We start from the raw sequence: 61,017 nt of genomic DNA, 5'->3' as shown, positions 1-61,017 counted from the left end.
AAAACTATAATCAAATTAACACTAATTTAAATTCTTAATTAATTTAACTAAATTTAAATAAATTTTAAAAACATACAATTAATATATGGTAGATATGGAGAATGTTTTTAAATTGTTTTCAAATGAAAAAGACGTCAATTTAATATTTCAGGGTATAATTGAAACGCAAAAATGCAAAATAGAGTAAAATTTACAAGTTTTCAACGTAAGAGTTGGATTGAAAAAGGGTTAAAAGGCCGCGGTTTTTTTTAAGGCATTAGGCCGTTAAAAAAAATACAAAAACCATAACAATAAATAATTTCTACAATTTTTTAAAAAATTAATAATAATTTCTATAATCCTTTTAAAACCATAAACCCTCGTCACTGTCAGCTACCGGACGACGATCTCAGCTCAAACACAATTCTACTGAAATAAAATCTCAGCTACAAAATTCTCATATGAAGAGATTGCACTGAACAGATCCATCCGTCACTCTACAGTCTCTCCGGCTACCAATTAACAACATGAAGAAGACGAGAGACTCTTTGTTATACTTGTCGATCCTACTCTATTTATTTTCATTTGCTCACGCTGATTCAATCCATGGATGCGGCGGATTCGTCGAGGTAATTTCATAAGTTTCCGATTAAATCAACTAATCATGATCTTATACCAAATATCTGGTTATAATTGAGTAAATTAATGCAGATCTCAATTGGTATTTATTTTGTTTTGCAATAGTTTTTAGTGTTTGTAATGCTGTGATGAGGTTAAATTGTATGTTTTGCAGGCGAGTTCGTCGCTGATTAAGTCGAGAAAGTCAACTGATACGAAATTGGATTACTCTGACATCACAGTATGTGTTCATTTATTGATTTGTAGTTAGTTTGTAAGTTATTGATCCAACTATTTGATTTTGTGTTGTTTTTCCGTTTCATTAATTGCTCATTTAATGTTAGGTTGAGCTTCGAACAGTAGATGGATTGGTGAAGGAAAGAACACAATGTGCTCCAAATGGATATTATTTCATTCCAGTTTATGACAAGGTAAGTGGTTGGGGTTGTGAAACCTTAGCATTGAGCATTGTTGAAAATGCTGCCGTGCATGTCAAACTTTTAAAAGCATTGGGTTGGTGCTTATATCCTGGGGTGGCGATTGAGTGAATTTTCAATTTTTTTGCATGTTATTAGTTATATTGGAGAATGTACTTTTTTTTAATCAAAGAAAAGATTTTTTGCATGTTGTTTGATTACATGATGTTTTTTACCTGATAAATCTTTAGAGAGCATACAGTGGTCACCAATTAACTTGGGAAGGCCAGGATTGGTGTTTCATTTGGCAGTTTGTTGAACTATTTTGCATTAATTTAATGGTTGGCCAGATACTCTCTTGGAGTTTATTTAACCTTAATTAATTTGTAAGCATGAGGTTGACCATGGAAATTCTTCCCCCAAGTAACATATATAGTTTGTTTTCTCAGTGTAAGTATGTATGATGCATGCTTATAGATTAGAAATTGTATCTCTAGAAGGCTTTTTTACATAACTTACTAGTATCTCTTGTTAGTGTTTTTCACAAATTTTCCTGTGCAGCTTTTGCTGATTGTTGGATCATATTGCAGCTTAAGTTATTAACTTTGCCATGTTCACCATATATGCTTATCCAGCTAGTGTTTTGTGCCAAATGTTGTGGGGTGCTTCTCTCTACAATTCTGTGATGATCTGTTTACAGTTGTTCGCTGCTCATTTTTGTTCAGTGTTTTCAGTAATCGACATCTTAATAAAAATATACAATGACATATTTTGATCCACAGGGTTCATTTGCAATTAAAATCAATGGACCAGAAGGGTGGTCATGGGACCCAGAAATTGTTCCTGTTATTATTGATAATACTGGCTGCAATCAAAATGAAGATATTAACTTCAGATTCACTGGGTTTGTTATGATAATCCTTGTCGTCTCTTATGTTTTGGTAATACAAGCATATTTGTGTTAGCAAACCAAGCTATCTGGTGATAAGACTCTTCCATTTTCATATACTTGTATATTAGGTTCACCTTATCTGGTAGAGTTGTGGGAGCTGTAGGTGGAGACAGCTGTTCAGCTAAAAATCAGGGTCCTTCAAATGTAAATGTGGAACTCTTATCTCTCAGTGATGATCTCATATCATCTGTTCTGACATCATCAGCTGGTAGTTACTTATTCAATAATATCATTCCAGGTAAAGCCGTTGAACTTATTAACTTCCTAATTCCTATAGATAACATACCAAACACATATAGTTTAGACAAGATGCATCAGCAATGCATGAGTGCATTTTGAACATTGCACTTAAACACATAATAAGATTGCAGCTTTTGTCTTACTTTTTACTGCGATTTGCTTTCAAGATCTTCAATAGAGATTTTATACACTTTGACGTCTTTCCATTTCTTTCTCTGTTTTTCTTCTTTTTGACATAAATAAACACCAAGTTACAAATATCTCTATACATGTGCAGGAAAATACAAAATTCGTGCTTCACATCCTGACTTAAAAGTTGAAGTTAAAGGTTCCACAGAGGTTGTAATTCTTTTTCTTTCTATTGAAGTCTCTTCATTTTATTTTTGCTTCTGTATCTCAATGCTTAGAGAGCACAATGGACGATTATCATTTTTTGCTAGTGGCATTGAATAATGTATTTGATGCAGGTACAATTAGGTTTTGAAAATGGTGTAGTTGATGATATTTTCTTCGTCCCTGGATATGATCTCCGTGGATATGTTGTGGCTCAGGTAAAGCTCATTGCTTCATATTTCCCCTGCCTCGCAAGAACAATAAATGAATCTCCCCCTTGTTTCAGACCATGGCATTACACTCCAGCAACAGAATTATAAAGTTAAATACAATTAATGTCTTATAGAGTACATAGACTTAATCTTTAGGAGTGGACATGTATACTTCCAATTTATACTCATCATTGGACAATACATTATTGTGTAAATTATGTTAATTTTTGTGCGTCTTTTTTGATATGATGATGTGTGCTTTATCGTCTGGTAGGGAAATCCAATACTTGGAGTGCACATTTATCTACATTCGGAGGATGTTGTAGAGCTTGATTGTCCCCAAGGATCTGGTGATGCCACAGGACCGAAAAAGCCTCTTTGTCATGCTGTATCTGATGCAGATGGGATGTTCTCATTTAAATCAGTACCTTGCGGTAATTCCATATCTGAATGAGTGTTCACCATATACTCGCTTTATGTAGAATATGAAAATGTAACACATCTGTCAAGCTGTCAAGAGACATCATTGACCTACTTTCCTTCTTTTTTTCCCAGGGCATTATGAGCTTGTTCCATTTTACAGGGGTGAAAATACAGTATTTGATGTTTCACCACCTGTTATATCAGTTTCTGTTGATCATCAGCATGTTACAATTCCGCAAAAATTTCAGGTAACATATTTGGACTTAGTCAAAAACATACTCTTTCTCATGTTAAATTCTGCTTTCAAGATAAATATTCTTCCTTGTGTTTTCCTTGAAACTGAACATATGCATGGAGAAATTTGATTATTTGTTTGTCTTATCTCTCATTTCCTCGCACCTTCTCTCAGTCATCTTTTTCTACATCCTACCAATCATAGTGTAAAAGCTGGAATCTCAATCATTCTCATGGAAGTGTATTCTTCCTGTTATGTGCATCTTGGTACATGGCTCATTTGTTCAGCTTAATTTTACCCATGACCAGGAAGATATTGTCCACCTTTTATCACTGTCGTTTTCCATCATCTCTAGTGACTGAGTAATAAGATTGTTTGGCAATGACGTATTTTGCTCTTGGTGATTTGTATAGGTCACTGGATTTTCTGTTGGAGGGCGTGTGGTGGATGGGAATGACATGGGGGTAGAGGGTGTGAAAATTATTGTTGATGGTCATGAAAGAGCAACAACAGATAAAAAAGGTTACTACAAGCTTGACCAGGTATTACTATATATTAAGTTGGAATTTATTGTTGAATGTTTGTAATACTTGATCGTTTCAATTTTCTTAAATCTCTATTTGTTTATTTAATGCATTTCCTTGTCTCTTTTCTTTTCCTGTATGCTCTTCAGAGCATGTCCTGGTACATCATGATTGACTTTTGTCCAGATCAGCCTTTCATGAGATCTGGGTAATTGCTAGAGCAATTGGCTGGCACTGGCTCTTCAGTAGTTGGTTGATGGACGGGGATCATTTTTATGGATAATGTCTAATTCATGCTTAGTAGTTAGTACTTTATTAGATTGCTGTTAGTTTTTTTTTGTCAAGAAAATTAGGTTTCTGTCAATGAAATGGACAGAAGTGTGTAAATTCTAAAAACTTCCTTGCTTCACTTCTAACCCCTCCTCAATCCAGACTCTGAAATGCAGTGTTCCAGCATGAGTTGAAGTTGCATTTCGGGGTTAGCTAACAAGATCAGATAAAACTTATGTGGTTGTTTGACTTGACCATGCTTTCAGTGTCGTACATATGTAATATTCAGCTGTTTGATTATACATTTCATGAGACTCTATTAGAAATTCAACATGCTTTGGTACTTGTTAGTTTTCCTCCCCCAATCCCTGTCAGGAACTTGATTCTTAATTTGGATGCTGTTACCTCTTAAAAAGTGACATAATATTATATCCATGTAATTATTGTCCTTTTTTTTTGTATAAAGAGGAAGCTTAATAACGCCGCACAAACAAAATTTAGTACAAGCTTAAAATCTAACAAAGCTTGTGGCTGTGACCAAAACGATAGACTAGCATAAAAATAAGATGCTCTTGCTGAAATGTGGGCAACCTCATTTGCTTGTCTTCTAACATAAGCAAGGCTATAACTGCTAGTCAAAGAAAGGGAAAAAACTCAGTTATGAATAATAGATTCAAACTCTGAATAATCAGTAACCTTAGCTTGGAATACATTAACTATTAATTGTGCGTCAGTTTCAAATATCACATGGTGAAGGTTTTAAGACAAATAACCAGGATAGAGCTTCGCGAAAGGCAATTGCTTCGGCTTCTTTTGCTTCACTACAGGCCATTAAACTTCCCAGACCAGAATTGTGCTTCTTGAGACAACCTATTGTGGGCAATTTATTTTCTTTCATAAAAGCGGCTAACCAAGTTCCTTTTTTCCTTTACAGGTCACATCAAATCATTATACAATAGATGCCAATAAGAAGCATTATAAATTCAACAGCTTGAAGGAGTACATGGTATATAGTACAATGCAAATATTACATTTTTGTATCTGGAGTCTAGCAGTTTTTTCTGTGGTCACTCTTCTTTTTAGAAATTTGGTCAGGGAAAATGTTTGGTAGTTTCTTTGTTTTATAAGTACTTTGTTACATTTATTACCTTTTAACTTTGTTTGCAGGTTTTACCAAATATGGCTTCAGTGGCTGATATCAAGGCAATAGCCTATGATGTTTGTGGCATAGTTAGGATGGTTAATTCTGGTCAGAAAGCAAAGGTAATTTTTTTATTTGAAATTTGTAGGCAATGGTTATTGTATTCTTTAGTTGTCATTAACTTTCATATGGGCTAGTTGTAATATTTGTTCCACATGAATTCTAGGTTACTTTGACTCATGGACCAGAGAATGTCAAACCTCAAGCTAGACAGACGGATGGAAATGGAAACTTTTGCTTCGAGGTATGCAGTTTAAAGTGTGATAAGATGACACTTTTGGTTGCTGATAGACCCACTCTCTCGCTTGCTCGTAATAGTATCTATTTCTCTATTTTTGCCTTTAAACACATGATGAGCGAGACAGAGGCACTCAAATTTTGGCGTAAACTTTATGTTATTTTTTGAAATCTCAACACTGTTTTCTATCATCATTTTCAGGTTCCTCCTGGTGAATATCGTTTGTCTGCTTTTGCTGCTACTCCTGAGCAAGCTCCTGGACTTTTGTTTCTACCACCTTATGTTGATGTTGTGGTCAAAAGTCCATTTATGAATGTAGAATTTTCTCAGGTAACTTGACATGTTGATGAACTTATGAATCTTACATGTGATATTATCGAATTCTTCTTGCTACCCTGCGTACTGCTTAGAGTCTCAATTTCTATGGGGCGCTTAGTCTCTTGGCTGACACCATAGTTTGCTGTGAGCATGAAGTTTCCAGTTGGTTTGAAATGTTCAACTGTTATGTAAAGCTGCTATGTGTTTTGAGATGAAAACTGTGTTCCTGTTTCCTGCAGAAAAATATCATACTCTTACGTTTTGCTTCAGTAATTAATCAATTGTGTTCATGTTCTTGGGTATAGTACTCCTTACTGATTTTCTTTCTTGTATTAAAGGCTCTTGTCAATGTACTTGGCTCTGTAACTTGCAAGGAGACATGTGGTTCATCTGTTTCTGTTACTCTATTGAAATTAGCTGCAAAACATACTGAAGAAAGAAAGTCCATAATGTTGACAGATGAGAGCAATGAATTTCTTTTTCCGGACGTCTTACCTGGAAAATACAGGCTTGAGGTGCTGTGCCTGAATGCTGTTTGGTTTTCCAATTGTAATAATGTTGTTGAACGTTTTTGACAATTTTTAATTCTATGATTTGTCTAGGTCAAACATAGTTCACCTGAACTCACATCCAATGAAGATAATTGGTGCTGGGAGCAGAGCACCATTGATGTGGATACTGGTGCTGAAGATGTTAAAGGAATTGTATTTGTTCAAAAAGGTTACTGGGTTAATGTTGTTTCAACCCATGATGTAGATGCTCACATGACTCAGCCAGATAATTCAGTTATTAACTTAAAAATTAAGGTAGTTTTGTACTGAAAGCTCTTACATTAAAGTTCATATGATTTTCATGCCTTAATGTACAATACAATTATATGAATTGCAGAAAGGATCTCAGCATATATGTGTAGAATCTCCTGGAGTGCATGAGCTTCACATTATCAAATCATGTATTTTATTTGGGAGCTCGCCAGTGAAGATCGATACTTCAAATCCATCAGTAAGGCACACAATATTTATTTGTTTTATTATTTAATTAATCAATAATTGCTACAGTGCTTGGCATAGGTGATACATCAATTATATTAATAAGACCTACGAGTTTAATTAATCTCATTTTCATTTTATGATGTAGCCTATCTATCTTAGAGGAGAGAAATACCTTCTCGAAGGAAAAATCAAGGTTGAGTTAAAATCAGCTGATAGTTTACACGAGCCACCAAATAGTCTCGCTGTGGATATTCTAAACAGTGATGGCAATGTAGTTGATGGTACAACTGCAGACCTTGCATCTAGTGCAATTGATCAAACAAGCACTGCTTTATATGAGTACTCTGTCTGGGTGAACCTTGGAGAGAAACTTACCTTTGTTCCTCGGGACTCAAGGTATGCATACTTTAGATGGTTATTTACTGTTTTGTCAGCGTGCCCCTGAATATTTTCTGTTTTAATGCAGTTTTTTAGCAGAAAAATGCTTTAGTATGCTAACTGAAACTACATGGAAATTTTACTTATGAATAGTGAAGCTGATGTTTTGTTGTAGCCATGCTTCAGCAATCAAATTGTGTTCTTGTTTTCACAATTTTTTTTAATTCAGATAATTAGATTTTATTTTTGTTGTTATTAGAAGATCATGATGTTTAATTATTGTTCTACAAATTATGTTCTGCTTTAGCTGGCATGCCGATGTTAACATTAAAGTTTGGTGGAGAAAAATGTTATAATTTGCAAGAGGCAGAATTTCAACTATGTAATTGTTCTTAGAGCAAATTACAGCCCCCCCACATATGTTATAAGTCACAAACTCTTTGAAAATCAAACGATTTGATACCTCACTTTTAAATACGCAAACAATTGCAACCCTCTGTTAAATTTGGGGTACAATTCGTTAATGAAATTAAAAATGAGGTACTAAATCGTTAACATAATTGAAAGTGAGGTACCAAATCATTTGAAAGTGAGTACTAAATTGTTAAAGCCCCTAATTATCTACGGAATTGAAAGTGAGGTACCAAATCGTTTGATTTCAAACAAGAGGTATCAAAATGTGAATTATGAAATATGTGGGGCGCGGGCTCACAGTAATTTGCACTTCTTGTTATATTCTTACTGTGATTTTTGTGTTAATTTTTTTGAGTTGCGAAATTTCCATAATTTTATTTCTTTTATTTAAACATCTGGGAATCTCATTGTGCTTCAATGATGCTCCTTATTCATTATGTTGACTTCAGCTCTAAATACTTTCAGGGTTAATGGAGAGAAGAAAATCTTGTTTTACCCCAAAGAGCATAGTGTAAGAATCAATGGATTTTTCCAACTTTTGAAATCTTTGGATTGCTTGCCGAGCTTAATTCTTTGAAAAACCTGCAGGTCTTGGTAACAAATGATGGTTGTCAAGCTCAAATTCCTACATTTTCTGGTCGTCATGGCTTGTATGTAGAAGGATCAGTTTCTCCCCCACTTTCTGGAGTTTATGTTAAGATTTTTGCTGGGGAAGATAGCCACACTACACCACTCAAGAAAAATGACATGGCACTCGAAATAACCACAGGGACGGATGGTTCTTTTATCGGGGGACCTTTATATGATGATATATCTTATGCTGTTGAGGCTTCAAAGGTTTAGATGTGTATTATTGAACTGTTTCAATTCTTTTCTTTAGATTTACATAATGCAACAATTTTCTTATGTTCATTATGCAGCCTGGTTACCATCTTAAACGCACGGGACCACATTCCTTTTCATGCCAGAAGCTTGGCAAAATCTCTGTACATATATATTCAAAAGGCAATGTCAATGAACCTATTCCATCTGTGCTATTATCATTGAGTGGTGATGACGGATATAGGAACAACTCTATATCTGGAACTGGTGGAATATTCTTCTTTGATGACTTATTTCCTGGCACTTTCTATCTACGTCCACTGCTAAAGGTACACTAGGATAAGTGGGCATTCTTTAAAATTCTCTCATTTGGTTGTGACTGTTCTGGCCTATATTTCATCTTTTAACTTCTGTGAAATTCAGACCTTTTGTATTGATTCTAAACAAAACAATTTTTATGCTCAGTCAGTTGAACAGCTTTGGTTGCTGTGCGGTATATACACGCAATCACATAGTTTTGAAGTCTCAATGTTTGGAGAACTTCATAATAATTAATTTATTTGTAAATTAATTATCTAAAAATGACCATATGTAGTTGGTCACTCTTGCCAGGAAGTCACTAAAAGTATAGCACTATGCATGTTACATGCTGATACCATAGTTATTTTGTTTTCTCTCATCAACTAATTTTTTTCTCTGTAGGAGTTTGCTTTCTCACCTTCAGCACAGACTATAGAACTTGGTTCAGGGGATTCTAAAGAAGTCACTTTCCAGGCTACCCGTGTTGCTTACAGGTCTTTTATAATTTCTTGATTTCCATTTTACTAGAAAGGAAAGCACGCAAAAAGTTAGATGTCCTTACTGCCTCAACCGATATATTCTAAAATTGCTAAAAGATTAAACTTTATCTTGATCATGTTCTGGGTTGTAGATGTCTTCTGTGACATTTTTTCCTTAACGGGAAAGGTAAACTCATATTTGTGTGAAACCTTAACCTCTTATGCTCTGCAATTTCTTTTGATTTGATCATGCTTCCATGGATTCTTCATTTGATTGATATACTATATATAGATATCTTATTTTGCTAGGAGAGTAATACAGTCTATCCTCTTTTCAGTGCTACAGGTATGGTCACTCTTTTGTCTAACCAGCCAAAAGAAGGTGTCTCTGTTGAAGCTCGGTCAGAGTCAAAAGGCTACTATGAGGAGACAGTAACTGATTCATCGGGAAATTATAGGCTCAGAGGACTTCTTCCGAACACAACCTACGTGATTAAAGTAGTTGAAAAGTATGGCTTGAGTACTACTAGAATTGAACGTGCATCTCCAGAATCTGTTACTGTTCAGGTTATTTAAGCATTGAACGTATTCCAAGTTTTTTACAATTACTTCTTTTATATTGATCTGATGAAATGGAATTGCCTACCTGTTTTTTTTTTTTTTTTATATCTATATCTATACCCCCCCTTTTTTTTCTTGAGCCAGATTTGGGGGACTTTTGTGGCATCTAGTTCAGTATCAGATAGAGTAAATGTTAATTTAGCTTTTTTTTTAATGTGTGAACCCTGTTGTTAATGTTGGATGATCGTGTAGGTTGGATCTGAGGACATCAGAGCATTGGATTTTGTGGTGTTTGAAGAGCCAGAAATGACCATTTTAAGTTGCAATGTTGAAGGGAAAAGGACAAATGAATTTCATTCACATCTGCTGGTAGAGATCAAATCGGCTAGTGACACATCAAAGATTGAATCTGTCTTTCCGTTGCCACTCTCCAACTTTTTCCAGGTGAAGGACTTGCCTAAGGGTAAACACCTGCTGCAGCTCAGATCAAGTCTCCAATCGAGTACCCTCAAGTTCGAGTCAGATGTTATTGAGGTTGATTTGGAGAAGGCCGCTCAAATACACGTGGGACCACTGAAATACAGTTTTGTGGAGGATCACCAAAAACTGGTTGGTTATATCTACATTAATTTTGTATTTTGTTTTGTTCACAAATATCTTGGCAGATTATTTGGCACATAAATTAATCAAAACGTGCCCCAATAAAAGATGAAACGGATCTGTGTATGAGCAGCCTATTGTTTTTCCCTCTTATATCTTACAGGAGTTGACTGTTGCACCTGTCCTCCCGCTCGTTGTTGGACTATCAGTAATTGTTTGTTTCATCAGCATGCCCAGGTAAATTGCATATGCATTCTTTGGAGGCCTGGTTCGGAAAGTCATGATTGGGGAGGCATGTTAAGTTTAATTGTATTAATTTTGGTCGAACTTTTAACAAAGAACACTATTGTTTGTCTAACTTGCAGATTAAAAGATCTATATCAAGCCACAGTAGGGATACCGACCCCAGGATTTATGACAACAGTGAAAAAGGAAATTCGAAAGCCGGCTTTGAGAAAAAAGACATATTGAAGATCAATTTCATTTCTATGATACACGCAAGTAAGATTTCAGGTGCTAAAAATTTTCGCCTTCTACATTCAAGCTTTAGCCTGTCGTGTAGCTAACTGACATGAGAGTATTAGCAACTTTGCATACCAACTTGAGCCTTTTTTTTTCTTCTTCTTTAGATTTTGAATTATCATAGTTAGATTAGGAGTTGAACTCATAACTTCCTCTTGAAAAGAGATGTCATGGCCAATTTTTTCTAATTTATGGAAGCAAATCTAGATAGTAGAAGTGACATTGCATAATTGTTCTTATCAATTCTGTATTTCTTGCCGCCGTGTTGCTTTATGTTTTCTTGACTAGCTCTGATATTCAAAGCTATTTATATTAATGTGCCTTGATGAAGATCAAGAATGTTGTTATTTTTTCATTTATTTTCTGCTATTTGGCTATTTTTCACATTGAATCTCTTTTATGAGGAATTATTTTAGAAGGGTTGGCCGTCGATGCTTATTAGACGCTTATCATTTATTTCTTTTTCAAAGAACAAATGCGTCACTCGATATTCTTATGTATAAGGTTTAAAATTGATTTCGATTTGAAAGCAATTATTTCTTTGTTCCATTAAAAAAAGAGTAATTATCCTCTATATTTCATTTTTTGAAATTCTTGTAAACACTCTTTTTATCTCTAATCTATCAATAAATTACCAATAACCTACTAATAAACTATCAAAAAAGGATATTTTTATAAAAATTTCAAAAAAGAGGTATTTAAAAAAAATCTTTAAAATATTATTTTTATAAAAATTAAAAAAATCTTTAATTATAATTAATTTATTAAAATATTTTTATAATACCTTTAAGAGTGAATCATCATGCCATCATATTTAATAAACATACAATAAAATTATCAGGATAATTTAATAATTTTACTTTAACTTTTAAGTATATTAATTTTTTTTATCAAATATAAACATTAAATTTGATAATTCTGTCTATCTTTATGAGATATGGGACAAATTCGGAGAATTAAATATTGAGTTTCAAGTTTGATTTGAACCTTTTAAGCTACCAAGCAAGGTTGGCTCACTAAAATTCAACTCTCTGTTGTATACACTGCAAATATACATAAAAAATTAAAATGTCAATTCCATTCTATTTTGTTTGTTCACTTTTTTAATACTATTATAATAAAAATATCAATTTTATATTATTATATTTTTTTAAATTTTTAATATTAATGAATTTGATATATAAATCAATATATAAGATTAATAAATATATATGACACCAATAAATTATAATTTAAATGTTAAGTGTCAAGTAACAATTTGCTAGGTTAGGTTGTGAGTTTAATTTCTCTCACAAACATTTCCCTTTTTCAATTAGCAATAAAATAAATATATTTGATTATATTATATTTTTAGATTAAAAAAGAATTCCTTAATTTTTTTTAAGAAAAAAGGACATAAATTATTTATATTTATAACATTTAATATATTATTCATGTATGTGAAAAATAAAAACATGACAAATAAAACGAAGAGGAAATATTCGTCTCCATCAAGGCTCCGCCAGTTCTGGGAACAGTTTATAAAACACCTGAAAACTTTTTGCTTGGATTCTAAATTATTCTACTACTTTCTCAAACTATTCTAGGCTATTTATGCCCCTCAAGTTTAATTTTGGATAAAAATCCATCAATAATTAATTTACCAAAAAGCTGTGATCAAAAAAAGAAAAGAAAAGCTGTGGCGTACAGATGATTTACTTGAGCACCAATTTAGTGATAGAAATGCAGTCACCTACAATCTTGACCGTTCGTCAAAAAGGGTCCACAAATTTCCACGGCGGAGATTGACTAAAATTCTCCCGTAATTTAGTTAGGAAAGTACCCTAAAAATTTGCCCTAAAGAGCAACAAAAAATAATTACTTAAAACAAAAAAAGACGAAGATACCGATGTCTGAATAAATGCCAACTCAGCTAAACTTAGCTAAGTCAATCAGTCATTCAACTACCAAACTATCTCTCTCTATTATCTCTTCAAAAAAGAATTGATTTTTATTTTTCATAATCTCAAACAAAACAATGGCCATTTCCTCTTCTTCCCCACCTCCCAAACCCTACCAAAACCCTTTTCCTTTACAAATTCTGACCTAATTTTCAGTTTATTTCTTACTTGTTAGTGAATTAAAGATTTGATCTTTATCAGTCTTATCTACCAAGAACAAAGTTTTTTGGATGGCGTCAACGCCGCCACCTCACTGTTCAATCACTACTGCTAAACCTTATCAGAACCACCAGTATCCTCACAGCCACCGTCAACAAGGCCACCCTAACAACCCCCACCACCAGCGCTGGACCAATCAGAAAGTCTCTCTTAGCAAACCCCCTTTACCTCCTTCTCGTAATGCGCCAAAACCCAGCGCCGCTTCCGCCGCCGCCGCCGCCACTCGTACCACTAACCCATCTTTTCCTTCTCTCACCCCTCTCCACTCTCCAAAGTCCGATCTTGCTACTGATTTCTCCGGTCGCCGGTCGACCCGGTTCGTCTCCAAGCTCCATTTTGGGAGATCAAAAACCAATTTGAGTAATCGCCACAGTTTAGCAGCTGAGGAAGCTTTGCAAGAAGTGATCCAATATGGAAAAGACGATAAAGCCCTTGAAAATGTTTTGCTGAATTTTGAGTCTAGGCTTTCTGGGTCTGATGATTATACATTCTTGCTGAGGGAGCTTGGAAATAGGGGAGATTATAGTAAAGCTATTGGATGTTTCGAGTTCGCGGTGCGGCGAGAGAGGAGGAAGAATGAGCAAGGTAAGCTGGCTAGTGCTATGATTAGTATTCTTGGTAGGTTAGGTAAAGTTGAGCTTGCTAAGTCGGTTTTCGAGACGGCTCTTAATCAAGGTTATGGTAATACTGTTTATGCATTTTCTGCTTTGATTAGTGCTTATGGTAGAAGTGGGTACTGTTATGAGGCTATTAAGGTTTTTGATTCTATGAAAAGTTATTGCTTGAAGCCGAATTTGGTTACTTATAATGCTGTTATCGATGCTTGTGGAAAAGGCGGTGTGGAGTTTAAGAAAGCGCTGGAGATTTTCGATGAGATGTCTCAGAATAATGTGCAACCTGATCGGATTACGTTTAACTCGTTGCTTGCTGTTTGTAGTAGAGGAGGGTTATGGCAGGCGGCGAAGGATTTGTTTAGTGAAATGATGAATAGGGGGATTGAGCAAGATATTTTTACTTATAATACTCTTTTGGATGCGGTTTGTAAAGGTGGACAAATGGATATGGCTTTGCAGATTATGTCGGAGATGCCTCGGAAGAATCTTCTGCCGAATGTTGTTACTTATAGTACTATGATTGATGGGTATGCTAAAGCAGGTAGATTGGATGATGCTCTTAATTTATTTAACGAAATGAAGTTTTTGGGCGTCGCATTGGATAGAGTTTCGTATAATACTCTTCTCTCTATCTATGCTAAGCTTGGAAGATTTGAGGAGGCTTTGGGCGTTTGCAAGGAGATGGAGAATGCTGGTATTAGGAAAGATGTTGTGACATATAATGCGCTTTTGGGTGGGTATGGTAAACAATACAAGTACAATGAAGTAAGGAGAGTGTTTCAGGAGATGAAAGGGGGACGTGTATTACCTAATGTATTAACTTATTCAACTTTGATGGATGTTTATTCTAAAGGCGGTCTATACAAGGAAGCAATGGAGGTTTTTCGGGAGTTCAAGCAGGCAGGATTGAAGGCTGATGTTGTTCTTTATAGTGCCCTTATAGATGCCTTGTGCAAAAACGGGTTGGTGGAGTCTGCTGTCATTTTACTTGATGAGATGACAAAGGAGGGTATTCGACCTAATGTCGTTACTTATAATTCTATAATCGACGCCTTTGGCCGGTCAGCAACCGCACAGTGTGTAATTGATGATGCTTCTGGAAGCAATGAGTTGCAAGTTAACTCCTCATCTTCGATCGTTGTTAAGGAAGCTATCGAAGGTCAAGTACTCAATAGGGAGGATAATAGGATATTTCAAATTTTTGGACAGCTTTCTGCTGAGAAGGTATGCCAAGCAAAAAACAGAGGCAAACAGGAAACCTTGTGCATTCTGGCAGTCTTTCAAAAGATGCATGAGCTGGAAATCAAACCAAATGTTGTCACATTTTCTGCCATTCTAAATGCTTGCAGGTAGTTTAATTTATGTAGTATTTTTGTTCCTTATCTGCATTAATCGTGTGGCCATTTTAGTGAATATCCGAATCCGGAAAATGACTGTTGCTTTGGTGTAGCTATGTTTCTAACATATATCACTTGTTTAATTTGGGGTTTAATATCCCTGCAGGAAGCCGTAAGTATTAATCGTAGTCAAAACATTGTATCTGTTACAAAATTGTGTTAGACATGATATAATTTTTATGAATACGCAGATCATTTCTATTTTGCACACATATCTTGAATATGAAGCCCTTTAAGCATAGCGGGATGTTTCAACTCATAGCAATACTTGAAATTTTTGTTATTGCAATAAGAACTCTTGTGATTTTTCTTTTTAAATTGATAATTATTAGATTGAAATAACTTACTAAAGGTTGGTTTCTCTCATTAAAATGTCAGCCTTGTTCTATGTGGATGCTCCTTAACATTGTGTCTTGCTTGTGGTCCATGTAAAGAAAGAAGTTATTAAACCTTTTCTTGGAAAACAGATGCTGGCGTTAGTCGTTCTATTTTTGATATCTTATCTGTGACATGTTCTTTGCTACATGTACAATTATAACATAGTAATTATGCGTCTGCAGCTAAAACAAATCATGAAGATTGTGCCGGTATTTCTTTTCAATAAGGATTAGCAGAGTATTCAAATATCCTTTAAGTGGAGTTATGGTAAACTTCCATGTTCTTTGAATGTATCTGTGGACATAGTTAGATCATGACTTGATTTTAAAAAGAATATTAATATATAATGGTATGCTGGTTTCCTGCTGCCTACTGTCTGTATTCTAGCTCGACCTCTTTAGCAGCCTTTAAGGTTATTTAGCTTCAGTTTGAATTTAAGCTCATTTATGTATCTCTGGATGCAGTCGGTGTGATTCATTTGAAGATGCCTCAATGCTATTAGAGGAGCTCCGTTCATTAGACGATCAGGTCTATGGTGTGGCTCATGGGCTTCTCATGGGCTGCAGAGAAAATATTTGGCTGCAAGCACAGTCCTTGTTTGATGAAGTTAAGTTAATGGACAATTCAACAGCCTCTGCCTTTTATAATGCTCTGACCGACATGTTATGGCATTTTGGCCAGGTTAGTTTATAATAGTATTGCTGATTTGAAGCTAATTTTTTCTCAGTTGGGTTGTACCATGTGTTGGTCATTTAATTTTATATCTTTTCAGAAACGAGGGGCCCAATTGGTTGTTCTTGAAGGGAAACGTCGGCAAGTATGGGAAAATATGTGGACCGATTCTTGCTTAGATTTGCATCTAATGTCTTCTGGTGCTGCTCGAGCAATGGTTCATGCATGGTTGCTGAACATACGGTCAATCGTGTTTGAGGGTCACGAGTTGCCAAAGTTGTTAAGGTGTGCAATAATTTAAGTTTCTTTATGTGAATAAATAAGTGATAATTACTATCTTAACCCTAATGTTAGATCAAAATTACTACTATTTACTGCCTGACATTTAAGCATCAGATCAAAAGTAATTTTGACGTAAACTCAGAGGTGATAGTAATTATCCCGTTGATTTATAGACGCGTCTATTTCTTGAGGAACAAATCTAAACTTGGCTCCCTTTTTCAGCATATTGACAGGATGGGGTAAACACAGCAAAGTGGTAGGCGACAGCGCGCTAAGGCGGACTGTTGAGGCACTTCTGACAGGGATGGGTGCACCCTTTAGGTTAGCTAAATGCAACTTGGGTCGATTTATATCGACAGGATCAGTGGTTGCTGCCTGGTTAAGAGAGTCGGGCACTCTAAAATTGCTTGTCCTTCACGATGATAGAATTCATCAAGGAAATGTGAGATTTGATCAAATCTCTAATTTACAAATGCTTCAATTGTAGCTATATGTATCATATTGTATATTTTTGCTATATTCATGTTTATTCCTTGTGTGCAATCATCTTCAAGTTCCCTAACATAGTTTGGTGCAATTTAAAACAGTATTTGAATTTCACTTCTCCCCTCCATAATCCTAACTAACTAACAAGAAAGAAAAAGGAAAAGGATGGGGATTTATTATTCGGTTCGATTTATAGTATCTTTTAAAGTTAATCGGTTTGATAAATTGGTTTGTTGATGGAAAAACAATTTGCACAGCCTTAGTTGAAGGACATTGAGCAAGCCTTAGGCCATCTCCAACAGCTGTGCAAATCCTCTCCAACAGTACTTTATATCTAACTCTATTATAGTGTATTTTATTTTTTTACTTTATATATAGAGTCACTCTATTATAGTGTACCTTAAAATAGAGTACTGTTGAAGAACAAAATAGAGTAATTCTATTTTACTTTTGGTTTTTTATTTTATTATAAATTTTATTATTAGACATTTGTTAGTTTTTGTTACAATATAGTCCAAATTAAAAATGTTCGATTTAATCGAAAATTTAAATATGTAATATTAAATAATTTTTTGTGTGTTAATTAATTGAACTCTTTATAATTAAAGTATATTTAATGTTTTTAATTATTTAATTAATATTTTTAAAATTAGTAAACATAATTAAAAATACATATATAAACATATTTAGTAAATATATTATTAAAATTAATAATATACTTCATTATAAATAAATATATGAATGTATTTTGTAAGTGTTGAATAGTTTATGAATGTAAGTGTAAAATGTTTAAAATTTTATTGTTTAGGAATATGCTGAGAATATTCTTCTAGAGTGAAAAATAGAGTTAGTTGTTGGGGAGAAACACTGTAGGAGTGTAGTTTTAATGTAAAAATCACACTATCTTGAGGGTTATTGTTGGAGATGCCCTTAGAAATGTTGTGAACTATGAAGTGATGTTTTAAGTACGCTCACGGTTTTCCAATCTCATTACCTGAATGTTCTTGGATAAAGGAAGGTCCTCTTGAATTTCATAAGTTTTAGTATAACGAGTTTGGTTTGTTGAAGATTACTAAATATTAAATGGTAAACAAAGTATAAAATATATACTAATTTAATTTAAATAAAATAATTCTATATATCTATAATTATGGTCAAATTGATAAAACTATCTCTAAAAGATAATTGATAGTATAATTTGTTAATTTTACAAATTTTGAAAATTATATTAAAAAAAAGTTTAACTACTTTATAAATCAAAATTTTGTGTTTGTATTAGTAACGACCAAACTTTTTAATTTTTATAATAATGTCAAATATGAAAGATGTTTTATTGTGTCTAGAACTTTGAGTTGTCGTAATTGTTAAAGACGCATATGTTTGAATTTAAAAAATAAAATTTAAATATTTAATCATAATCGCAAAAAAAACCTTTTAAATTTAATATATATAATTATAATAATTAAAAAATTCGGTCGTAATTGATAAAAAAAAAAATATGAAGAGTGCAACTAATAGAAATAAGCTATAATTAAATATCTTATAATTTTTTTATGATACGTGATTAGTCTATACTTTTTTTTTATAAAATTTAGTACTATAAGAAATTTTTTTAATAATATACACACTTTTCATAAAATTATATATACAGTATTTTAAAATTTACATCTTGTTCTTTAATTATACACTATTTTTTCATAAAAATAAATTAAATGACTAAATCATATTTTATTTTTAACACTAATTCTTCCATCTTTTTTAATTAATATTTAGATATAATTGTTAGGCTTCAAATAATTGATTAATTAAAAAGCTAAAATTACTTTCTAGAAATATTTCTATAAACATAATTATTTTATCTTTAATTTATATTTTTACCGTTAGATTAATTAAGTAACTTTTGCTCTATGGTTGTTTTCAATGAATTCCAAGCAGTAGTAGAGAGAATGTAACCACACAATTCTGATCATTTGCTGATTATCATCAAATTAATACAGAAAAATTAATTTAGAAACAAAAATTAATACATTCTAACTTTAATTAGATCCAAAATCCAGACCATGCTTGTTCTAGAAACTGACTACATGACTAGTGAAAACAGCGAATAAATTAAACCTACCACACTGCACTATCCATGGTGAGTGCAATTTTGTTGTTGATAGAACTTAGGACATGGAATGTTTTAAATAAATCCACGTATATTCCACTCTAAATTACCCTTTTCAAATTTCTTAGTTTTCTTCTTTAAAAACTTCATGAGTCATCCTTTCAATTTTTTCTCCAACTTTAGTGGACATAACTGTAATGAAATACAATTACATTTTACACTGACACGTTTTATATTCCATTTAAATCAGTAGGAACCATAATGCAGATGACAATAATGTTGCAACCAACAGTTATACTCAACCTTCCTTTATAAATAGCGTCTCCTCATTATGTGCAAGTAACAATAAATATTATCTTGTATACATTAAATTTATTGAAGTTTACGATAACTTTTGCATGCCTTTGTTCACGTTTGAGGAGTTTAATATGGGTAGAAATGTCGCTAAGCTTGTTGTAACTCTACTGGCATTCACGATCATGCTGGTGGAAATGTCGCATGAATTGCAACTTGAGAGGCAGCATGCGGTCAACCATTATGGTGGTAGTGGGGGAGTAGAAGCTGGAGGTGCATTTGGAGGTGATGGTGGAGTTGGGGGAGGTGCTAGTGGTCAAGAGTCGGGAAATGCTGGCAGTAACGCAGGCGGCGTTGTAGGAGCTGGAGGCAAAACTGGAGGTGGTGCATGCGGTGTCGTAGGAGCGGGGGGTAGTGCCGGAGGTGCTGCTGGTGGTCGAGTTGGAGGAGGTACCGGAGGTGGTGTAGGAGCTGGAGGCGGTGTCATAGGAGCCGGAGGTAGTGCTGGGGGTGCTGCCGGTGGTCGAGTTGGAGTAGGTGCCGGTAGTGGTGTAGGAGTTGGAGGTAGTGCAGGAGGTGCAGTAGGAGCTGGAGGTAGTGCTGGGGGTGCTGCCGGTGGTCGAGTTGGAGGAGGTGCTGGCGGTGGTGTAGGAGCAGGCGGTGGTGCAGGCGGTGTCGTAGGAGCCGGAGGTAGTGCCGGGGGTAGTGCCGGCGGTCAAGTTGGAGGTGGTGCCGGCGTAGGAGTTGGAGGTGGTGCAGGCGGTGTTGTAGGAGCCGGGGGTAGTGCCGGGGGTCGAGTTGGAGGAGGTGTCGGCGGTGGTGTAGGAGTTGGAGGTGGTACAGGCGGTATCATAGGAGCTGGAGGTAGTGCTGGGGGAGCTGCCGGTGGTCAAGTTGGAGGAGGTGTCGTCGGTGGTGTAGGAGCTGGAGGCAGTGCAGGCGGTGTTGTAGGAGCTGGAGGTAGTGCCGGGGGTGCTGTTGGTGGTCGAATTGGAGGAGGTGCCGGCGGTGGTGCAGGAGCTGGTGGAGGAGTTGGAGTTGGTGCAGGCGGTATCGTAGGAGCCGGAGGTAGTGCCGGGGGCAGTGTCAGTGGTCAAGTTGGAGGTGGTGCCGGCGGTGGCATAGGAGTTGGAGGTGGTACAGGCGGTGTTGTAGGAGCTGGAGGTAGTGCCGGGGGTCGAGTAGGAGGTGGTACAGGCGGTGTCATAGGAGCTGGAGGTAGTGCTGGGGGAGCTGCCGGTGGTCAAGTTGGAGGAGGTGTCGTCGGTGGTGTAGGAGCTGGAGGCAGTGCAGGCGGTGTTGTAGGAGCCGGAGGTAGTGCTGGGGGCGCTGTTGGTGGTCGAGTTGGAGGAGGTGCCGCCGGTGGTATAGGAGCTGGAGGTGGTGTAGGCGGTGTCATAGGAGCCGGAGGTAATGCCGGGGGTGCTGCCGGTGGTCGAGTTGGAGGTGGTGCCGGCGGTGGTGTAGGAGCTGGAGGTGGAGTTGGAGGTGGTGCAGGGGGTGTTGTAGGAGCTGGAGGCGGAGTTGGAGGTGGTGCAGGGGGTGTTGTAGGAGCTGGAGGCGGTGCCGGTGGTAGAGTTGGAGGAGGTGCTAGTAGTGGTGTAGGAGTCGGAGGCGAAGCTGGAGGAGGTGTTGGCGGTGTTGTAGGAGCTGGAGGTAGTGTTGGAGGTGCAGTCGGTGGTCGAGTTGGAGGAGGTGCCGGCGGTAGTGTAGGAGCTGGAGGTGGTGCAGGCAGTACTGTAGGAGCTGGAGGTAGTGCCGGAGGTTCTGCCGGTGGTCGAGTTGGAGGAGGTGCCGTCGGTGGCGTGGGAGCAGGAGGTGGTGCAGGCGCTGTCGTAGGAGCTGGTGGTAGTGTCGGGGGTGCTACTAATGGTCGAGCTGGCGGAGGTGTAGGAGCTGGAGCTGGTGCAAGCGGTGTTGTAGGAGCTGGAGGTAGTGCCGGAGGTGCTGCTGGCGGTCGAGTTGGAGGAGGTGCCGGCGGTGGTGTAGGAGTTGGAGGCGGAGTTGGAGGTAGTGCATAAAGTGTTTGTGGTGGTGTAAAAGGTGTAGGCAACTAATAACCGTTTGTTGTGTTGTAGATGCTCGAAAAGTAGTACTGATAGGTTGCTGTATTAATAAGCTTATAAAAAAACTAAATATATTATATTATGGAACAAATGTGGGTGAAAACTTGACTGATTCGAATGCTCTTTTTGTTCAGAGTATAAGACACTTTTGTTTAAAAAACCTTCTTATGGCATTATTGAAAAATGTTGCAGCCTACATCTTAATGTTGTAATATACGATGTTTTAAAAACTGGACGGCTGGTCGAACTGGTTAATCTGTCCGATCCAAATGCTATAAAAACTGAAAATCTGGTTAAACCGGATAAAACTAGATTAAACTCACAGAACCAGAAAAAACACAGGACCATAAAATTCACATAAAGATCTTTGTATTAACTCGGAACAAAAGCACTTACAGTGTAAAAATCAAGCGGTACTTTCTCATCTTATAATCTTCATAGTTTCTTTTTTCACCCAACTTTTGAAGGTGGAGACGGTGATCTCCGATTTTTAGTCGGAAATCACCGCTTTCACCCGTTTATATTTCTCTTTATCGTCTTACTTTCAATAAATTACCCCGTTATGGAGTTTATGTTTGTTTGATAATGTTATATAGTTTATATGTCAATAATTATTTTGCGTTGATGTTTTCTCGAATTTAATCAACATCTTATTATTCTGGGTGATCACATGTTCTGATTCCGGGCGATCAAAAGCACTTGCATTTTTCTTGATTTATTCGAATTTTTGTTATGGTTTCGCTTGTTTGTTGCAGTTTTATGTTGGTTTCAACAGTTTTTGCGACGATTCAAATTTACCGAATGCATATTTCTTAAAGAATCAAGTTTACATTCAACTACAGTGCAATTATTTGGTTCATCTTTTTATATATTTGTAAGGTAGATCTTTATTTTTTTAGGATAGGCCATTTCTCTTTGTCACATTTACAGTTTATCCTGCATACTGTTTTTTTTTTTTTTTGAAATCAACATAAGAATCTTTGTATTAAATCGGAACAAAAGCGAATTCTAAATAGATGTGATGTTTATTTTTATTGATTAACATATCAGTGGTTGTAAAAATATTAAAAAAATGAATTTTTTAAAAATAAAAATTAGACACGGATTACATATTTAGAGAGTCACGATCTTTTCGAAAAAGTCAAATTCCTAGGAGGTATTAGGTAAATTGGTTAGCCATCCATCTGAATCAATGTAAGAAATATCCACAAATTTGTTGAGCTCATTAGCATTCAGTTTCTTCATCCAAGGTACACGACTTGAAGTGTCTGCTCCTGCTCCTCTATTATCAGCCTCCACATACATAAAATTTCCTCTGCATTTTTGTAGTAATACAACGATTAATTAATATGAATTAGTGCACTAATTAATTAATTAGTATATAGTCCTTTTTTTTTCTTAAGTATCTGAATGTTGAATAAAGGTCAAGAAAGCCATGAAATAGTTTAAATTTTCGTAAAATGATAGCATAAATTACTACTCTACTAAAAAAATTCAAATACTAGAAGAATGCAACAGTATGTGTAGAAAGAAAAAACTAAAAAGGGATTAATGTTTTATTGAATTTTATAAAATCCAAATATATTTTTAAACAATTTTTTTTATTTTAGAACAATAAATTTATAGTATATAATCTTTTTCTAATTTTCAGATATCTTAAAGATACGCTAGTGATATATCTTTAATATATTTATGAAAATTTTGACCGATTTTATATTGATTTAATAATCAATAAAAAATTATATAATTTGTTTATTTTTTTTCTCAGGTGAAGTAAAAGTTGCGTCTAAAAACGGAGGGAGTACATAATAAGAACAGAAATCTTACTCGTGGCGAACGTAATCCCAGGCATTCCAACCTTGAGGCAGAACAACATCAGATAGAGTTGTGTTATGTACAATTACAGTAGAATAAGGTCCCCATGCTCTTCCAAGATAAGCCTTACCAATTCCTCTAATTTCTGAATTTTTGAACACAAATCCACTCTCATGTTCTGCCAATTCTTTCTTTTGTGCTGTTATATATCCTTTCAATTCGGGCTCGTATCTTCCTATGTTCACATATATTAAACATCTCTGCACATACATAATACATTGTTAAAAAAATGAAAAAAATGTATCAGGGATCGAACAAAATATGTGTCGAAAATGGCTGATCGAACCTCGTAGATAGATTTGGCTTTGCCGAAAATGAAATCAACGGAACCCTCAATGTAACATTTTTTGAATAAATGACGGCCTTTTTGGTCCCATAACGTATCTTGTACACCTTGAAATGCACAGTGATAAAATGCTGATTTATCTCCCCGTATTCTTGCTGCCACGGCTTGTTTCCAGTCACGCCTATTCGGCTTTTCTACTAAATTATATGTATTCTGAAACGTATATACCAAGCTCAATATAATAAATGTACAGCATTGTGAGCACTTGTTCTACATATTTAAAAAAACACTCTCATGTTAGTATGCAAAATGTAACATAGCATATAGAAAAAGGGGTCATTTATTTGGGAGCATTCTGCTAAAATAGAAGTCTTGGTATGTGAATTAAAGTATGTAGACTATAGTTGGAGAGATGTAAAAGTTGAGGGACTATTAGTAAAAATTATCCAAAATATGCGTGGGTGATTTAAATAATATAGAATTCTTAAAATTGAATATAAGCAAAACTTACCTTGAATGCAATCCCTCTTGCTATTATGTTATCAGAATACGAAGTGAAAGTTGCGCTAGAATTTGTGGTTTCATGATCTCCCCATTCAATAATTGTCAGCTTTCTGCCAGCACCTCGGAGAAAAATGCATGGCTTGCTCTCGGGAATTATAACTTTTTCTCTGCATCCAAACACAGCTTAATGAGGCATTATGTATAAAAAAAACTATAGCTCAATTGGTATATGCATTTGGTAGCATTCTGCTAAAGTCGAGTCGAGGTTCAATTCCTACGACAAACGCTAAAAATTCCAATTCATCAATGATAGAAGAACTAATTTATCTATGTTTTCGATTCATTACCTATACGTTTCCGGAGAAATTTGGATACGAATCCATCGAGTATTCCCGTCAGGAATTGAATCAATTGCAGATTGAATTGTAGTAAAATTTGCTTTGCCTGACTTATGAACAGAAATTGTATAAGCAACTCTTTTAGATTCATGTAATTGACAATTTAAAGCTTTACATGTAGTAGCACTACTGTAACAAAGAATTAACATGATCATATTGAACAAATTTAAATTATAAAGAAGCTGCATATTTTGAAAATGCTTTAAATTGATTTTTTATCATCAATAGGCCAAACCATAGTTATATATATATATATTGACGCAGATGTGAGAATTAAATTTGACTTGCCATAAAAAATTAATTAGGCAATTTGGCAATCAGATTTTTGACATTAATTTGAAACAGTGTTCTTGCTTGAAACTTTAATCAGCAAGGCTTTGGAGTATTGAATGATCAAGAAAAAGAGTATTGTCTCAGATTATGATGGCCCATGTTAGGCATATTGCAATAGGAGGGTAATTGATTATGAGGTCATTATAGTTTGCGTATATTTCATTTTGATTACTGTACTTTGTTAATTTTCATTTTGATGACTAATCTATAAATTTATTTCAACAAGAACGATTGTGTGTACAAGAAATCATAAAATATAGGCAAAATCTTCTTATTTACGTCTCATTTGCCAAATATATCATAATATTAAAATTTTATCAGTTTGGTCCATTATTTATTTGAATGCTAAATATATCCATACATAGTTTTTAGCTGACATGGTATAATCATAATGTGATATAAGCCAAATAAGATACGTTTTGTTTTGGACATGCAATATTGCGTCATATCATCTCCAAATTAAATAAGTTGTGAGTATATTTGGTAAAAAATTAACAACGATGTATCAAATTGATAAAATCTTTAAATCATGGTATATTTGAAAAACGAGTCATAGTTGTGGGTATCTAATACCTAATATTTTGCCTAAAATATAAGATATAATCTGGCGTAAAAAAATCAAAAACCGATTCGCATAATTTGGCCAAAAATATCTTAAAAAAACTGCCGATGTCACTAAAATCATAGTTCAGTAATCAAACTGAAACATATTAAAGTATGATGATCAATTTGAAATAAGTGTAAAATATAATAACCCCATAATCAATTACCCTTCAATTGCATGATTGTTTTCCTTTCTTTGACCAGACAGAAAAATAAGATGATTCTGTTTGAATCTTTTCTAACCAAAATTTAGGCAATTCATATATGTCAATTATGGTAGTTATGAATTACCTGAATCTTTCCCATCCTTTGACTAATTACAAATTTATTTATGTTACGTACCAAAAATGTATATTAATTACCTATGGTCAACGTGATTCTTTTCATTATGACTTTGTTTAGAGAGAAAATACATATCCAGTCCCTCTACTTTCACTCAATTTTAATTTTTAACCCTGAAATATTTTCTATCCATATACATCCTTGTAATTTATTCTGGTCAAGAAGATTCAATTTAGATTAAAAGTATCTAATTTAGTCCCCATAATAATTTGAATAGTTATACCCGGTTCTCTTATTAGCAACCTGAGCTTGATTGTAGAACCAGCAAAACCGAAATTAAATAACTGAAATTCGAGCCGGATAGAACTTTATTAAATAGTGAAATTCAAAAGTTTAAATGCACAAAATCCATAAACTTTCATGCCTAAGACTAAAGAGTCTCCGTGATACAATTTTTTCAATCAATTAACTGGTCAATGAACCAGAGACTACAAATTTAAAAGCTGACCTGTAGGTTGGACAATAATTAATCAAAAATTAACCAATAGGGTTTGTAGTACAAAAATATATAACTTATAGGAGTTTATAGGGCATTTTGGCAAGCCATCCCTCAGGATCAATAAAAGACATATCCAAAAACTTTTTAAGCTGATTAGCATTCAATTTCTTTTCCCAAGGAACCCGTTTCGAAACGTCTGCTCCAGCTCCTTTGTTATTACTCTCTGCATACAGAAAATTCTTTCTGCAACAACAAAAATATTAACATTAAATCACATTAAAAGAAATTTTCAATTAAACTGAATCTATCACGTCATCTGTAGATTAAATCCATCGCACTATAACATTTCATTAAAATCTGAACACATTGATAAGATTTGGCGGAAGGCTACAAGAGTGTATACAGATGACGTGTTAGACTTAGTCTACCCAAAAATTTAAGTATTTTAAAAATGTTGTAAAAAGTTAATTAAAGAACTTAGGATAATATTAATAAATCTTACTCGTGGTGAACATAAGTCCAAGCGTCCCAACCTTGAGGGAGAATAACATCAGACATTGTAGAATCATAAAAAATGACAGTAGAATAAGGTCCCCAAGCTCTTCCAAGTAAGGCTTTACCAGTTCCTGTTACTGCACAATTTTTGAACACGAACCCGCTTGCATGGTCCGCCCATTCTTTCTTTTGTGCTGTTATACATCCTTGTAGCCTTCCGCCAAATCTTTCTAGGTTTACTGATATCTGACAACTCTGCATGCATTTTCATAACACTTACGTACCAAGCAATTTAATTGTCAGAAGAAAAAACAAAGCATAATTGTTTAAAAATAGCCATCATTTCCAGTTTTTTTTTTATATTTTAAACTTCTAAAATTGTCAATTTTATCATATTTTTTAATTTTCAATTTCAATTTTTATACATTATTTTTAAATGGATTTTTTTACTCTGAAAAAGTTTTAAAATAAGTCCTTAATATTTTTCTAATAAATTAAAAATGTTACTATGTGTCAAATATGAAGGACATTTGAACATTTTTTCAATAGAAAAATTTAAAAATGAAAAAATTGAGTACAATTAAAACTAAAAATTACTAGAAAATAAGATAATATTAATGATTTTAAAAAGTCTTGGATATCAACAAAAGTTGACTATTTTTGAATGCTTAAAAAAGGACTAATTAATTATAGACGCACCTGATAAATAGATTGAGCTGTGCCAAAAATGAAATCGACAGCACCTTCAATGTAACAATTGCTGAAATAATGACGACCTTTTTCATCCCATAGTGAATCTTGTGTCCCTATAAACCCACATTCGTAGAATGCCGATTTATCGCCTTTAATTCTAGCTGATACTGCTTGCTTCATCACGATTTTTTCTCCTTTCCAATTTCTTTTTATGTTTGCTAAATCCAAGTTATATGTATTCTGATGATTGCAAAATAAAATTTCCATTTAATTCATATACCGAGTTTAGAAGATTTTACCTATAATAAATAGGAAAAACATAAATATTTTCGTTTTTTTATAGACAAAATATATTTATCTACCTATAATTTTGGCCCTTTTCCATATATACCATAATTTTTAAATTTTGCCATGTATAGTATCATTTTTGGACCTATATCAAATAGGCTCACGACTCATTTGAAGTGGCTCAATGCTATATGACTACATGATGTATATTAAATCGCGCCATATATGTGATAAAATTTAAAGATCATGATACATTTGGAAAATATATTGAATTTATGAGTAGATTAATATATTTCGCCTTCTTTATACTACACGAAAACATTCAAATGAAAAAAAAGCTAAAACGGATACACTTTCGGAGTTTTAGAAACGGAAACTGAAACGTAAAAATCAACAAATTTTTGCGGTCTTATACCTTGAACGTAATGCCTTTAGCTACGATGTTATCAGGATAGGAAGTAAAAGTAGCACTGGAGCTTGTGAGTTGATGATCACCCCATTCAATACTGGTCGACTTGCTCCCAGCTCCTTCAAGAAAAATGCACGGTTTCTTCACAGGAATCGTAACCTTTTCACTGAAAATTTAGAAAATCCAAAAGAAACATAATTAAGTTTGATTTCACATAAAATTACATTATTTATAAACGAGAAAAGCTTAATTGTCACCTATATTTTCCTGAAGAAATTTGAATATGTATCCACTGAGAGTTCATTTCAGGAATAGAATCAATAGCACTTTGAACTGAAGTGAAATGCCCATGGCCGGACTGATCAACAACTATGGTACGTGCAGATTTTGATTGATTGGATTGGCAGTCCACTGCTTTACAAGAATTTAAAAAAGCTTGTAACAACAGAAATACCAATGCAAATATGAATAAAGAATGGAAATTCATTTTGTGGAAATATAAGCGAAAGAAAAAATTCACAAAAAAACGACTCAGGATTTGGTTTTTATAGTGGTTTGAAAATTTATTGAAAAGTCTTATTCAGAAGGTAAAAGGAAAATGAAATCAAGATTAGATACAGTTGAAATTTGTAAGAAGTCATACAAAGAATGTCAATGGCCAAATCAAGAAATAATTTGGACATATCAGGAAAGCAAATCCATCATAAGATCAATGGATGCAATCATAGGAATTATATTGGTAGCTAAATGAAAGGATGCAATAATTAATATCAATGATTTTAGATGGCATATTTTTTTCTATATTTGTTAGTAATAGTATAATTCAAAAATAAAATGAATCATAGGATGTAACACATTTGGGCAGGGTAGGTAGCAATTTCCTCTAAAATTGTAGAGAAATCTCTTGCACAAAAAGAAAAAAGAAATAAAATCTAAAATGATTCCACCTTTCGTTTTCTTATCAAGAAATAAAATAAATTCTTGAAACTATAACATTTAGGTTATTGAAATGCCAGAACTTTTAAGATGGTAAGGATATTAAAATAGGTTTACGAATCGTGTTAGTGTCCATACAGACATAATCTATTTAGTATTTGTGTCGAACAAAATTTTCCTGCAACATGGGTTGCAGGAATGTCCTGCTACAACACACACGGCAATTGGTGATAGGCTGGTTATTGAAATAAATAAACTTGATAAAGTATAACTATACTCTTTATATTTATTAGGGTTTATGTCATAAAAATTCACCAACTTTACACGTTTTTTCATTTTAATCACGCAGTTTAAATTTTCTCATTTTTATGCACGAACTACCACTTTTTCTCAAATTCATGCACGGTGCTGAGGTATCACGGCTCCTTTGGTATAATTCGCTGAGGTGGAGATCATTTTACACCAATGAATGAATGCCACCTCAGCACCGTGCATGAATTTGAGAAAAAGTGGTAGTTCGTGCATGAAAATGAGAAAATTTAAACTGCATTATTAAAATGAAAAAATGTGTAAAGTTTATGATTTTATTTGACATTAACCCTATTTATTATAAGTTCTATTTTATTTGTCATTTTTTAATCGAACCGGATTTTGTGCCTACATGTCATCCATGTTACTGCCAACTCGGCAAAACTAGCTGATGTGGCACATTCCAAATCATTAACCCAAACCTAACCAAATCAAAGATAAAATCAAATCCAACTAAATCAAATCAATTCAATTTAGAAAAAATATATATTTAATTTAAAAAATATTAATTTTCTCAACATTTTATTTTATTCCGATTAAAATTTACGCTGACTAATAAATTTTTTTAAATTTAATTTTAATTAATTTCTATATAAATTTTACTTAGTTAAATAAAAAATATAAATTAAATCATATAAAATTAACATAAAAAAATTTTAATTACCCCTAAGTTTCTCCCGAAATGACGATTTTCCGTCCGCAAAAAAAAAACAAACAAACCGATCGTGACCGCCGGAATTTTTTTCCGGCGGTCGTCTTCCTCAACATGTTCTTCCATGGAAGAACAGATGGAAGAACAGACCTCTGTTCTTCCATGGAAGAACAGATCCGATCTGTTCGATCTGTTCTTCCATGTGGAAGAACAAATCTCGTTTGTTCTTCCATGGGAAGAACAGATCTCGAGCTGTTCTTCCATGGAAGAACAGGTCGGGGAAGAAGACCGCTGGAAAAAATTTCCGGCGGTCGGTTTGAGTTGGCGGCGGCAATTTCCGACGGCCGGTTTAAATTAATAATATACCTATCATTTTATTAAATGAAATAAATTAATATTAAGTTTTTTAAGATGTTTATGAGTTTTAAATAATTTTTGAATTGATTTGATTTATTGAATTTGTTTTTGTTTGATTTAGTTTTTGGTTTGATTTAGTTTTTGGTTTGATTAGATTAGGTTAGTGATTTGTAATGTGCCATGTCAGCAAGTTTTGCTGAGTTGGCAGTGACATGAATGACATGTAGGCACAAAATCCGGTTCGATTCAAAAATGGCTAAAAAAGAAACACAATATATAAAATTTGGCTAAATATGGTGGTTTTTAAAGGTTTGGCATAAATTGACCCAAGCCGCAAAGATTTGGCATTTTTTGGTGAATAAGCCTTATTTTTATAAGTTAAATTCATATTTTATTTCATTAATTGTTTTACTTATTGCTATTGGTTTAATTATTTCAATTTTTTTAATTGATAGATAAATTAAAATTTATAATCTTATAGTTAAAGATGATTTTTCCGTAAGTATGATATTTAAATGGTTTAATTGTATTAAAAATCACCAATTGTTTTTAGTATTTAATATGAATTTTTAATTTTGACATATTTAACATAAACTTTTCAATTTTGCGATTATGTGTCACGTTCGTGTTTTTTCATTCAAAACTATATCGTTTCATATACAAAACGATATTGCCGTTTTACATTGAAAACGGTGCCGGTATTATTATTGAATTTTTTTTAAAATTTATGTATATGTATGCTCTAGTTAAAAGTTCATGTTAAATATTAAAAACACGCGAAAGAAATTAAAATTAAATTATCAAAATTAAAAATTCATGTTAAATATCAAACTAAATTAATCTTTTATTCTACTATTTAAAATTAAGCTTAATCACTAAAAAAATCCTCCACCTTTTAGCCCCTTTTCAATTGCACCTCGACGTTGCAATTTTATCCAATTCGCCCAACTTTGCACCTTTGGGTTTCAATTGCACACCTTAAGTACTAAATTTATCTCTTCTCTATTTGGAAAAAGTTGAAATAAGTCATTCATTTTTTATTTTTATGTGAAAAAGAATTCAAATAAGTAATTTATAAGGGTTTTTATGAATTTTTTTGGAGTGAAAAAGGGTCCAATTTAATTTTGAGGATGGAATTAGAAACTAAAAATGTGAATTTGGTTGAATTGGACAACATTATAATGTCGGAGTGCAAGTGAAAAGGGATGAAAGATCGGAATTTTTTTTTATTAAGCTTTAAAATTAAATTGAATTAAAATATTTTAGGAAAAAACTGACATTCGTGCAAAGAATACATATAACTTGCATGCATAGCAAGTGACATTCACAGCAAGTGACATGTACACACTGCATTTAAAGTTTTTTGTCCTGGAACAATACTGCTTCAATTTCTTCTTCTCCTTTCGTTATCATCACCTTTCCTTGCTATTCTGTAATACTCTCTTCTTCTTCTGTTTTTGCTCTGTTCCTTTCTCTTTATGGCTCCGCCAAATAATCCCACTAAATCACTAGTTAAAATACTTAAACCAGAGGCTTCTGCCGATTACTTCCAATTATCTGACGGAAATTTCACTGTAAAAGGCGTTAAATTACTCTCCCAAGTTCCAAAAAACGTCACCTTTTCACCCTTTTCATCTGTCTGTAACTCCTCCAACTCAGACGCTCCACTTCCCCTGCTCCACCGTGTCCTCTCTCAGTCTCACAACGGTGGCTTTCTCGGATTCAAGAAGCACACACCGTCTGATCGACTGACAAACTCACTCGGAACATTCAACGGTAGGGATTTCCTGTCCATTTTCAGATTCAAAACATGGTGGTCTACTATGTGGGTTGGAAACTCAGGCTCTGATTTGCAAATGGAAACTCAATGGGTTCTCTTTAATGTTCCTGAAATTAAATCTTATGTGATAATAATCGCAATCATTGAAGGTAAATTTAGGTCTGCTTTAAACCCTGGGATTAACGGGCATTTCTTGATTTGTGCTGAGAGTGGTTCAACTCGAGTTAAAGAATCGAATTTTGATGCTATTGGTTATGTTCATGTTTGTGATAATCCGTATAATATTATGAAAGAATCGTATAGTGCTATTCGAGTTCATCTTAATACATTTAGGGTTTTGGAGGAGAAAATTGTTCCTGAGATTGTTGATAAATTTGGGTGGTGCACTTGGGATGCTTTTTATTTAACTGTGGAGCCTATTGGTATATGGCATGGTTTGAATGATTTTGTTGAAGGTGGTGTGAATCCAAGGTTTTTAATCATTGATGATGGCTGGCAAAGTATTAATCTTGACGGAGAAAACCCGAATGAAGATGCTAAGAATCTTGTTCTCGGTGGTGAGCAAATGACCGGCAGGCTTCATCGACTCGACGAGAATCAGAAATTTAGAAACTATATAGGTGGATCCATGGCAGATCGTAATAATCGTATTCTGTTTGATCCGAATAGGCCTAAGTTGTTGATTTCGAAAGCGATAGAAATCGAACATGCTGTGAAGGATCTCAAGAAGGCAATTCAATCCGGTGTGAGGGATTTATCGGGTTACGAAATTAAAATTGAAAAATTTAAGAGAGAATTGGATGACATGTTTGGTGGAGAACAAAATGTCAACGTTTGCAATGGTGGATGTGGGGATTATGGGATGAAGGCATTTACAAGAGATTTAAGAGAAAAATTTAAGGGTTTGGATGATATATATGTTTGGCATGCTCTTTGTGGAGCTTGGGGTGGAGTTAGGCCTGAGAGTACACATTTGAAATCAAAGATTTCTTCTTGCGAAATGTCGCCGGGTCTCGACGGTACAATGGAAGATCTTGCTGTTGTTAAAATTGTGGAAGGTGGTATTGGACTTGTTGATCCTCAGCAAGCTGGAGAACTTTTTGACTCTATGCACTCTTATCTTTCAAGTGTTGGTATTACAGGAGTCAAGATGGATGTCATTCATGTAAGTTGTCCTCTCCATTATACTGCTTAGGGTTATGAAAATGAGTCAGCATGGTCATATGATTAGCCTAATATGAAAAATAAATGATGGTTAAGGATGAGGTTAAACGTGTTCGTATATTAAACGGGTTAGCTCCGATTATAACACGGCTTAAAAACATGTTGTATTACAAATTGACATGTGAACCCGTTTAATTCATTTATGATAAGGTTTAAAATGTGTTGGTGTTGCACAGATTCAACCAATTTAAATAAATTAATTAAACGTATCACATTGATATGATCCATAATCGGCTCATTAGATTAGACGGTTATGCGGGTTGACATGCATAATTTATTTGATTTTTGTGTTTTGCTTGTATTAAGACGATTAATTAACGGGTCGTGCTCTTATTGACTTATTAACTGTTAACAGAATCAATCGATATAACATGAATGCAATCCGCCAATCCGTTTTGGCACACATATTTATTATGTAAACAATAACTCTAATAATAATAGAAAATAAATAAAAATTGAATCTGATTAATACACCAACCCATTAACAACACAAAAAACACCTAAAACGATGGATTTTTTTAACTGAAAAAAGTTAATTGATCACGGATAAACGTAGGAACTAAAATAGATCTTTGAATCATCTATTTATGATTTGACATAGGGTTTATAATTTCAAATCAATCAAAAATTATGATTCCATAAAGATTATTGCTCTGCATCAATTTCAGTTCTGAATTTGTAATTGCAGACTCTTGAATACGTATCTGAAGAACATGGAGGTCGAGTTGAGCTTGCAAAGGCTTATTACAAAGGGTTATCAGATTCAATAGCAAAAAATTTCAAAGGAAGTGGAATGATTTCTAGCATGCACCAGTGCAACGATTTCTTCTTCCTCGGTACAAAGCAGATATCCATGGGAAGAACAGGTCAGAAATTAAGTCTATATATCAAAAGCAAATAAATTTATATATGTATAATTTTGACCCCTTTTGACAAATAAATTCTTTTAAAAGTTTAAATTATCCCGTCCGTCAACTTAATTGTGTTGGATTTAATTGTTTCAATTCAATTCACAAAATTAATAGATCAAACTATCAAAATTTTATTTTAAGTATATATCCGTTGAACCGTCAAAGTTGAATATATAAAATTATTTTGCTTATATCAAACAAGTTATTTAAAGGAGAAACGACTATTTCTGATTTCAGTTACGAAAATTGATTTGCAGGTGACGATTTCTGGTTCCAAGATCCAAATGGTGATCCGACAGGAGCTTACTGGCTACAAGGAGTTCATATGATCCACTGTGCCTATAACAGCCTGTGGATGGGGCAAATTTTACACCCTGATTGGGACATGTTTCAGTCGGATCACTTGTGTGCCAAGTTTCATGCCGGTTCAAGAGCCATCTGCGGTGGACCTGTATATGTTAGTGACTCTGTTGGTTGCCATGATTTTGAACTCCTGAAGAAACTTGTGTATCCTGATGGCACCATTCCTAAGTGTCAGCATTTTGCCTTGCCTACTAGAGATTGCCTCTTCAATAACCCTTTGTTTGACATGAAAACTCTTCTCAAGATATGGAACTTCAACAAGGTAATCTTTCTTGCTTCCTTAATTATCAAAACTTCATTTAATTCGATGTCTTGGCATTTTAAATGTCTAGAGCTTGGGGGTTTTTGACACATGTGTGTGTGCCTCTGAGGCTTTAAATTCGAATTTGTGCCCCTAAAAAAATTAATTCCAATTTTGTGCCTGGACCCACAAAATTGGGACACATTCCGCAATACCCTATTGCGGAATTCGGGGAATGCCTTAATTATTTAAGGCATAATTAAGGGCATTTCGCAATGCCCAAGTGCGAAATGCCCATATGGTAGTGAATCTTACACAATGATTGGGCAACGTAAGATTAAAAAACAAATTAATTAAAAATATATTAAAATTAAAAAATTAATTAGAAATGTGTTAATTAAAAATATTTAATTAATTGGTGTAAAATTCAGTTTTGAAATATATTGATAAAAATTAAATTTTATCAATTTTAATTTTAGTGTTTCTTGTTTTTATTAATTTAAATGAAATGAAATAATTAATTTTTAATTTTGGTTGCATACGGAAAATTGAAATCATTGTATAGAAATCATTTTTAATTCTTATCAATTTTCAAAGTTATCGGTTTTGGAAAAATTGAGATTAATTTTTAATTCTGCATGCGGAAAATTGAGATTATTTCGTTTCATTTAAAATTAATAAATAATTGAAGTTAATTTTAATTATTTCATTTCATTTAATATGCGGTCCGTTTTATAATAATTTTTATAACGGTAATTTATAAAAGCAATTAAAACATTTAATTAGTAACTATAATCTTAATATATTTCTAATTAATGTATCAAGCCAGATGTGATCCGTGACATAAATTTGAAATTAATTTCTAATTAATATATTTTTAATTAATCCCATTAATTAAAATTAATTTCAATTTATTTCATTTCATTGATGAAATCAAGGAATACTAGAATTAAAATTGATAAAAAAATTAATTATTTTATTTCTTTTAATATGCAGTCTGTTATCAAATTAATTACTTCATTTCATTTAAAATGAATAAAAGAAAGAAATATTAGAATTAAAATTGATAAAAATTAATTTTTATCAATATATTTTAAAACTGAATACTATAATAAAATGATTAATTTTATAATTTTTATCAATTTTAAAATTATAATCTCAATTCCGATTACGGAGAGCATGTGGAATTAAAAATTAATTTTTTTTTCATTTAAAATTAATTAATTATTTATCAATTTTAAATGAAATTATCTGAATTTTCGCATGCAGAATTAAAAATTAATCTCAATTTTTTTAAAATTGATAATTTTGAAAATTGGTAAGAATTAAAAATAATATATGTAGAATAATCTCAATTTTTCGCATGTTCTCCATTATCAGAATTAAAAATTAATTATTTCATTTCATTTAAAATTAATAAAAGTAAAGAATATTAAATTAATATTGATAAAAAATAATTTTTATCAATTATATTTTAAAACTGAATATCACAATAGTTAATTGAATATTTCTAATTAATATATTTTTAATTAAATTTTTAATTTTAATATATTCTTATTTAATTTTTGTAATCTTACTGATTGGTTGCCAATCATTAGGTAAGATTCCCTGCCATCATTGGCAGAAAATGCCCAGGGCATTACGCACTTGGGCATTGGCATTCCACAATGTCTTATTGCGAAATGCATCCTAATTTTATGGGTCCAGTTATAAAATTGGAATTAATTTTTTTTAGGGGCACAAATTCATAATTTGTAAAGCCTTAGAGGTACATATGTGTCAAAACCCCCTGAACATAGAGCGTTTTAACACACATACTTTTTAAAAGGTCAAACCTATTTTAAGACATGTGTACTCCATTTTTTTTTTAAAAATTTGTTTCTTTTTCGTTCTAAAAATCATACAAATATATTACGGTTTTCGACCGAACCGAATCTGAATATTTCGATTTGGTTTTCATATAATTTTGGTTAATATGGTTCGGTATACAGGATCAAAGCCGTTTTACTAAGACATTTTATCAACCCTCATATATTAACAAATTGAACCAGATGGAGATGTTTAAAAACAAAGCATTTCATTAATACTTATAACAGTCAAAGGTTGTGCGTGTCAAGTCCTCCTTAACAAAACTCTATTTATAGAGGTCGGGGGACCTCTTACCTTCACATCATACATTTTACAATTGACACATTAACATGTATAACATGCAACATGGCACTTGTATAACGCATGGACATGGCCTAAGCATGCATTGCATGCAACACGACACTTGAATGACATTTGGATATTATTTATACAAATTATTGATACAAAATGATATTCATACTAAATTTTAACATGTGAATTTTTTGGTGACCTGGGAATTCAGGTATTTTTTTATATGTAGAACTTGTCTTTATTCATTGTTGGCTCATACGATGATGGTAAAATGAAATCATCCATAAATGATGGGTAACGACGATTTGGATAATATTTGTTTTAATCGATATTGTTATCTTTTTCTGAATCCATGTATTTATTTTTTTCATGATTATAGTCATCTATAAAAAAAAAAAATTACAAGCAAACAACATCCGTCTAAGATTCTATACTGACAAATCATCTTTTGGATTCTCAATATAATATGATAGTAGGTTATTCGCAAATTCTGGATACAAATATGGATTCAAAAAAGATAAAAATATCTATGAAAATGAGTATGCAAATCGATGTCTTTACCATTTTTGGATTATTTCAAACTATCACCGTCACAAACCAATTAACAAATAAAGACTATTTCTATATATAAAAGTAAACAAGTTTTATAGAAAATAAGTGTTTTATATGTCAAATTTTCACATGTCATCAAGGAATGCTGTATGTTGATATCTTGTTCAAGTGTTATAATGTGTCAATGACTTGTGTAGATAATGTGCATCAAATGCTATTCAAGTGTCATATTGCAATATGTAAAACGCATTGTTAGTGGCGATAAGAGTTCCTTTAAGGCTGTAAACGAGCTGACATGCTCACAAGCAGTTCGGTGTTTGGCTCGATAAGAGATCAGTACGTGTTTGTTTGTATCTTAAACGAATCAAGTTCGAGCTTGATTTTATGCTCTTATTTAAATGAGTTGAACATGCCATATAGTGTTGTTCGGCTCGTTTATGTTCACGAACAACTCGTATATGAGGATATTTAATTGTCGTGGATGAGCTCGTATATAAGCTCGATTAAGAGTTCGTGAATTGATTTGCGTATGACATCTATAAAGAGTTTACAAACTAGCTTGTATAGAAGTTCGATTAAGAGTTTATGAACTAATTTATAGTTAAATAAAGGATTATTTCCATATAAAATCACTGTCTTTATACATTTGTTTCATTTTAATCACGTCCTTTAACGGTTTTTTCCCAAAAAATTTCCAAAAATATATAATTCCGTAAAAGTGCCTGTTATAGAATCTGCAACTCATAGTTGTAAATTCATGCACGAATCCGCAACTATGAATTGCGGAATTAAGGGGAGCTAATCTGATTCCCACATGGGAATTAGTTGATTCCCATGTGGGAATCAGTTGACCACTCCGTATCAGTGGTCAACTGATTGCCACATGGGAATCAACTGACTCCCACATCCCACATGGGAATCAGATTCCCTGCTAGGTGGGTGTGCTAGCAACTATGAGTTGCGGACTCCCTTAATTTTAATTAAGGGGAGCTAATCTGATTCCCACATGGGAATTAGTTGATTCCCATGTGGGAATCAGTTGACCACTCCGTATCAGTGGTCAACTGATTGCCACATGGGAATCAACTGACTCCCACATCCCACATGGGAATCAGATTCCCTGCTAGGTGAGCACACCCAAACCTACTCCTTTTAATATTTTTTTAAAATTATCAATTTTAAAAAAGAAAACTCTCATTTTTTTTCCATTTTTAAAATAAAATATTAATCTGTAGAGTTTTTTCGGTTTTGGGATTTTGTAATTTCGGAATATCGGAGTAAGGCGTTGAAATTTTAGCAATGGACATCGTACTATATTTCTGAGGACTACAAGAGGTGAGTGGATATTTTATTCATTTTAATTTTAAATATAAATTTTTAGTTAGATGTTAATAATTAGTTTAAATTAAAAAAACTATTATAATTTAAAGAATTTAGTGTAACCCTAAATTCTAGGGATTAGTCAAATATAGAAAAATATTAAAATTTTTAGTATTTTATTTTAGTGTTTAAAATGTTAGAAAACCGTAATTATTAAAATTGTTGATTTATTATTCAGTGTTCGTAAAATGGTAGGTATTGTTAAAGTTTAGCGGAATTTTAAATACTTTAAAATTGTCATAATTTAGAATAATGAACTCGAAATTATAATTGTTAAAATTGTTATTAAATAAAAATTGTTAATAAAATGTTGAAACCTAGTATAATTTAGAAAAATGTTATAATTTAAAAAGATTTTTAGTATTTGATTTTAGTGTTTAAAATTATAGAAAACCGTAATTGTTAAAATTGTTGATTTATTATCCAATGTTCGTGAAATGGTAGGTATTATTAAAATTTAGCGAAATTTTAAATATTTTAAAGTTTATCATAATTTTGAATAATGAACTCAAAATTATAATTGTTAAAATTGATATTAAATAAAAATTGTTAATACAATGCTAGAACCTAGTATAATTTAGAAAATTGTTATAATTTAAAGAATTTAGTATATTGTTTTTTTGATTTATTACAAGTATTAAAACTTATATTTAATTTTTAATATTTTGAGTTAATTCCATAAAAAGTCATGACCTTTACACGAATTTCATTTTAATCACAACTTTTAAAAATGCCATATAAAACCATGACCTTTCATTTTTTTCAAATCTATCACCGACTATTTTTCCGATAAATTTTACCTTTCATTTTTTTTTCAAATCTGCCAGATTATAGTGGCCACGTCATCAAAAATACACCAAAAATTGATTTGGTGATAGAATTGAAAAAAAAATGAAAGATCGTGGTTTTATATGATAATTTTTAAAAATCGTGATTAAAATGAAAATTCGTGTAAAAGGTCGTGACTTTTTATAGAATTAACCTTAATATTTTTATTAATTTTCAATCATTAGGTATATTGTAAAGTGGGTTTTTATTAAAATAATTTTTTTTTAATAATTCAGAATGCCCAATCATTAAACCATTACACCAACCGTTGGAAGACAAAAAAAAATTTCAATAATTGGTTCACCCTTTAATCACCTGATTAAGGTTGATTAACCCTTACTCAGGCGAATAAGGCATTTGCATGGAATCCGCAACTATGAGTTGCAGATTCCATACAAAGACACCATTAGGAAATATCTTTTTTCTAAAAGCAATTTTTTGGAAAAAAAAACCCGTCCTTTAAAGGTTGTCATATAAATTCACCACATTATATTTTTTGCAAATCTATGAGTAAATTCGGTGTATTTTTGCTTACTCGACTACCGGAATTGACAAGGAAAAAGGAAGAGGAAGGTTTTTTTCTTAATTAGGGCATTGGTCAGATTAGGGCATTGGTCAGATTAGGGCTGTTATTTGAGAGTAGGAAGATACCAGATTTTCATATAGATAGATTTGTAAAAAAAATGAAAGGTGATGAATTTATATGACAATTTTTAAAATACGTGATTAAAATGAAAAAACGTGTAAAGGTGGTGATTTTTTTATGAAATTAACCTTTATATAAATAAAGTAAACATTCTTTAATTTATTAAAATTACATAGGTTTAAAGAAAAATATGTGATTTTGATAAAAGAAAGAGTATATTCATTTGTTTCGCGGATCATGTTCATTTGATTAACAACTAACCTAACCAACACGAGCCGAACATGAACTTATAGATTTTAAATAAATCGAACATAAGGTGTTGTTCAAAGTTCGAACGAACATGAATCAAACTTGAAAACCTCGTTCATGTAACGAACTAAACATGAGCACCTCAAAATTCGACTCGACTAGATTTATAGGGCTAAATTCTTCCAACATCTATAAATAGAGTATAAATAGAGTTTTCGTAAGGAGGACCTGACACGCACAACCTTTACAACATTAATAGTCTCCATAAAATTCTTTGTTTCTAAATGTCTCTCTCTAGTTTAATTCTTTTTTAAGTAAGATCTTTGTATTGTATTTCATTCTGTTTAAAATAAACAAGTAAGGCATAAGAGTATATTCTTCATTTGCCTCTATTGAAGATCATGTTGATCAAAATCTTGTGTTATAAACGCTACGATAATGCAGTAAATTTTAATATATGCTAGGAGAACAATGTCGGTTGATAAAATGGGTGAGTGAATGGTTGTGATCTTGGATATTCATAATGACTAAGACTAACACGGGATTATATGAGCGAAAATTCGGTTTAATCGAAACAACCAATTTATTTTGGTTAAATAGTTGATCGAATTAGTTCTATTGGTTCGGTTAATTAAAAAATTTGGTTTGTTACGGTTATGAGTTTTAAAATTGTGATTATTTAATTAATCAAATTAACCAAAGTTTTTCATTTATTTATAATTATCACTCTTTATGTACTTATAATGTAACTGTATTAACCGATATAACTCGGTCTGCTTGGTATTTTTTTTAAAAAAAAAATTAGTTAATTCGGTGTCGGCTAATTGAGTCGGTTTGGTGTTGGTTTAATACACACTAGTCCAAGGAAAATTAAACCCTAATAGCCACTTAATTGCAGTATGGAGGTGTGATCGGAGCATTCAACTGCCAAGGAGCTGGCTGGGATCCAAAAGAGAGAAGAATAAAGGGCCACCCTGATTGTTGCAAACCATTAACTGCCACTATTCATCTCACTGACATTGAATGGGACCAACACAAAAACACATCTCCACCGGAGGAATACATAATCTACCTCAACCAAGCAGACAAATTACTCATAAACTCTCATGCAATTCAACTCACTCTCCAGCCATCTTCCTTTGAGCTATTCAGCTTCGTACCGATCAAGAAACTCGGACCCAACGTACAATTTTCCCCGGTTGGGCTAACCAACATGTTCAACAATGGCGGCACAATTCAAGAACTCGAGTACTGTGAGAGTGGAAACGACGAGTTTACTGTCAAGATTGGAGTTAAAGGTGGTGGGAATTTCTTGGCATATTCGAATGTCTCTCCTAACAAGTGTTTCTTGAATGATAATGAAATTGCCTTTAACTGGTTTGCTGATGATGGTAGATTGAATTTGAAGGTTTCTTGGAATGAAGAGATGGGTGGAATATCTAAGATTTCTTTTGTGTTTTGTTTGCGTTTGATAGCGTTATAATATGGTCGCGATGTGATTAAAAAGTTGTAAATTGTGGCGTGTAGATAATATTAAAATTTTCATTTAATATTACATGGATCCAGTGATGAGTAGCCTTTTTTTTTGAAGGGGTCCAAATTAAAAACAAAAATAAAAATTATATGGTAACTGCTAACAAATAAAATCTATAATTTAATAATTATTTGTATTAAAAAATTATAAATTAATAAAAATACTACAATATTTTTTTCAATTTTATATCTTTTGGAATCATTTTAAATTCCATTGCTAATTTTTTATGAATACATCCTTTTAAATATAAAAATTCAATTGCTTAATGAACTTCCAATGAAATTTACCGTTGAAAAAACTTGTTCAACGCATGTTAATTTACAAAAGAATATAGCATGTTGAATAATGGTCTACCAAAAAACAAAACATGCAGTTAAATATATCACTATAAACTTAATTTTTGTTTGTAAATAACATAAATTTTATATATTAAATTAAATGACAAGTAAATTTAAAAGTTCATAAATAATATAACCAATAAATTTTAATGATAATTAAGTTTTCTTTTAATAATTGGGGAAAGGGGAGCGCTTGTGATAGGAATCGATTCCACGACCTAGCAGATTGCTGCCAACGCTTATATCATTTGAGTTATATCTCATTGGTAATGATAATTAAGTTATTAACAAAAAAATTATGTACCATTTATTTTAAACTAAAAATTAAGTAGTTTTTTAAACATGTAAAAGTAGTGAATTATTATTTTTACTTTTGATATATTTTTGAGATCGCAAATAGATGGGTCATTTGAAAAAGTATTCACTTTTACTAAAATGGCTCAAATATGGAGAATTATGTGTTGACAAATCACATAAATTATAACATTTGGCAATATATCTGAGGTTGTTGCATAAATTACCAGTATATTGCTTTTCTTCTCTTATGACAAATTTTTTGTAGTCGAAGTCGGTCTTGGGGAACGGATGATGTTTCAAGACCCCTACTCACCTATCCAGAATTGGTCCTCATTCCTGACCCTATGGATTCAGTCACTCACTAATAACGTGAACCTGGTCCATAGAAGCATCCATAAACAAAACAAAAAAAATCAGAGAGGTCCGATGATCCCTTTGGACCCTTACTGTGTCCGACTTTGTTTAGATGGTCAATTGACTATTATCAATGTACCCATTTTTTTAAAATATTTCTGGTTTCGCCTCTATATGTCGGAATCCAACTCAAACTAGACTTGAACTCTTATTCAAAAAGCAAGATCCAAATGAACTCGGCTTGAATACATTCAAACCCGAACCATAAACACATATCCAAAAACAAACCTACAGAAAAACAATGATAATGAATTTTTCATATCTATCAAAAAAAATGTAATTGATTAATTATAATTATACCGGCAGGCATTGAATTCAAATCCGAAGTAGTGCAATTAAATTTCATAAAAGTTATTACTAAAGAAAATAATGACAAATTAAATTAAAAACACACACACAAAAAAGGAGAAACACAAAAATAATAGGTTCACAGATTTGAAACGGAAAATAGACATTTAGGGAAGGAAATGAGATATAAACATGAAAAGACAGATTTCAAGTTTGTGCGTGAATCTAATAAACAAAAACTAAGTTTCACATTAGATTCACGCACAAATCTGAAATATGCATCTTCTTCTGACGGAGGGACAGCCGTTAGTTAGCAGAGCAGAGGATGAGATGACGATTGAACTAGATTTTTAAGACTTCAGATTTAGATTTGGTGTCTAGATTTGCCCTACTTCACCATATTTTGACTTTTTAAAGGCCCAACTTGTTGATAACCTTGGACTCACCTTAAAGATAGGTAATGTAGCCCTAAAGCCCTTCTGAGGATTTGTGCGCATATCAAGATAAGCCCACTCCTAAACTCTTGTTTTTTCATTGGGACTTGAGAAAATTACAGGATACTCCCTCCGTTCCGTAAAGATTCAAAAAAATAGTTTTTTCACAAGAATTAAAAAAATAGTTAATTATAGATAATTTATGATAATTTTTCTAAATTGTCCTTTTAATTTTTTGAAGTAAATCATAATAAATTAGTGATTCACACAACTCAAAACCACTATATAAATATTAGCGAATATAATTTTAGATGCATAAAACGCATACATTGAAACTCTAAATCAATTAATGTTGATATAAGGGTATTTTAATAATTTTATAGTTAACTAACACTACTTTTTCTATTTTTGTAGAAAAAAAATAGTAGCTACTTTTTCTATCTTTACAGGACGGAGGAAGTATTTAATATTTAATTATTAAATATATTTAAATGTGGTATTCTCTTAACTTTTTATGGTTAAATAAATGAATTTTGACATGATTATTTAAAAGGGAAATTTCATAAAAATTCACCAACTTTACACGTTTTTTTCATTTTAATCATATCGTTTAAAAATCATCATTTTCATACACCAACTACCAATTTTTCTCAAATTCATACAATGTTCAAAAATCCGACGAAAATGAATGAATTCCTTTAAAATTATGTGGAATTCATTTGCAATTTTAAATTTTTGTGTTTGGAATAAATGAATGTATTAAAATAATTTTTGAAATTGAAATTCTGGAATTGAGTTTAGTTATAATTTGAGGAATTGTAAATCCAACTAAAATAGGTGGAATTTGTAAATGAATTCCAAAAAATTGAAAGAACAATTTTATTTGACCAAATTATCCTTATTTTATAAAGCTGTCTATTTTTATTCTATTTCACTTTTTATTTATGTTATTAACTTTTTTCTTTCTATCTTTTTAAAAACTTCCATTTCCATTGTTTCTCATATATATTTTTATTTCCAATTATTAAAAATCATTAAAAATTATTTTATATCTTGACCATAATATTAGTGACTCTAATATTATTAATTTTACATATTTATATATACATAGTATTTAATAAATTTATATTATAAAAAAATGGTTATTTCTATTTTTAATTTTTTTTTAATCAAATGTGTACAAAGTTAATATGGGAATAGAGTTATAAAGAATTAAATTATAGAATTCATTCCAAACATAAATATATGAAATTCATTTCAATTCTAAATTTTGTATTTTTTCATTCCAAATGGTGTAATTCATTTGTAAATGATTTCCATATAAATTTCAATTCACAATTGGAATTGTTCCAAATGGGACCTTAATCACGTCGTTTAAAAATCATCATTTTCATATACCAACTATCAATTTTTCTCAAATCCATACACTGTTCAAAAATCCGACGAAAATTGATGACATGTCATTATCCGATTCGTTATGACATGTCATTATTCGATTTCCAACTCAACAATTCTCATTGAATTTTTGATCGGTGTATGCATTTAAGAAAAATTGGTAGTTCATGTATGAAAATAACGATTTTTAAACAGTGTGATTAAAATGAGAAAACGTGTAAAGTTTATGATTTTTTATGATATTAACTCTTATTTATTCTTTAAGGAATGTCACAATTTTTAGAAATTAGGGGCTCTTCCAAATCAGATATACAATTTTTATCTTATTTATATTAGTTAAATTCATAGTCATTAAATATAATTTATAATATAGCTACTTTATCTTATTTGATTAAACTAAAAATTATTATATTTTTATAGTTTTTATATGGACAAAAAAAATTTAAATTATATTTATATATATTATTAAATAACAATTTTATCTTTTAATTTTAATATTGATTAAAAATAAGTAATGAGAATTATTAAAATATAGTATAAAATATTTAATTTTTTAAGTAGTAGAATTTAAATGACTAATAATAAACTGCAACAATCTAATTTTTATGAAAATTTTAGTAAATTTAATAAAAATATTAATTAGATTTAGTGAACTTTTAAAATTTTCTTTTTTTAATGGAAATCTACTCATCGAAATTAAAAAATTAAAATAGATTAAAAAAATTAAAATGTTGCTTTTTAAAAAAAAAATCAGTCGGTTACAATTACATATGTTCATGGGCCAGGCACGGGCCGAGCTCGCCAGACTTTTTAATTTTTTATATAAGCCCAATTCTGACCCGATCCTGGTTGACACTTTAATATTTTCCACCCAAATACGCCCTAACACTATATTTTTGCAGGCAGGGCCGGATTTGAGCGGACTTACATGCAAATTATATAAAAATGAAAGTCTGAATCCGCCTATAATATAGCAGGCTTTTTTCAAATTCGGGTTTGGACCGGGCTTGAGAAAAACAATTATTGCCCAAATCATACCCTAAAAATAGAGTTTGGACGGGTACCCAGACTCATATATTTATCAAAATTAGGTCAATAGTAATGTTTTTTAAAAGGTTTAGAATATAAATAAAAAATATGAGATTATTTTAACTAATTAGGCCGTTATAATATAGATCCATTTTTCGTTTAAGCTTGGCACAAAATAGTTATTAACATCAGATTTATAATTTTTTAAACAAAACACTTTTAGAATAATTTTATTTGACTTTCATCTTAACTTCAATTTATACATATCCACAAATTATTTTTACCACCTTAGCCACACTTTATAAATTATTTTTAGTAATTTTTATAATAAAACAAAACAAAACAAAACAAATCAAGATATTTATTTTAAAAATATAAATTTAACATTATTTGTAACAAGTTTGACGGAAAAAAATGAACATTTCCTTTTAAACTATAGATGAAGTGTGAACGCAACAATCTTTATGGCCCATAAATGCCTAGAAGTGCTTATTAGGGCTCTTCATGATCATTCTGTCACACGTGCAATGGTGGTCCAGTTACCTTCTTCCCATGTGTCAAAAGGTATTTTTGGTTTTCCTTAAAAAAAATGTATTTATGGTCGCCCTTTTTTAAAAAAAAAATGGTCGTCCATTAAGAACATCGGGGCTTCATGTTTATGATCAGATTTTTTTTATTTACAGGAGGTAGATATGCATGTTTATTACCAAGTGCGTAGAATAACCGATTGTACAATTGTTCAAGTTTAATTAAAAAATTAAATTTGAATCCTAAATATATAGTTGCAATAAATTTTAAAATGAAAAATTCAACCATTGTGTGATTTTATTCAATTTACTTCCGAACAGTTAGCCGCAATAAGATCAATTCGAATGAATTATTCGGTGCTAGTATCTGATCATGAGCTCAATCTATGCGGATTCCGAGTCAAATCTAACCTAACTCGTACTCTTTTATATGTAGATTTAAATTATATAGTATGGATTCAGTTGAGACTTAATATTCTTTAAACAAGTCGATTTTTTATCTACATAAAATTATCATTAAAAATAAAAGCCACGCCCGCATGTAAAAAATGAACATTTGTACCGGTTTGAAATTGAATTGGGCTTAATATCAATTGTCCAGGCTCGACACAAGCATGACGCGCCTAATCGGGCCGCCCAGGCGTTTGGCCCGTTAAAATGATTAATCAACATCTAAAATGGTGATCAAAATACTGTGTGACTAAATAAAAAAAAAACTGATATTCTCATATTAATTAAGAAAACAATTTTCAAGATATTAAGAGTTCAGTTTTTAGTATCTTATATTTTGTTTTATGAGAGTTTATCATTTTACACTAACAAATAACAGGCACTCTGTTATGAAAATTGAGCAAAATAAATAAATTTTGAACTAGATAAGCATATAAATTAGGTGGTTACAAATGGAAACATAGCACGAATATATACATTTATATAATCTTAATGTAGACGTATACTACTAATTAAAATGTTATCAGATGAACCAATAATGCAGATTGTAAGGCTATGGATTAATCCATGTGCATAGCCATCGATGGATTTGTTCTTTCTTATACATAATTAATGTAAACTTAATTAAGAAAATGAAAGGTTAGCCATAGCACAACTACTCAAGGACAGGAAAAAAAACATCCTACGTAATATTGTTGGCCACCTGTTCGTTCTAAACGGCACCAAATTCAGTTAATTAGAATTGGAAAACCAATGATTCATCCAATTATGAACGACAGAACAATTGTCTGCTACTCTACATTTAGTTGAAGCCGCATGTTTAGAACCTTAAGGGTTTTAGATTAATTAGCTACGGCTATAGAAATTAATAAGTACGTATGCTTTTAATGGATCGCTCAACAAATGCATGTGCTTCCACGTTCTTTAGCTTCTATTCTTGACGATTACTAGAAGAAATAATGATTGTGATTTTTATGAATATTTTTGTTTTCTTTCCTTTTACATACATTGGGCATGTGTCATTCTCTCAGTAGCCAAAAAGGTATGTCAAATGGCAGGGGCGGACCTAGAAAGAGCTTATGGTGGGCAGTTGACCACCTTATTATTTTAAATTTTTGAAAAATATGAATATACACGTTAGTAGTATAGTTTTTCGGCCTTAAAATTTATAGCACTGACCACCTTAAATTTTTAAATTTTTTCTTTTTATAAATATTTAGTATAATCTTGTCCACCTTATAATAAATTTCTGGGTCCGCCACTGTGACAAATGGTAAATTGGCCGTTGAAAATGGTTATTCCATGTAACGGTTGTGTCACGGCATTCTTAAAATAAAACAATAAATTGTTACAATTTTAAATTATTTAATTATTGTTTATTTGTTTTATGGCTAAATATTTTAGCATCACAAACGATATCGTTTGTTACACAAATGACGTGGCACGTCTATCGCCTTAAATAATTATTTGGCAATAAATGTCTCCAATTGTAAAAATATCCTAAATGTCTAAATGTAAATACGATATGATTTTTGACCGTATTTAATATACAAAGCTCAAATACGGTATTATATTATGGATTGTGTATAAATATATATATATATATGGCACTTATAGATACATTTAACTAAATGACACATTAGATTAACCCTAGCTAGGTTTCAGAATGTAGTACTCTATTAAATGGCTAATTTATTCAATTTTCAAAATTTCAATATTATTATGGAGAAACAGAAGAAAGTTTTAGCGTCTGTTGACAAGTTTAAGTGGCTAATTATTCGTTGAAAAATATGCCAAGAGGAAGGCTATGGTTTTAAGCGGAGAATATGTCTCTAAACGGTGATACCGTACGTGATAGTAAATGAGATGCATGCATCTATGTCTGAAAATAAGTTGTTAATGTAGTGTTTTAAACCAGACATGTCAGGACATGATTTGCCGAAGAATTAATGGAGTTCATGAATGTCAGAAAGAAAATCTACCTTATGATCTCAAAGATCTAATAATAATCATCCACATTACAATTGCTTTGACATTTGATTAACATATGCACATCCACTACTTAGTATTTTCCAATAGTTTTATAATAAAATTGGTTTCTCATTTGGAAACATGCACGGGATAAATAAAAAACCTAGCTAGGGTTTTATTATATAAACAGAAACGCCATGTTTTTTGAGCTGGATTGAGGATAAAATTAGTAACCGAAAAAAAGAACTAAAAAATAGAAAAGAAATGCATTGAATTTGGAAAGTGAGGAATAATCCAGGGTGTTTTGATGAGGTGAGGGTGTGATGCAAGGTGGTGGGTTTAGAGAAGAAGAAGGGGAGTTGGGTATATGGTGGTGAAGAATCATGTGGGTGCATGTGCATTTAGCTGGATAACATGCTCACAACCCTTTCTTACACTTGGCTCTTCCTAATAGGAATAAACGTGGAAAAAACCGAACCAAATTAAATAATTTAATTAAATTGGCTAATTCGGTTTGATTTGATATTATAGAAAGAAAAAATGTTCGTTTTGATTCTGAATATAAAAATAGGTTTTTTTTAGGATAAATAAATAAAAAACATATAATTTCATAGTTCGCTTTAAAAGAAATAATTTCTTGCAATTTTAGTTTAGTTTGATTGAAAAAGCGATTTCATTTAAACTTAAATGCAAATCAAATAAAAAAATCAACTAATTCGATTCCAATTTTTTTGAAGGATAGGCATGGAACTCAATAGAATCGAAGGAAACTAAATAAATATGCTTTTACAACCGTTAGGAGAAACAGATTGCATGCACGAAATCCCGACTTTTTTTTAAAACGAAATAAAATTTGGTTCGATTTGATTAAAAAATAAAGTAATTTTACTCGATCCGGTTCGATTTTGCATAATGGACATCCGTAATCCACATTCCTTTGGTAGTCCTTCCAAGAAATTGTGTTGTGGGTCCTCACCATTTTTTTATTTTGCATTATCCTTAACAGCTACCAACCTAAAAACACCATATAAAAGGAAGGTGCCCTAAAATTATAAGGTCATCCTGTTTTCACAACCAAAATTTAAAGGTGTTTTCAGAACCAAAATACATTGAAGCAGTCTAAAGTACAATATTATGGGTATTTCAACCAATAATCCTGATCTTCTTATTTCTTTGAAGCAGCAAATTTTAGAATCTCAAACCAAGAAAAATGTTATTCCCAACAGAAATGGAGGGTACGTTATGATGAAGAGCAAGAGAATTAGAAGGGCATTGATGAAGAACAGGGCGGGATTAAGAGGTCGAAGCAGATCAAGAACAGCTAATGGATTTCAGAAAAAAGTTAAAACCCTAAAAAAACTGATACCTAATTGTCAATCCGTGGAAGTTGAAGGGCTATTTAGAGAGACAGCTGATTACATTTTATCTTTGCAAATGAGAGTGAATTTAATGCAGAAAATGGTTGAAGTTTTATCATCATCAGGTTCTGATTCTCAGTGAAATAGTTCATTCGTGTAATTAAAGACCATTAATTTTATTTTGAATGCTATTTTTGTGTTATTTATTATAGCCATATATAGGAGCTTCATCTGTACGTTTACATAAGGTTTTCATGATTTGTTTAATTAGGTTTAAAACAGGACTTGGTCATTTGTTGTGTGAAAAAAATGACTCGTAAGTGAATTATTGAATATTCACTATTATTTCCCACCACTTTCTTTTTAGTTAAATACTTTGTTATTCACAATGTTGTAATACTAGTAATTGATGAACTATTTTTTTTATTATTATCATAATAGCATAAGTTATTTTAGTAAGTTCGCCGATCAAGTTGTATTATGTTTCACACTCTCAAAGAACGGTTCTCATTTTTCAAATGTGGATAATTGTCTAACATCCTCCCACATCTTTTGAACGGTTGTCATTTTTTTAAATGTTGATAATTGTATCTCTAATCAATTTTAGTAGCGAAATTACAATTTCTTTCGGTTCAAGATAAATGTCATCTAATCATTTAATTTATCTTTAATCTTCCGGCAGTTTGGATTTAACTTTCATCTAACTCTAACTTTCACTATAAATCCTATCTTATTTTAAAAAATTGAAATAATATTATAAAAATTCATATATTATACATGTTTTTTCAATTTAATCACGAATTTTAAAACGTCGCAATTGTATGCAAGATTTTTTTTCTCAATTCGGTACGTGAGGTTATAATATGATGACGTGGCTGCTAAAAATGATGTCTATCTCAGTAAAATTACACCATTAAATGAGTGTCATATTAGCATATGCATCGAATTGAGAAAAAATAAAACTTTCCGCATACAATTAAGGCGTCTTAGAGCATCTCCACTCCTATGCTAAACTAGCCTTTTAGAATGAAAAGCACAGCTCCATTGATATGTTAGAGCATCTCCACTCTAGTGCCAAAAATACCTCACAATGCTATAATTTAACATTTAGCATAAAAATACATCTTCATTACATTTCTATTTCATGTACTAAATTTAGTATATGCTAAACTTTGTTCCAAATTTGTTTGAAAGTGTAGCATATCATGATTGACTCTTAAAATAATAAATAATTATATCATTTTACAGTCTTACTCTATATTTTCTAACTGGATTTACCTTTCACAAATCAGAATGCAACTTATTAAAAAAAAACTTTTATTTTGTTATTTTTATATATGTAATTGGAGAGGAAAAGCGCTTTTAAAAGAAATTCACAATCTTAGCAGAATACTAGTTGATGCTTATACCATTTGATCTATAATTTATATGTAACTTTCAATTTGTGAGAAAAGATGTAAGAAATTGAACTGGAAAAAAAAGGTAAATCGTTTGATTGATGGAACATTAATGTTCTTTGGCATAAATCATTCTGCCAACATCAACACATTTGAGTATGGTTTCATTGTTGTTAATATTATTTTCAGAAGTTTCAATTTAAAGGATTCAAGTTTTTTGAGAAGTATTCTTCTGTAAATTAATTAAAAAATATTGCGAATTTACACTTGAATTATGTGATGAACTTCAAAGAAATGAATCGAAAACATATTCAAATACTGGCGAAAAATTATTTAGGAAATATTAAAGACCTTGAATTGCATAAAAATTGAAAATATCTATTCAACAATATCGACTGGGCCGTGTCCAGTTGACATTGGGCTTTCTTAGCCATTAAAAGCTGCAGACTTGCAGACCACAATAAAATTCTTCTTAAAATATCATAACCGGATCATTCTATAGATGAAGTTTTGTAGAATTGCAATTTTAGTTAGCTAATCTTTTAGGGCTTCTACAAAAGTATCAAAAAGAATAAAAAATTGGAATAACTATAAAATTATTCCAAAAAATAATTTAATTTTTAAAATATGTACTAAAACATAAAAAAAATTACCTAGAAAACAAAAAACTTTACATATTTTACATATTGTTTTTACTATAAAAATTCTCTTTTGATACATGTTTGATACATTTCTAACACATCTTTAATACGGTAGGTAAAAGTGAAAATTTATTACGTTTTTGAAAAAAATAATTGGATATTAAATATAAACTTATTAGGAATTATGTTTTCTATAATTTTTTGTTTTTTTTATTTTCCTGTAATTTTTTCCAAAAATAGTTATGGTTGACTTTTTCTTCATAAAAATACAATTTTGGCTAAAAATTTGTAAAAATACATCACAATATTGAAAAATAATTGCTAAAAAAACGTTGTTCAATAACGTATATTCCATGCTAGGCCGCACTCCATGCGGAAAGAAAATATTAATAGAGTGAATGATTTTTGTGATAGACCACATTTGTGGCACAGGATGTGGTGAAACAATACGGTCGTGGCACATGCACCACGACATGTGGTAAATGTGATAGGAAATGAAATTTACTCTCAGTTAAATTTTAATTTGATTTTAATTATTATCAATTTACGTTGGAGTTACTTTTCACAAAAAGAAAAATAAACTTTTTTTTAATAATTTAAAAAGGAGAGCGTTTGTGAGAGAAATCGAACTCCCAACCTAACAGTTTTTTGCTTAGCACTTATACCACTTGAGTTAAAGCTCATTGGTAAGAAAAATAAACTTACATTTTCAGTTAATGTATATGCTTTCACTATATTGTTGACTCAGTTTTAGTATATTTTAATAAATAATCCCTATAATGTTTGTAAAATTTAATATATTTTCAGAATGTTATTAGTTTATTTTTAGTATATCGCTACTTTACTTTTAATATATAGTTAGGTTAATTCTAATATATTGTTAGTTTATTTGAGGTTTAAAGATTAAAATAGATGTTAATTAAGTAACAAAGAGTACTGGAACAACAATGGTTTTTAAATTTCTCGGTGAAATTGGCGATGAGTGGCGTCAAACGAATGACAACAAGATATTCGGTAAATTCATACGCACTTTTCTATAAAATTTAGTGGTCATTTGACAAAAATAAGAAGTTTTATACAGTAGGATAAGTTTAACAATATTTTTATAAAACTCAAAAATCTATCAATGTATTATAAAAGTCAAGATAAAATTAATAATCTATACTCTATATAAAAGCACGGATGGGAGAGGGGACAGAAAAATTTACTGAATAATCCTTTTCAGTTTACTATTAAATAAAGGTTTTATAGTCATTAACAAGTTAGTTATTTAATTAAGCACTATTGTAATTAAAGTTCTAATTAGAATAGGTAGCTAAATTATCTCCAATTTAATTTTTAATTTGTAAAAAATAACTAAATTGTCTCCAAATTAGTAGGAATACCTATTTTTTAGTTTGATTAAATTACAAAATTAAAATATTGTATTTGGTCAATAATTATTATTGAAATTTCTATTTTATTATTTTTAAAGATATTATTAATAAAATAAAATTAATTATTTAATTACGGTTATTATAAAACTAAAAGAAGAATAAATTCAGTATGGAAAAAAATTCAATAACCGAATATATTATATTTACTTTTACAAAATTCTTAACTAATTTAATATTAATTATAAATAAAAATTGATATAATTATAATAAATTTACTAATATGTTCATTGATGTGTTACATTACGAGCCACGTGCATAGCACGTAATGCGAAACTAGTAGATTATAAAAGTCTAAGATAAAATTTTACAAACTTTGTCTCAATTTATATATAATATTTTTTTTATTGATAAATAGTGTGATTTTTTTAATATACTAAAGGAGCCGTAGCTTGGAATTTAAGTTTTGGGAAGCAAGGGACATAAAATGAACCAAGTAAATATTCTCTAGTCAATTTAATCTCAAGTCTCAACCAAATAAGCCCTCTAGTTGAATTTTTTGAAATTGTTTGTCTCTCCATAAGCAATTTGATTCTTTAATTTTATTTTTATTTTTAAAATTACAAACAATTTGATTTCAAAATCAAAAAATGTGGTCCGTGAGAAAATCATGGTGGGACTAAAATGAAAAAAAAAATGTAGAAAAGAAATATTTTGGAGAAAAATATTTGTAACGATAGTGGCCAAAAAAAATTGGTGACAAGATAGATAGTTATGAAATGATATGTTCACTGTGTCTAAAATTTGCAACATTTCCAATTCCCACCAAAATGACCCACATTGCCCATTCGTTATAAATATAATTGTACTACTACTTTATACAATCATGACTTACAAAAATAATCATATGTCTCATTAATTCATGGCAAAAGGGCTCAAAAACTACCGAGCTTTCAATTTTTTTTCAATAACACCCTCACCTTGTAATTTTGTCAATAGCACCCTATTTCGTATTTTTCAATTTCAATAGCACCCTAATTGAGAAAATTAGATGATTTGATTACTATAAGGATGAAAATTTTCAAAAGAACTAAATTTAAAGGTGAAATTATACTTTTTTCTACTTGAACACATTTAAACAAGTCCTTTTAACTTAAAAAAAATTCAAATAAGTCCTCGATAAATGAGTTTAATTTGATGATTTAGGGTGCTATTGAAATCGAAAAATACGAAATAGGGTGCTATTGACAAAATTACAAGGTCGGGGTGCTATTGAAATCCAAAAATACGAAATAGGGTGCTATTGAAAAAATTACAAGGTCAGGGTGCTATTGAAAAAAAAATGAAAGGTGGGTAGTTTTTGAGCCCTTTTGCCTTAATTCATTTATTGAGCATATGTAACGTATTCTAATTTTACGGTTTTAAAGAAGCTGTATATGAATTATGTACCTCTGAAATGGACTGCTCATGAGGCGTGGGGGTTAAGCAATGATGGGATTTTGTATTCGAAGGTGAATTTTAGTGCAAAATGGAGCAGCAGGCTAGTTAGTTTTTATCGTCCAAGCTTGGCGATTTTGAGTACAAAACGGTTTCTGCAACGAACGAGTGATTATTTTTAATTGTCTCATTCCGTCTTTTTTCATGTTAATTTGACTCCGTCGCCGGTTGCACACTAAAGTATGTGATTTCTTAAAAAAAGTAACTTATTTTACTCTTTTACAAGGCTTAATCATTAAAAAAATCATTTTTTAAATTTTTCGTTTATAATTAAACTTATAAAATCGACTATTTTAGATAATCAGAAATAGATCTATTGTATATTAATTATTAGCGGAGATTGACGGAAATTAATTAATACTGTTAATTTTATATGTTTTAATAAAATTTTCTGTTTTAATTAACACACACACATGACGCTTTATCAAGAGTATAAGCAACCAGAGATATAATAAATAATTTTTTGGAAATTATAAAATTATGTTTTCAAATATTAGACAAACAGCATATAGTTATGTTATGTATATGGTTTTCTTCTTCTTTTTGTTTTTTCGTTAAGATCAAAATGTGCATGCATATGGTTTTCTAAATATCAGTTAGAAAGCTTAATTTATAAAAGATGGCAAAGAGTTTATAAATTAAATTAGCCAAAGAAGCCTATCAAATTTGGAGGTTATGAGGAGAACATTCAGTGTATGAAAAATATCTTATTGTATGGTATGTTATTTTAATTAGAACAATTAATAAAAATACTCTCTTCGTCCCATTTAAAAAGTCACAATTTTTTTAAGATATTTTATTTTAATAGTCTCATTTCTATTTTTTAAAGTATTATTACATTGAACTTCTCTTTTTACTCTTTATTAAGTCATCTCAAATAAATTTTATGAAAAATTCAATTATTAATAGAGAAAACATTTGAAAAAATTTGAAAAAGCTGATAATAAATATTTTTTTAATCAGTGTGTAGAAAACAAAAGAGACGGAGCGAGTAACAATGATCTATGAATTTGTGCATCAAAATTAATTAAAAAAATTGTTTTCTATATGTACATTTTAATTAAAGAAAACACTCTTTATTTTTATAGTATCAGTTAAGAAAAATACTCTCTATTTGTAGATCAATTAAAAATAAAATTAGATCATTATGATTTTTAACTTATTCTTTTTTTATTATTTTATTTTTATTGGCTTAAAATTAAAAAATATTTTTATTAATTGATTAAGTATGAGTTAATTAATTGACTCTCACATATAAATTCAGAAATCAAAATGACTCTTTGCTCTTTAAACAATAGCAATCATATAACTAAATTAATTACAAAATAACTTATTTAATAATAAGATGTTAATAATTAAGTACATGAATGATGTGTTGAACATCATCTATGTAAAAACATTTGAGATATAGGATCATTCACAAATAATAACATTTACCTAGTGGACAGGACATGTGAAAGAAATCTTTGTAAAATGCGATATGCTTTGGTCTTTATCCATCTAACGATATACAGAGGATATATGTTATTTATATCTAATGATGTAATACAAAAACTAAGGCATAAATTAAAATCTTATTGATCAGTGACTTAAATCATTTAAAATAAATATCGATTATCTACATTTTAAATTAAAAAAAAACTTCCTAGGTAGTAAATCATAGAAACAAACAATAGAAAGATCAAAAGAAGTATTAAATTTGGACACATCTCTCTTTTAAATGTTTGACCATTTCCTTGCAATACACACTATTTACATTTAAATATTCATATTCAAATATATAAAATTGTCATGTTTTGGGCATTGCTAGGCTAAAAATGTAACGAAAAATTATAAAAAAGATTGACTAGCAAATGCATGTGCAGCTCTCATTCTCCAACTTTGATTTGAAAATTAATAATGAGTCCAAAATTGATGATTCATATTAAATTAGTGACTCTTTCATGTCAAACTTCCAGAAGGTCTACAGATCTATGCTTATTGCTTAACAGAGGATGATCAACTTTTTTATTTGTCTGATTGCTTTGCTTTTTTATTTTTATAATAATTTTATTGATGGAAAATTATTTATTATTGGGTGAAAGGGATAACTTCAATTTGGTTCTATATTTTTTAAATTAAAGTACAAGATTTGGTGGATTCATTAGAAATCTAATCATATAATGGGATAATAATTAGTTAATCCACAAGGAACAACACTAGTAATAAAAATAAGAGAGAATTTACCAATGGGAGTTGGTCCAAGTGGTAAGCGGTTTGATATCGCTTAAACAAGGTCTCGGGTTCGAGTCCTTGTGAATGCAGAAAATTCCCACTGGAAGACTCCCCCACTATGCTAGGTGCGCGACACGGGTCGGATCCGGATTAGTCAGGGCGAATCCTTAGAAACCGGATGGGCTTACAAAAAAAAAAATAAGAGAGAATTTTAGGCTTATAACAGGCCACTAATAAGGGTGTTAATCAATAATTATATAATTTACCTATTCAGTTTCACCCATCATCCCTACTAATATCTGTTGTAACAGAGAGAGTAAAAGATATATACTACTGCTTACCTCACACTAGAATAAATAAAATTATAATTTAGAATATTTTAAAATATGTTCAAATTTGTTAGTTTGACATAAATAATTAAACTAAAATATTAAATTTACTATTGAATCAATAATAATAAATTATATAGTACTAACTAAATATATTGATTAAATATTTAAAATATATATAACAAACAATACTACATTCAATTTAGATTTCGTTTTGCACAAATTCAGTTTACTGGATGGTAGTAAAGTCATTAAACCTACTTTAAAAAAATATTTAGAGCAAATTAGCTTGAATTTTCTCATATAAAACATAATTCACATTTTAATATTTTTTTATTTAAAAATTATATCTAATGATATTTCACTTTACTTATGTAAATAATTAGGGGATTCTATTATTTATTTTTACAAAATTGTTAATTAAATTGAGAATGAGATGTTAAATAGTTTGAAATTAAAGTACCAAATTGTTAACATAACTGAAAATGAGTTAACAAATCGTCAGAAAATTAATATCAAATAATTAACGGAATTAACAAAAGCTTTAACTTGTTGAGGAATTAAAAATAAAAGACCATCAAATAAAATTTTTAAATTAAAAGATATTAAACTGTATTTGTCGCATTCGATAAACTTTTTTGGTCCATGATATTTGTCACTTTAAAATTTCAAGAAAATATTAATTGCTATTTTTTCAAGTTTGTCCCTTATTAATGTATTGAAAGAATACAATAATACAAATAAAAATAATAGTTATAAATGTTAATAATTTTAAAGATAGAATTAATTTAGTAAAACTGTTTATAATTAATATATATTAATTATTTTTTTAAATTTTTTGTTAAAATTAAATGCGATAAATATTATGAATGAGAGAAAGTAAGTTTTTATTTTATTTTAAAAAAAAATTATGGATCTGATTGGATAAATATAGAAAGGAGCATGAAATCATGCTTTGATCACCTTCACCAAAACCATAATTTAATTTTTTTTGTTCTAAATTTCTTTTCTTTTTATCCGTGTAAACCGTTAAAATAGATTCATACATTTTTTTTATTCCTAGATAAGATTAAAGTATAAGATGAAAGTCATGAACAACAAATTATATGAACTTTCAAAACTCTAACCTATCAATAAAATACCTATTGAGTTAGGAAGAAACAAATAAAAGATTAATCGAAAGAAAATAAATTAAGCCAAAATTCTGCAAACATTAAACACGGCGCTTTTTCAAAATGCAAGATCTTAATTCATTAGACTCATTCAATCATACACTTAAGACATAATGAAAATAGATATCTTCATTTGCAAGTGAGGTTAACCTAGTTGGCTAGATTCTGTAAGTGTATTTTTGAGATTTTGATTTTAAATTTAAGTGAGACCAAATAAAGGCTGAATTAACATAAAATAAATTATATGTAACAATTAATTTATAACAGGACTATCTCCAAGAAAAAATATGTATCAGAATAAATCAAAAAAATTGAACTCAATGTTTATAGTTGACACAGTACTATACGTGCATCATTCATCTATTTCTTTTGACATCTATCTTCAAAATAATAAAGTAGTGCACTAAAATTAAATTTTATCATAATCCATTTTAGGTTTAAATTTTAAAATTAAATTTATTTGTGATAGAAAATAAATAAGAATTTTACATATTAGAAATTAAGAATTTGTAAAACTATAAAATCTAGAAGGCCTAATGTTTTAAAAAAAAACCCGACTTTTCATCCCCTTTCAATCCTACCCTGACGTTGTAAATTAGTCAATTTTACCGTATTTTGTATTTTTTTCATTTCAATTGTACCCTTAAGTATAAAATTGACATTTTTTTATTTGATAAAAATTCTAAATTGACTCTTTTTGCATTAAATTAACTTTTTATATTAAATTAACCAATTTTGAAGATTTTTTTTGAACTCTTATCAAATAAATAAAGGTCAATTTTATGTTTTAAGGTATAATTAAAATGAAAAAAATGAAAAATGGGGTAAAATTGACAAATTTTCAACGTCAGAGTAGGATTGAAAAGGGGATGAAAAGTCGTGATTTTTTAAAGCATTAAACCAATCTAGAATTATCATAGGCTTCATGATTCATTTTCACTAATTATTACAGGATTTGTCATCAAAAATTAGAAGAATGTGAGTCTTATGTGTATGATTATTTAATAAGTCCTTAAAATTAAATAAATTATGAAAATAATTATTTGGGAAAATATTTTTTTAAAATGCAATTTAAATTATAAATTTTTACAAATTTTAAAATTTAAGAACATCAACCAATTTCATATTTAACAAATTAGAATATAAAATTTTATTTTGATAGGTATATAATGTTTTCCAACAAAAAATTGATTGATTATTCGATTCAATAAAAAATTAAAGTTTTTTTCTTTTTAATAATTTGGGAGGGGAGCGTTTGTGGGAGGAAACGAACCCACAACCTAGCAGTTTGTTGATTAGCGTTTATACCATTTGAGTTATAGCTCATTGGTACAAAAAATTAAAGTTGATAGTAGTTGATGTTATTAAAATTTAAATAGTAAAATGAGGATTGAGGAAGTATATAATTGGACCGATAAATAAAGAGTTGACCGTGAGCAGTGACCAGAGTCAATTGTTTGAGCTCTGTGTCTCTAGTCTCTGGTAACGGACAATGCTGACTTTCCACAATCCAACAAAATTACTTTAATTTTTATTATTAAATCTGCCATTTTTTGTCCCATTTTTTGTTCTTTCTAACGTATAAAAGAAGCATAACGTTAGTCAAAAGTCAAAACCTTACCCT

General features: G+C 31.2%; 7 protein-coding genes across 10 annotated transcripts; 5 read left to right on the top strand and 2 right to left on the bottom strand.

The window, feature by feature from the left end:
- Nucleotides 1-346: 346 nt before the first annotated feature.
- LOC126686455 (uncharacterized) lies at nt 347-11,357 on the top strand. Its single transcript, XM_050380508.2, has 26 exons — nt 347-608; nt 773-838; nt 942-1,028; nt 1,796-1,917; nt 2,034-2,203; nt 2,483-2,544; nt 2,673-2,756; nt 3,025-3,184; nt 3,306-3,421; nt 3,822-3,950; nt 5,137-5,208; nt 5,370-5,465; nt 5,570-5,647; nt 5,843-5,971; nt 6,298-6,474; nt 6,562-6,765; nt 6,848-6,961; nt 7,097-7,347; nt 8,209-8,254; nt 8,332-8,580; nt 8,664-8,894; nt 9,268-9,359; nt 9,683-9,911; nt 10,158-10,514; nt 10,669-10,742; nt 10,871-11,357. Exons 1-26 carry the CDS (start codon nt 507-509, stop codon nt 10,974-10,976), a joined length of 3,603 nt encoding a protein of 1,200 aa, XP_050236465.1. The 5' UTR covers nt 347-506; the 3' UTR covers nt 10,977-11,357.
- Nucleotides 11,358-12,942: 1,585 nt separating this feature from the next.
- On the top strand, nt 12,943-17,072 carry LOC126686607 (pentatricopeptide repeat-containing protein GUN1, chloroplastic). Its single transcript, XM_050380740.1, has 4 exons — nt 12,943-15,149; nt 16,040-16,256; nt 16,348-16,532; nt 16,752-17,072. Exons 1-4 carry the CDS (start codon nt 13,198-13,200, stop codon nt 17,014-17,016), a joined length of 2,619 nt encoding a protein of 872 aa, XP_050236697.1. The 5' UTR covers nt 12,943-13,197; the 3' UTR covers nt 17,017-17,072.
- A 2,384-nt stretch (nt 17,073-19,456) lies between these two features.
- On the top strand, nt 19,457-21,743 carry LOC126685880 (glycine-rich cell wall structural protein). Of its 3 annotated transcripts, none has more exons than XM_050379861.2 (2): nt 19,457-20,892; nt 20,947-21,743. In XM_050379861.2, the coding sequence occupies exons 1-2, from the start codon at nt 19,521-19,523 to the stop codon at nt 21,435-21,437; spliced, it is 1,863 nt and encodes a 620-aa protein (XP_050235818.1). In that variant the 5' UTR covers nt 19,457-19,520; the 3' UTR covers nt 21,438-21,743. The 3 variants fall into 3 exon arrangements, with proteins under 3 accessions (XP_050235818.1, XP_050235817.1, XP_055962071.1); XM_050379860.2 differs by having other exon boundaries at nt 19,457-20,904; XM_056106096.1 differs by having other exon boundaries at nt 19,457-21,743.
- Nucleotides 21,744-22,537: 794 nt separating this feature from the next.
- Nucleotides 22,538-27,717, bottom strand: LOC126687854 (probable pectinesterase 66). Its single transcript, XM_050382407.2, has 8 exons — nt 27,457-27,717; nt 26,765-27,012; nt 26,338-26,505; nt 24,495-24,671; nt 24,155-24,314; nt 23,644-23,856; nt 23,310-23,557; nt 22,538-22,797 (listed from the first exon to the last, which is right to left on the bottom strand). Exons 1-8 carry the CDS (start codon nt 27,715-27,717, stop codon nt 22,632-22,634), a joined length of 1,641 nt encoding a protein of 546 aa, XP_050238364.2. The 3' UTR covers nt 22,538-22,631.
- A 5-nt stretch (nt 27,718-27,722) lies between these two features.
- On the bottom strand, nt 27,723-28,634 carry LOC130015699 (putative pectinesterase 10). Its single transcript, XM_056106364.1, has 3 exons — nt 28,405-28,634; nt 28,154-28,313; nt 27,723-27,749 (listed from the first exon to the last, which is right to left on the bottom strand). Exons 1-3 carry the CDS (start codon nt 28,632-28,634, stop codon nt 27,723-27,725), a joined length of 417 nt encoding a protein of 138 aa, XP_055962339.1.
- A 3,110-nt stretch (nt 28,635-31,744) lies between these two features.
- LOC126685921 (stachyose synthase) lies at nt 31,745-42,296 on the top strand. Of its 2 annotated transcripts, XR_007643750.2 has the most exons (5): nt 31,745-33,346; nt 34,094-34,271; nt 34,574-34,941; nt 37,830-38,967; nt 41,634-41,765. XR_007643750.2 is itself a non-coding variant. In XM_050379929.2 (4 exons), the coding sequence occupies exons 1-4, from the start codon at nt 31,880-31,882 to the stop codon at nt 42,216-42,218; spliced, it is 2,598 nt and encodes an 865-aa protein (XP_050235886.1). In that variant the 5' UTR covers nt 31,745-31,879; the 3' UTR covers nt 42,219-42,296. The 2 variants fall into 2 exon arrangements, 1 of the variants encoding a protein (XP_050235886.1); XM_050379929.2 differs by lacking the exon at nt 37,830-38,967 and having other exon boundaries at nt 41,634-42,296.
- Nucleotides 42,297-50,489: 8,193 nt separating this feature from the next.
- Nucleotides 50,490-51,196, top strand: LOC126688330 (transcription factor UPBEAT1). Its single transcript, XM_050382992.2, has one exon. It carries the CDS (start codon nt 50,547-50,549, stop codon nt 50,910-50,912), a length of 366 nt encoding a protein of 121 aa, XP_050238949.1. The 5' UTR covers nt 50,490-50,546; the 3' UTR covers nt 50,913-51,196.
- Nucleotides 51,197-61,017: the final 9,821 nt, after the last annotated feature.

The sequence above is a fragment of the Mercurialis annua genome, linkage group LG6 (genome assembly GCF_937616625.2).
Source record: "Mercurialis annua linkage group LG6, ddMerAnnu1.2, whole genome shotgun sequence".
Taxonomy (NCBI): domain Eukaryota; kingdom Viridiplantae; phylum Streptophyta; class Magnoliopsida; order Malpighiales; family Euphorbiaceae; genus Mercurialis; species Mercurialis annua.
The sequence above is the reverse complement of the archived record's forward strand: the minus strand, read 5'-3'. Positions and strand labels throughout refer to the sequence as shown.

Bases quoted from the DNA above. Each gene is read 5' to 3' on its own strand.
- LOC126686607 (XM_050380740.1), top strand. From the start codon at position 13,198: ATGGCGTCAACGCCGCCACCTCACTGTTCAATCACTACTGCTAAACCT. The intron at 16,257-16,347 runs GTTAGTTTATAA...ATATCTTTTCAG, and splicing joins TGTTATGGCATTTTGGCCAG to AAACGAGGGGCCCAATTGGT. The intron at 16,533-16,751 runs GTGTGCAATAAT...TCCCTTTTTCAG, and splicing joins GAGTTGCCAAAGTTGTTAAG to CATATTGACAGGATGGGGTA.
- LOC126686455 (XM_050380508.2), top strand. From the start codon at position 507: ATGAAGAAGACGAGAGACTCTTTGTTATACTTGTCGATCCTACTCTAT. The intron at 609-772 runs GTAATTTCATAA...TATGTTTTGCAG, and splicing joins GATGCGGCGGATTCGTCGAG to GCGAGTTCGTCGCTGATTAA. The intron at 8,895-9,267 runs GTACACTAGGAT...TTTTCTCTGTAG, and splicing joins ATCTACGTCCACTGCTAAAG to GAGTTTGCTTTCTCACCTTC.
- LOC126687854 (XM_050382407.2), bottom strand. From the start codon at position 27,717: ATGGAAATTTTATTTTGCAATCATCAGAATACATATAACTTGGATTTA. The intron at 24,315-24,494 runs GTAATGAATCGA...GTTTGGATGCAG, and splicing joins ATTTCTCCGGAAACGTATAG to AGAAAAAGTTATAATTCCCG. The intron at 22,798-23,309 runs GTAAGATTTCTG...ACAAAAATGCAG, and splicing joins TGGGATTACGTTCGCCACGA to AGGAAATTTTATGTATGTGG.
- LOC126685880 (XM_056106096.1), top strand. From the start codon at position 19,521: ATGCCTTTGTTCACGTTTGAGGAGTTTAATATGGGTAGAAATGTCGCT.
- LOC126685921 (XM_050379929.2), top strand. From the start codon at position 31,880: ATGGCTCCGCCAAATAATCCCACTAAATCACTAGTTAAAATACTTAAA. The intron at 33,347-34,093 runs GTAAGTTGTCCT...TTGTAATTGCAG, and splicing joins TCAAGATGGATGTCATTCAT to ACTCTTGAATACGTATCTGA. The intron at 34,272-34,573 runs GTCAGAAATTAA...ATTGATTTGCAG, and splicing joins GATATCCATGGGAAGAACAG to GTGACGATTTCTGGTTCCAA.
- LOC130015699 (XM_056106364.1), bottom strand. From the start codon at position 28,634: ATGAATTTCCATTCTTTATTCATATTTGCATTGGTATTTCTGTTGTTA. The intron at 28,314-28,404 runs GTGACAATTAAG...CTAAATTTTCAG, and splicing joins ATTTCTTCAGGAAAATATAG to TGAAAAGGTTACGATTCCTG. The intron at 27,750-28,153 runs GTATAAGACCGC...TATTTATTATAG, and splicing joins CTAAAGGCATTACGTTCAAG to GTAAAATCTTCTAAACTCGG.
- LOC126688330 (XM_050382992.2), top strand. From the start codon at position 50,547: ATGGGTATTTCAACCAATAATCCTGATCTTCTTATTTCTTTGAAGCAG.